Raw genomic sequence first — 72,089 nt, forward strand, 5'->3', positions numbered from 1 at the left:
GAGACAAGATGGCAGATCCCCTCACTGTATAAATGGATTGTATACCCTCCTGCATGGGAGCTGTGGTCACAGTCAACGCAAAGGAGATACGATTTCAGTGCTTACAATGTGAGGTTATCTATCCGCCCCTCAGGGCACAGAGGGCAAAGTTATATACACCCCACTCCGAGGATAAAGAGTGAAGTTATATATATCCCTCCCTACCCATGTCAGGAGGGTGAGGTATTATACACCCCTCTCCGAGCACGGAAGGTGGGTTGCATACACGCCTCTCCATTTGTAGAGGGTGACTTGTACACACCTTTCAGAGCACGGAGTGGGAGGTTATCTGTTCCCCTTCCAGTGTCCGTAGGGGATGGCATACTTAATCCTGTTAGGATCAGGTTATAGACACCCTTCTCCGTACGTATGTGATTAGGTTATATGCAGCCCTCTTCATACTCGTTTGTCATCGCATTTCCGTGTCCTTCCAACAACCTCTTTCTTTCCTCCCTCCCCCCTTCCCCACACTCAGGGTGACCCACTGCGAAAATGCAACTCTGTATTTCCGCGCCCGGCGATTGAGGCCCCAAGGCTCAGCCACAAACTGGGTCTCCTGGGAATTTCCCAAACTGCCACCTATGTGCAATCAAAACCCCTAATGACTTAATTCCAGCACGAGCTGCGGCCTCACTAGCACCAAAAACCACCCCTTGCTAGAAAGCAGACGTCCTCCTCACCCACTCGCATGCACAGTCCAAGAGCAGCAGAAATAATGTTACCAAGAGAATTATTTTATTTTAAGAAGAAATACATCTGAGCCGAGGGAGTTGCTTTATGATTGCTTGCTGAGGCTACACGAGAGGCAGAAATTGTATTGCATAGGTTTCACCAGGCGCCCTGATGACATTTTTCTCTGATCATTCGAACATCTCCATCTGAAAGCAAGTCCTACGGTCTGTCAGTCTCTGAGGCCTCCACTGCAGCAGCAGCTTCAGAGATTGTCTATTCTCTTTTCTAGTCGATCAAAAAGTGCCTGGGTAGAGAAGGTTCCTGGCGATCATTTTCACCGATTCAGAATTGAAGAGTTAAAAATGTCAGTGCTGAGGGAAATGTCAATGATCGTTATTCTCAGCAAAGGTCAGAACAAGACAGAAAGAGCATTTCCAACTAATCTGGGATTTGAGTCACTCTGTAATTTCACTACTGTCGCTGGGAAATAGTACCAGAGGAAACTTTTTAGGGGGTAGTTTTTATTTTCTTGTATTATTATTAGCTGTGCGATTTTAAATGCTTCTGTATCATAAAGGAGATTTCATTGAGCTTCTTTGTGCGAAATAGTCGCTACAGGGGCAGCCACACTGAAGTGGAAAATGTAAATAGCGTCAAGGTAGTCAGAGGGGGAAAGAATTTGCATTTTTTTTACAGCGATCAAAAATACAGCCCTTTGTCTCTGCATCTGAGGTGCGATATTCAGCAACGTGCCATTAAAATACAAGCACCAAATGGCATCTACAGTCACCTTCGTTTATTCGGGGGGAGGCCTGAATTTCTTCAAATGGCCCCTGCCTTACCTTTGGTCTGCTGGAGCTTTTTTTCCTATTTTTGCCGCTGGATGCAGGCAGAATTTGGAGGGACCTCCCTGTAAGCCAAATATTTCGCGTTTGAAGCAAGTCCCATGGAGAACTGAGACTGCGGGAGCTGCGGGAGTTGCTCTAAACCAGCCAATGAGCATTGCCACCCCCGCCCCACCCATTCACCTTGTGGTCAGGAGTTCACTTTCCCTCTGGGATCTGCGTGTCAGTGGGTCACGGCTTCTCAAGGGTATCCCTTATTACACGGATCAGCGCGCTCTGGTTATTAAATAAACACATCTCTCTGTCTGTGACTTGGTTGCATTGCACTCGTGTCCCGGCTTGGAGTTATGTGTGAGTGTGGACGGCGATCGGTGCCTGAGGGATTCGTGTCTTCCACGCAGTGTCATCACAGGAGAACAGAAGAGGAGCAGCTTTTTCTTCTTTCCCTTCTCTAGCAATGCCCAGAGAAATGTGGGGTTAGTTGATCTGCATAGCCTTGGTTGGAAAGAATGCTTCTTTCGCAGAATGAGCAGGGACCTGCAGCTGGGAATGGCTCTCGTTCTGGAAATGGTTATAGCTCCAACATTGTTTATTTGCTAACGGTGGCCGCTGGGAATTATTGCTTGTATGGCAAATATCGCTGCTTTGGCAATGGCTATTAATTTGCCCAGGATCGCTACTGCAATGGGTGCTTTGGGTACAGTTACGGGGAGAAAGATGGCAACTGGCAATGGTTGGTTCTTTGTTAAGGGATGAATTTGGCTATGGCTGCTCGTTGGGCAAAGGGTTACAGGGGGCAGTGGTTGCTACGTGGCGACCGCTCATGATCGCAACTGGCAAACTGGCAATGATGATTTTCAAGCTACTTGTAAAAAGGGTGGGTGCTTTTCTCTTGCTTTCGTTTCCCCGTTAGCTCTCCGGCTTGCGATGGCTGTGCAAGGGGCATGTGTCTTTCTGTGGCCTGGCGGCTGATCAGAAGGAATGTCAGGGCTCCCCGCAGCGTCTCCGCTTCCCGATTGCTCCGTCGCTCTCTGCCTTGTGCGCGGCCTGAAAATTCCCATTTGAATTTGGCGGTAGAGAAGTGGGAAGTTCACCCAGCGAGCGGAGCTGCGCAGGCGCAAGATGGCCTCTTCCTCCGGTATGAGCCGCCGCAGCGAGGAACCTTGTACGCTTCAGTGGAGGCATTGAGCAAACCCGCAGCGGACGGAGTGGGTGGGGGGAATTTGCAGATGCCACATATTTTCTTTGACGCTCACTGCTCCAAATGAAGAAGCCAATGTGGTTATTTTCACATAACCGCGCGTTAATGCGGGAAAATAATACCCCCAGGTAACGGCAGGGCTGCATTTCACCCCCTGTACCCTCCAAAAAGCGCAAAACAATTCATTTTCGGCGCTTAACACCGCTAGTTTCGCTTCCTCCAAATTCGAGAAGGAAAATATGTGGCAGTCACCACATGGAGGTACGGGCATCAGTTTCAATGCGATGTGCTGATGAGAGAGAGAGAGAACTAAAAAAGGCGCCTGCTGCATGGCTCCTATTAACATCTGTAGCGAGGCACACAGGAACTGAAAGGAGAACGTCGTATCCCCAATTCGGTATCCAGGCTTAAGCACCAAAATCGCCTCCGTGGCTCTCTTCATGGTTTCAAGCCATTTGCATGCTGCAGCCCAGCTTCAAAGCGACAGCACAGATTGCAAGTTTTCTTTCTTCTTTTCGAGAAACGAGCCCCAAATGTCTTCGTGGGGCCCCCCCCTTTTTTTTTAGCCGCGCGTTTGACATGTTTAAATGCATACAATTAATCGGTGCATTAATAAATATAGGTATTCAAATCCAGTAAGCAGTGAGATGACACCCGAGACTCTGGAAGGTGTTAGGGTTTGATCTTTTGTCTTTCTGTGACTCTTCTGTTTGGTTGCAGAAAAGGGAATGCAAGAAGCAAATCTGGAAAACTACGATATCAGAATTTGAATTCATACGGCACTAAAACAGCTGTCCCGTTGGGGTTTCCTGACATGGTAACGATTTTAAGATCGGAACACTTAATGTCTTCAGCCCCTTAGATACGCCTATAAATAATTGCAAAGGCATTCCTTGTATAGGACCTATTAGAAAAGGCGAAGAAAAAGAAACTGCCTATACAGTACTAAAATAAAGGAAATCCGTTTCAAGTACCCAGAGTAGAAGCAAGGACATTAAAAATTAACAGCGGAAACAGGAAACGCTTATCTACGTAAACATTGTCTCAGAATTTGACAATATCAAAATTAGGAAGGCAGAAGGTGCTTGCACGGAGCAAAACTATCAGAGTCCTGCCCAGGTAACTCACAGTGTAGGTTGCCTTTGCTTTTCTCTGTCTAGCTAGAAAACGGGAGCCCGTTGTTCTGTACATGTGCATCTAAAAGCACCCGATCTTTGTGAATCTGTTTGGTGGTAAAGGTCGGAACTGCAAGAGCTCACTTGTGATGTTTTGAAAGGTAATAACCAGCTATATATTAGGAGAGGATACGTACAATAGATTCAGGGCCAGGGTCAATATGAAGGATCGCTTGCAAGTCATAGAGCTATAAAAAACTAGAGTGTTCACGCTTTCCCCTCAGTATTAATCCGCGAGAGCCTTGCAAAGAGTCGTTGTGGCTTCTCACTGGAAATTCCTAACGAAACAGGTCGATTCTTTGGCAGAAGTGAGGGTGGGCAATGGAGTGACATGCTTGACAATGTTGGAGAATGAAAGGAAGAAATTTACCTGCACTTTACATACATGTTTATCTAACGCTTACATTTTCTCTGCCTTTGAACTTGAAACATCAGAGTCTCAATGCCCCCATTCATTTCCAAAGAACTGAAGAAAAGCTTCTTTGAACCAAGTTATCTAAAAAGATGCCTTTTTTCTCAGGCACCTTGGCATGTGAATGAAATAAGCTTCTTGCTCTCCTGTCTAATAACGTGACGTTAAAGGCTCCTTGGAGTTCACCTTGGAACTGCAATAGCTACACGTTGATAGTGGCCTATTGAAAGACAATGAAATGGGTTGTTTTAAGCACTACTTCGTAACTCAGGGGACACAATTCTGCTTGTGGGGAAAAAGTTCTTAAATACTTTTCAAAAGAGTGGATCGAGTGGGCCATTAAATTCGCATGCACCATTCTGGGTGGACACAAGTTATGCGTGGAGCAATTGTCAGCTGAACCGGAACCGAATTTTGGAGCAATGAGCAATGAAAAACGTAGTGTTCCTATGCATACAAAATAAACCTGCCTTAAACTTTATCCATGTATAGGATAGATTTGATTGATGAACATGTTTTTACAGCAAATGCAATTGGACATCGCACACTTTGGCTTATTTTCCCGATAAAAATAATCTTTAAAATGAATCCGAGTATGAGGAATTTCTTATATTATCACATTAAATGTCCATTTCATCTTCACGGGCTAAAAAGAACCATTTAAAGACTTACCCATTCTTCCCCTGACAACAGTGCATTTTACTTGCTAAGACAATCTTGTGATACCAGGAGAATGATTGAAGTGCTTTGATGTAAGCATCAAGATGCTATCTTGTATTTTTCCCAAATAAATGTAGCAATATATGTGCATCACAGTAACAAAACAGCATGTAGCAAAACATTTTCTAGTGAAGAACAGACGTACTACATCTCCGTTAGATCGTTAGAGGGGCTTATCATTTTTAGAAGGACTGGATGAAGTGAAGTCCAGTGTACCATATACATTTTATAAGTTCTGAAGGGAACTATGCAACTCACATTTCATTGCACTTATTCTTGACGGAAAGGTTGTGTATACCAATATTAACTCAGTTTTTATTGCAACATTTATCATTATTGAACTGGCTCCAAAATAAAGAAGTTTAGTTTGATTTATGTGCAATCCAGTGTTTTGGGCTCAATGCCGGCCTTTGTTGTGAATTAATTCATATTTTATATAGGATAGGGAACCAGGCCAAGACAATTCTCCGTGCGATTGAACTATCTTTACTTTTAAAAAATATTTTGTTCCATTGAAGTTTTTAAAAAGGTAATCTAGAGATGGAGAGAGACAGTCTCTACTCCCCCTAGCCCCACCATTCCTAAAGTGGAGGTAGGACGGATATGAAGAAAAATAAATCTCCTTTGTCAACATTTGAGAATTAACCACTTAGTCCCAAGAACTATTCAGGTGAAATAAAGAACTCTGCTTGTTTACTATGCATGCATCTGAAATAAATCAGCACTCTTAAGACAATTGTGTTATTTTCATTCTATGGTGACCTGTTCTATTTACCGAAACCTGTCACACACACACACACACACACACACACACAGAGTATTTCAGTAACAACACTCTATTTGTCCTTTCATATCACATGATTAACAAAGCTTATTTGCTATTTATTGAATGAAGTATCCCTTTTATTTGTTTGATCAATTATAAATGAAAGATATTCCTGTATATAAAACTGAACGTTTTAACTGCTGAAATGGAACTGTACATGTTTACTACAGGAAAAAATATCAAATCTCGTTTAACAAGACATTATACATCAATAATCCCTGTGGCGGATTTGCAGTCACCTGATCTATAAAAACAAGCAGGACAAGTAACAGCAATTTATATGCAAAAGTAATGATTTAATGACTATAAGCAAGACAAAGCAATAGAATTGTGCTTCTGTTGCAGACTGGAGACAATGAAATGTTTAACTACAATTTTCCCGTACAAACATGAAACAATATCCATATAGAATAAACACCCTCACAAATGTATAAATGGTGGGTGATGAACACACACGAAGTTCGACCAAAGCAAAGCACAAACTGAAAAGTGTTCGGGGCTATTCATATTTTAAGTTAAAAGTGTTCCTTCTAGTTCAAAAATAAGACCTTTGGAAGCCTCTGATAAAATGCTCCTATTGGCAGAACATTAAAGAAGAGGCGTTCTCCACAGTTTATTGGAAATATTAAAGTACCTGTTAAATGTTAATGAAGTTAGTACTGTACCATATACATATATATTAAAACAAATTTAGATAAAATGCCTTCATCCAGCAACCTGCTGGTTCCTTAAAATTTATACCACATATTTTATGGCTTCTATAATGATTCCATGTGCTTTTTAAAAACACAATTCCATCACACCAAATAATAAAACTAACCAAACAGGTAAATCACTTCCATGTTCCTTAATTTTTCTTCACTGCACCATTTAAACTATTAGTATCGTTGGGTAAAAGTAAAAATATATCACTTGAAACAAGATAAAGCCCATAAAATCCTATTAAGATTGCCAATTGCTTTCAGGTTAACAGAGATTTGTGATAGCTCTCAAAGACTGAAGCTTTCACACACATACAAAGTGTTCTCTGCAATATCAGCAAAATTCAAACAGGTGGCATCTGCAAGGGTCGAACCAGTTTGGAAATTTAACAACCATATCATGAGTGCATGAAACACAATATTTTCTTTATAGTATTTATAAATATATCATACAATACTGTTTCCTGTTATGTCATATACCAATATGGCATTGTACAACAAGCATAATGCCATCTGATTCTTACAAAAGCGAATCATTTAAACAAAGTCAGTAAATAAAACGGTAATACCCGCTTTTAGGCATACAAATTGTAAAACTGAAGTTTACTTTCATTTTGATCGGTTCTGCGCAGCAACAGAAAAGTAAGGATGCAACATAAGAATCAAAATGGCTAATACGCAAGAAATAGTTATTCACAGTGACATGGCTACATATATGCATTATTCTATGCATATTCTTTCCGTTTTGTTGCATTTCAAGATGAAAAAGCAGTTGCTTTCTACAGGTTCACAAAACAGCATAATAACAATAACAATTGAAGAGAATGTAATGTAGGAGTTAGTCTGGATTAACAAACTACATCCCAAGGTTTATATCCACTTCCGGAGCTTCCCACGTCTAAATGATGGGGACAGAAATCACTCCACCTCTTTCCTAACACATCATGGTATACTTCTGTTTGCTTCCCAGTCCTTTGAAAATAATTCTTTACAGAACAATCTTTCGTTGTAATTAACGTCCATATAAACAGTCACCTAGTCCATCTTTCATAGCCAAGTTCGGTGTCACTACAAAAGAAAGCGATTTGGACGATAGTCACATGTATTAGCATCTATAAAGCTGTAATGGCATGAAGAGATCTATATAAATCAGGGTTTTCGGCAGTCTCATTGAGGTGTCAGCCCGACGAAGTTGCTGAAGAGCCATTTATTGATGTTTTCCGCGCTCTGTTGGTAAAGGAGGATTGGTGGTTACTGGTGGGGCTGCTGCTGGTTCCATTCATAGTACTAGAGATATGAGGAAATTGAGGATGGGGAGACTGCACTGGAGTGCTGGGGCTGGGCAAACAAGATGAAGTAGAGGGGATGCCTCCTGCTGGGCTGCTTGCCTTGTCACTCCCAGAGTCACTTTCTAATTCTCCGCTATTATTTAAGCCTTCTCTCTGGTGGCTGATCTTCATTCTTTTGCAAGTCGGTCGAACTCGATACTTCAGAGGAAGAGGTCCATTCTGCAAAACAAAGAGAAGGCTCTATAAGCACACTCTCTGCACCAGTAAAGATTACAGCGTGAGAAGAGGAACGGCAGGTATTTACCCTTCTCCAAGTGTAAATATAGGCAATATCCATTAGTGTATAGTAGTCCTTCAAAGGTTCCTCTTCATACATCACATCGATCTATTTTTAAGACATTAACCCTTCAATTAATAAGTATCAGAATAGAATAACTTAAAGCATAATATATTTTTCCTTCCAGGGAAAAGTGATCTGAAAGGAATATTATCAATGGGACTTCAAAACCTTTTACTCCAAAACTGCCTGGCAAAGAAGAACTTTTGATACGTACCATTTATCTGGCATATATGAAAACAGTATTTAATTTTGTTCAAAGTCTATGCAAAACAACTTCCTCGGTATTTAGAGGGCAGAAATAAATTTGAAAAAAATACAGCACAAACACAAATGCTTCTGTGGGATTTTAAAGTATTTTCTTATTTCTTACAAAATATTACATTATACATTTTAAATATGGTTAGTTCTTATTATTTTCTGGTTCTCAGTTAAACAACTAATTAGAAACCCACTTGAAAATAAAATAAATAAACAACAATACATCTAACCAGCTCTGGAAGGTTTAGAATAAAAGGACTGTTAAACAAAACAAAACAAAAAAATATCCAGGTACCTGAAAAGTATTAGGTATGTCCATTTTACTTCGGAGAAACTTTCGTAGATGCATCACTGTCATTGCTGCAGGGCAGCGTAAATATCTTTTGTCATTCACCTAACAGTATATTTGGAAAAAGTCAGTCCATGTACTGAGAACAAACAGCACATTTTAACTGTTTAATTTAGGATGACACAGTATAATTGACTAAAAGCATACAAACTTTATAAAATGACCAACTACAGTTTTAAGATTGCTATTGAGAATTCCTTATGAATAAAATTGGAAATAGGCACTAAATACTAAAAAAAATTGCAGAGCAAAATCAAATACTATATAAGTAATTGTATATGGTAAGGGGGCTAAAACAGATGAAACATCTCTACTAATAATATTTTTTAAAAGTGATTATATTTTAAAAATTCAAATGGTCTTTCTTCTAATAAATTACATTTAAAAAATAAAAATAAACTACTTCAGTTTCCATTTTAAAAGTATTAACACAGCTTCTATTTTGTCCACCAAAGTAATTTATTTCTATCTATAACAGTAAGAGGTTGCAAACCTCTGTTTAATATCTTTTTATGGGGGTTGTTTCTTCTGGCAGATAGATGTAATTATTTATTTAGCTCACCCACCAAACTGTCCAAAAAGTAATTTTTGTTTTTCTGTCTAGGCTTTTGTCTCTAGTAAAGATAGATTATTTACCTCATCCTTTGATTTCTCTCTCTCTTTATTTCCTTTCCGTTCCAATCTGGAGAAAACAATGAAACAATTACAACAAATAATAGATAGAGCTGTTAATACTGATAAACATAAAATATTGCCCACAGAACTTGCCTATTCTGGTCAAAGAATTCAATGGATAAGCTTATTATCTCGTCATCTGTTATAATTCTTTTGTCTTCGTCTGCAACTTCTCCCCTGTCTTCATTAGAGCCATTGGCAGCTGCACAGAAATTTCCACAATAGTTTATATTTTTAAATTAAAATCAGACAGAATGGCAATTCTCAGTAACAGGGAAAACCTCAATACTAAGATAATGTATTAGTATTTAAGTAGCCATTATTATATCTTTAATCAGAAACCTGAATCTAGGGTGTCTTAAATGTATTTATGGTTAAATAATTTATAAATTAAAGAGAAAATATTAAGATGTCTTAGCTAAAGTATAAGGTCCAGTCTGTGTTATTTTTACCAAAAGTTTAATAAACTAGAAAGTTTTACCATCAGCTGATGGATGAGCTGCATAAAAATCTCTTCTCCTTTTCATTTCATCTGGATGGGAAAGCATATATGTTTCATTTAGTTTACTCTGTACTATAGGTAAAAAAGCAGCATAGTAATTATGTATTGTTATTTGATTTAACTACTTACTTTTGAAAAGGCCTGGTACTAGTTTGTACACAATATCTTGGAGAGTTTTATCGGACCTAAAAAAACAACAACCCCAAAATACAAATAAGCAAATGCAGCAACACTTGAATAAAAGTTACAGCTCTTCATTTACAATCAATCCCGTAGCAATGAGGGATCGTCTACATAAATAAAATGCTCAGCTATATTAAAATTAACCCACAAGACTTTACAAACAAATTGACGTTATTAAAATAAAGTTTAACTCTTTTGCAATTTATCTGACTGAAAATATTTTCTGTCCACCAGCAATCTATCTCGTACAGTGTTCACTCAGTCTGAATGAAGGCCTTTTAAAAACCTGTAACCACCAACCAAAATGAGCAGATAAACATCACAAAGGAGCAATGAAGGATCCTGCTGAAGGATGAAGACTTTTTTTTAAGGTTTAACTTTTCCTTTTAAGTTTCATAAATATTTTTGATGTTTCTGAAGAACAGTTAAGAGGTTGCACTGCAGGATGTCTGTGTGAAATGGAACATGGAGATGCAAAATATGGGATTGTGATAAATAAGGAGAGGGGAAAGGACATTGTTCAAGCGGCTAGTGTATTCCAAAAAATACAAAAACTTTCTGTCTCGCATCCAGTCAAGTCTTCGATTTCAATCCGTGACAAGACTCCAAAGACAGCACATAGGCAAACGTTAGCATGTAAATTGACAACTCCTCTCAGATTTAAATTGTAGATGAAGAGATAACATCAAAATAGTCACAGCTAGACCCCTTTTATAAAGTAAAATTACACTTTTCTCCTACCTTATATTCAAAAGCGGTCTGGTTTTGTGAACTTGGACATCACATATAGGACAATACTTGCTTGTCTCCAAATAACGTACGATACACGTCTTACAGACTATAAGTAAAAACACGAAGGCTTTTAGTAATATTATTAGGTAATACTCAAATATGGACAGAGGTGCGATTTTTACACCATGCAAGCTAATAAATGGTCCACTGTCAGAAATGCGCTGCTTAAGCTAAACAAGTTCTCTAATTAGCTGCAATTAACGTGAAACTGAGACGCTCGGTGTGTATATAGATATACACACTACGTTAACAAAGACAAAGGCTTTTGTCAAATGAAATGTGAACAAATCGTCTTTCGCACAAATCTGCATATTGGATGTTCTAGCTAATAGCTCCATTTTTCCGGTTGCACGGGAAAGGTGCGAAGCAGCACAGGGACAATGCGAAGAGCCTTACTGTACTTACAGGAGTGTAGACACTCTATGATGGTTGTTGCATCAATGAAGTATCCGCCACAGAGCACACACATGAGATGGGGGTTTAGCTCGGTTATTTTGATTCTGGTTGTTCGGTGCATTTTTGCTTAAGAAAAGGCGGCTCTGAAAGACACACACAGAGGACCATTGACTAGGGGACGAGCTCAGTGTCCCAGAGACAGAGATCCCGCGTTTCCCCACCCACGCTGAAGTTGCATCCCCAAAACGCAGGGAAATATGGAAGGAGACCGGAGGGGGAGAAGTGGCCAGACAGGGAATTGCGGGCGGGCGCGATGCCCGGGTGACACAGCCCAGGGAAATGTCCCGGCCAAAGGTGCCTGCAGCCCCGCTTTGGGGGCCGGGGTCCAAGCCCTTTGCCAGCTCCGGGAGGGCGAGCCTGCTGCACAGCACCTACCCGCTCCCCCGCGGGTGCTGCGGTTACTCGCTGGCCCAGATCCCCTCGGCGCGGCTGGAGCCCGCAGCCCGGGGTGCGGAGGGAGCCGGGTCCCTTCTCCGTGGGGCGGGCCGGGCACGGGGCTGCAGGGGAGCCACACAAAGGGGAACCGGCGTCTCCCGCTGCGCCCGCCCTGGCATTTCCGGAGAGCCTGGGGTGGGGATGGGGGACACGCACCTCGGAGCTGCTCCGGCCGGCCCCGGGGGCTGCCCGCTGCCCACCCGGCCGGGGCTGGGGTCCGGGCGGCGGCCGCTCCCCCCTCGCGCCGCGCTCGGTGCAGGCTCGGGACTGCTCAGCTATCCGAGGGGGTTGCTATAGCAACTTACACTTACACTTGGCATCCTGCCACCGCTGGGAACACACGAGAGCCAGGCGGGGGGGAGCCGGGGAGAGGATGCGGGCCGGGGGAAGCCGGGCCGGGGAGGGGGCGCGGCCCGGCCAGGCTGCGGGTGTCTGCGAAGCGGCGCCGGGCAGAGCCTGGGCCTGAAGGAACCTAGGCTGGGGCTGGGGTGCAGCTGGGGGAGGTGGTGTCCGGCGCGGAGGGGGCTGGTGGGGCCGGGCTCAGCAGAGCGGCCGCACGATCCCGCAGGGTGCAAAGGGAGCGGAGCCGGATTTGGAAGGGAAGGATGGGGGTGGGGGTGGGGGTGGGGGCTGAAAGCGGAGCTGGTGGTGGGAGGGGTCTCGGGCGGCCAGAGAGCTGAGCCAAGCCGGTGTTGGGGTCTTAGACTAGTGGAGGCAAATGCAAGAGGCTCCTCCCGAGTCTCGGCCATTTCGGATCCTCTCAGGGGCCTCTATCCACGTCGACTCGGTGCAAGGAGCTTGTCTGAGATCGTTCCTCTTCCCCTCTGCTCCCTCCCTCTCCCAGCCCAGCCCAGCCGAACCGCATTCCCAGGCAGATCCCCCTAGCTCGCCAGCTGTAGACTTCGCCCCAGCTCCCTGCGATCGCATTACCGAGATGTTTATTTAACTGGGTCTCGTTTTAACGCTTTTTGGGGTCTAAAATGAAATTCTCCCGCGGCTCGGACAGGAACGGTGCAAAGTTTTGCTAAGGTGAAAAGAGATTTGCAATAAGGGGGTGAGGTGTCCGTTTGGGAGGAAGCCGGTGTGCAAATCTCAGACTGTTTGAACAAATCACCTTTTGAGCAATAAAAGCTACTTTAAACAGTGCGGGAGTGACAATATGCAAAGAACCACGTGACCCGACCATTCCTAAAGCTAAATCAACACCTTGTCAACGCTGTGCAGCGACAGGAGTGAAAAACAAATGTCATTTTCCCAGCCCGCAGCCTACAAACCCCCATCGGCTGCAACAACACTAACAAAAATCATATATAGGAAAGAATAAGAGGGAAAAGAGTAAACTCCAAGGAGGGGGGAAAAATCGCCAGCTGCGTCAATTGTACAGTACATCACTTGCTTTCAACTAGAACCTGAACAGTGTGACATAACAATGCTGCTCAAATGCATGCCAGTCACCTCCCCATTCCAGTGCTCCCACTCCACGACCAAGTTTCCTGATCTCACCCTTCCTGGGACAAAGTCTAGAAGCTACCCTCGACTGAAATGTCTGAGTTTATGAAACTCGCTGTTGGATAGTGCTTGAGATTCTCCCTAGATCCTCGCAAGCTTCGATACCAAGCAGTGAAAACCAACGATACCAACCAGGTTCCGAAACGTTGTAAATGTCAGTCAAACTGGCCAGGTGAGGGATACAACATTTCTGAGAAAGTGTCCACAGCGCCCACGAGCGACCTGAGCAAGAAAACTTCACTTGCTGCTACATGAGACTCTCTGAACGAGCTATGTACAGTAGACAAACTCTCCAATATTAAATGATTGCGAGCCATGTGCAAAGGGCTATGGTGAGGTGATATCCCCAAGGCTGAGTGTGGCACCGCGCAGGGAGTCAAGACATAAATGTCACTGTATTCTGATTCCAAAGATCGCCTCAACAGTCTCCAACCTGCCACTCTTTTTTATTGATATCGACAGCATGTTTTTGTACGAGAGGATAAATGCAAGGCGGCTTTACTTCAGTCTCTGAAGTATATTACTGCAATGCCATTGACCTGGGGTTTCTTACATTACTCAAATATGAATAGGCTGCTGCTTTCGCTATTCTGTATTTTATTTGTTAAACCCAACACCGTGTAAATCATACACATCTATATTGCAAAATAAACCGTGGCAGAGGTCACATAGGACGGTTGGTTTAGAATTCTTCCCAAGCCCTGATATACCAGGGCAGCCCTTCAAAAGATATTAACACATGTTTTATTTCACGCTAGCGTAGCCTCTTCCTAAATGGAGAATTTATTCAACCGTGATCCTTGTTTAGTCGCAGCATCCCCTACCGCATATTATTTATAGCCTAAAGTTAACTCTTTTTCTGCTAATCGCATACTATGAGCTGTCTTTGAAATCTGTGATCTCATGCAGCAAACTGAATCAAACACCCAAATACTTACTACAAGTCACCTGGTACACACATACTTCTCTAGATGTGTGTGTCCATTATACACACACACACTATATATTTTACTACAGCAAAACCTGACCGTCATATTTTGGTTAGAGGAAAATCCTTTCAGGTTTTTCTACTGGTATTAACGTTAAGAATCCATAGACTCACCACAGCCAACACAAACTATCCCTTAACATTAATATATATATATATATATTAATATATATATATAGTTACACACACAACCAAAAAAACTTCAACTAAATGTAACAATACATGATGGTAAAACTTGCTAGCGGTAAACAGTGACAGCCAACTGACTGTTTAGAGGCCTTACATGGGTTATGTCAAAATGAAGAAAAACAGAAGCACGTTCTTGTGGTTATAATCAGCTAGACTATGAAAAAAATCTGAGTGCAATAAACTATCCAATTCGGTTTTCCAGGTGTGTAACAAAGTATGCCTAAAATATAGGTAACTTCATTCAGACGGTTTTGCGTACTTTGCACCTATATCCACTCGAAGAACTGGCTGTTCAGTAATAACAAGCCTGTCATCTAAAGCCTTATTATCTTTAGGAATAAGAGCCACTTTTACTATGAATACTATTATTGTCCCTTCACTAAAGAATGTCCACATATGTTTTAAAGGAGCTGTAAGGATAGTATTTCCCCAAAGAACGTCTTTGCACAGCATATTGTAGTAAAGAAAGAACTGAAGAATGGCAGCAGAGGGTAAAAATCCCCCAGCCTTTAAAATCAGGCTCATAAATTTAACTACTTGAAGTACCCAATCAGTCTACCTAAATAAACTAACATGTGAATTTGTAGGTATCGCCATGATCTGGTATAGATCAATAGTTTGCATCTCTGGTAAATTGCAACAAAAGTCTGTCTTAGTTTACGGGATGTATTGTAAATAGCGCCTCTAAGCATTTTTAGTGGATTACATTTCCAGAATTTCTCTAGTCTTTAAGAGTCCTGTAAAATAAAGAAACACTGGCTACTATAAACTATGCAGAAAACTATTGAATGCTATACTTGGCGTTGGGTATATATGTCTACATTTTCCTAAACTTTATGGAGAGCGGGGCACGACGCTTAGTTTTTAGATTCTGGAAAATGACGATTTTCCTTTTATATAAATTGATTTTTTTCTGCTTCTCTTTTCTTGTTTACTTCCAAATATTAACAATAAATGGCTAGGAAAGCGCCAAGTTGTGTATTGTCAAGGCCACACACAATTACATAAACATACAATCAACTTTCTAGTACCACCCATAAACAGCACGAGGAGTAAATCCACGGCACCTTAAAGACTTTACCAAGAAGTTCATGTTAATTTACCCTTCCCGGGCTTAGAAGGAAAATACCAGTTAAAGAAAAAAAAGTCATTCAAAAAAACCCATTATGTCCTGCAGTCACACCATCTTCGCTATGGTAAATCTGCACACCCAATTTTCAAGGATCACAGTCAAAGTGATTTCTTCACAAAAAGTTATTTTTCAACTTTGGTCTCCCCTGTCCCCCCTCAACAGGTACAAGCCCAGAAACTTTAGCATTTTAAGCACAAATGCAAACGGAGGCATTGGAAACAACTGGGAACCGCCATCTTACAAGCCATCAAATTTCACAGAAGTGTTTGTCCAACTTAAGTTAATAACATTTTCTTTGCGGTCCCCCCCGGTCTAACAACCCCCCCAGCAGGATCACTACCCCCCAGTGGCCCTATCTCTATAAAATGGGTGCAGTATTTCACACTTTAAACCCCCCCAAGCATATTTCTTTCGGAGAGGACTGAAATCTCTTGACCTAGGCAGCTCCAGATTTCATGAACCGTCCCCGTTTAATCAAAATCTGCCTTTAAACAAAGGGCGCTGAGGCCGGGCTGGAAACAGGGACTGGAAATATAAATATTCTCCTAGGGGGCCATGTGCACAGAAACATTTTAGGGGGCAGCTGGGGAAAGAAAGGAACTAAAATTTGCAAATGTGGGTGCGTAACGAAAGTGAGTGCACAGGCTGCTGCTGCTGCTGTGTGAGTCTGTGTGTGTGTGTGTGTGTGTGTGTGTGTGTGGTTGGAGCAGCCTGTCAGCGCTTTTCGCATACGGAGAGCTTGGGGGACACCTAGGCTCCCCTTTGCAGCCCCCAAACCGGCCTAAACCCGCCGCCAAGCCCCCTCCGCCCCCCGTCCTTGGCAAGGAGACACCTCGCTTTATACATACCCGGAAAAAGGAGCCGGTGGGTGATGATCGGAGCGGCCAAAAAAGACAATGAAAGTTAAAAGTCGTTCAGCAGAAAATGAATGTGAGCCAAGCGGCCATCTTGAAATGAACTGCAGACGCTGTCAATTGCAATAAGCTTATTGCTGCTGCTGCTGCTGCTCTCAGCTCATGTTAGTTACAAAACAATCGGGTTTTCTCCTCTCCTCCACCGACCCTTCTCACTCCCTCTGTCTCTCTCCCTCTGAGTCTGGTTTTTGGGCGGCTGAGGAGCTGGGAGTTTAAAATCTTTCTAATCCGGATGGGTTCTGTCTCCACCAGCCCATTGTCTCCCCCTCGGCCCCCTGCTCTGCCTCTTGGTCTCCTTTTTATTATTATTATTTCATAGTTGTTGGTGGGGAAACAGGGAAGGGAGGGCGGAGGAGGGAAAAAATGCAACGCTGAAGGCACACAGTGGAAACTGACACCGTCCCCAAAATGGCTCAGAGTTCGCCCGCCCCGCCAGCATCACGTGGGGCTCCTCATTCCTTAAGGGTGGCCTGGGAATTAGTGTCGGTGTAGTCGGAGCCCGTCAGCCTCCCCATGACCCAATCCCACAACTCAGCCGCCACCTCCCCCTCCTCGCACGCCACCCCCTCCCCCTTCCACTCCACACACACTCTGCCTGTTCCTCCTCCTCCCCCTACCCTGCACTCACACAGACCCTGCCTATTCCTCCTTTTCCCCGCTGCACACACGCTGCCCCGGCCCCCCCCGCTACTCACATTCCCCACTTCTCCGCTTCCCTCCGCACTACACACTTTGCCTTTTCCTCCTCTCCCTCCACACCCCTTCGATCCCTATTCTTCTCCCCCGCTGGCAGTGGCTACAGACACTGCGAGCCTGCTACCCCTCCTTCCATTCACACACACTCCCCGCTCTGCACACACGGTCCATGCCTCCTCTCGACACACACCGCCTCCGTCCTCCTCCTCGCCCCACATCTACACACACCAGCTGCCTCCTCCTCTGCCCACCTTTCCTGCCCCATCTCTGCACAGTTAAGGGCTGTACACACCCACAGCTGCCTCTTCCCCACGCTCTGCTCACACCCCCCTTCTATCCCACGGCCGCGCTCACCACGCGGGCTCTCCTCACTACTCCACACACACGGTGCCCATTCTTCCCCCTCCACTCCACGCATCTCCTCCAGTCCTTGCCCGCACTGTGCGACTGCCCGGGAGTTCCCGCACTGAGCACACGCATCCCCCCCATCCCTCGACACATAACACTTGCCCCCCTCGATGCACACACACAATTCCCTGCCTCCTGCCCCCACTCTGCACATCGTGCTCCTGTCCCTCTTCCATCTGCAAACAGTCCCACGGCTGCCTTTCCACACTGCTATTCACACACCGCCTGCGTCCTGCTTCCTCCACATCCACATGCCACCATCAGCCTCCGCTCCTCTATTCCACCTTCCTTCCCCTCTACACTCAGCACAGATCCCCCTCCTCTGCACATACCCTCTGCCCCCTTCCAGACACACATTCCGCCCCACACTCACCACCTTCTCGGGCCCGCCTTTCCACCAGACTCTTACCCCTTCCTCACTCTTTTCTATACATACGCGTCGGTCTCCGTTTTCATCCAGACCCTTGTTGCCTCTGCATCCTCCACCCCCAGCATACCCATCCTGCTCCTCACTGCATCCTCCACACGCCCTGACACCTCCTGCCCCCCCCCCCACTCCTGCCACATGTATCCTGTCCCCAGTGCATCCTGCGCGCACGCCTGGCTCCCTACTATCCCCCGGGCATATTCCTTCTTCCTCTCCCACCCGGACTGACTCGGCCCCTCCTATCGCTCCCCCAGCACGGCGCTCCTTGCTGGGGCTGTGCCCAGCTCCTGTTCCCCCGCGGGACACAGCCCCTGTGTGGACGGAAGGCTCCCTCGTGTTGGACACAGTCCACCACAGCGTAAAGCTGCCAAGGCTAAAGCTCCGCTCTCCGCCCGTTCCGGGGGCTTGCTCGCCCGAGGGGCTACGATAGAGAATGTGGGTCCCTGAGGGAAGAGATCATACCAGGGAGTATTGACCGACGGGGGAGGGGAGTGGGCAAGGTCAGTCGCATCTTAACTTCCCCTCCTTTGACGTCCTAGGATCGCTGCAGAGCAGTAAACCCCCCTGCCTGGCTCCGGGCTTTAATGAAGGAGTGGCAGCGCTGTACCCAGCAGCGGCAGTCCTCACCTGAGCGCCTCCGCGTTTTGGCCGAGGCAGGACTGCAGGAGCCAACCCCGCTTCTGCATTTAAACCGGTGCTTATTCTCTTCAGCAATTGAGTTCCTCCCGCCCGTTGATTAAAGACAGCCGCTGCGAGGAAGAGGATCAGTAGGAGAAGAGTTATGTATCAACACTGATTTCATACACAGGGTATAATTTCTGGAGGGACAAGCTTCCAGCTAGTAGGGCGGAAGATGTGTGTGTGAAGAGGTTGTGGAGACAACGTAGGTCCCATTTCAGTTCCAACTCTACATCCTCACTGAACTAACGGAGGATGGACTTCTCAACGAGAGCAGACCTTGACCCATTGCCTGCCTCTGTGGAGTGGTGCTTGCTCTGAGTTTTTAATGAGTAAATCCGGCGCAAGATCAACGACTGGCAGTTTTGCCTCCAACTGTAAAGTTTGAGTGAATTTTAATCTCACACAAGGTGCAACATCACTTGGAGTGAAGGATACAGCAATGGACGGACAACGGCATTACAATCTAACAAATTATATCGATAGAACCTTAACAGTATCGCACTGAACTAGTTTTTGCCTTTTGAAGGATAATACTGTTCCTCCAAGGAAAGGTCATTTTAAACGGAGCTGCTGTTTCCTCCCCTTGGGAACTTTTCATCCACAAAAATGGAGAGAAGAAATTAATCCATTTTATTATAACGTGTGGAAAAAAATATCAGAAAAATAATATTTCAGAAGCACAAAGTAAAATAAAGTGAATATTTTAAAGACAAATCAATTATCTAGCCATCTAATGTAAGAATAGTTGTGATAAAACAGGACTTTAACAAAGAACATAAATTGGACTGCACAGAAAGAGTAGTTACACTTACTAGAATACAGAATTTCAGATTAAATAGCTGATACATAAGTAACAAGGTCTAAGAGTTTGAACTACATGAGATTTTAAAAAGAAGAAAATTGATTCATCATGTTCCCTACGAAGAAACTGTTAGGAGTCAGTGCACTTTTCTTCCTCTTGAACCCGGTGGATTGTCAATGTCCTTCGATCACATCTGAGAGGCTCTTTCTAGGCTTTTTGCTGCATCTTTTAGTTTTCCAACTAAATCCTAAAAGATGGAGTACTTCATTTTAGAACATATTTTGGAACAACTGGCTATTAATAGAGACAAATATACATTATTTTTAGATACTCAAAATGGGAATAGCAGCACTTGCCTCAGAGGACTTTTATATTTGATACAAATGTAAGATGTCTATTAAAGCAATAACTTTTACTACACTTCAATGCTTAAAGTGTTCCACATATATTTGCAAAAGTAGCGTTTCACATGGATCCATTACTAAAATATTGAAGTGCATTTTAAAATGAAGATTGTATCAACAGTGTATTCACAGTTAACATTAAAAGATACTTATCACAATAGCCATAGGCAAATTTCAAATATTTTGAAAATATTTAATGACAACTTTTATGCCAACACAATCCTGCAGTCAAAGCATGTCAAATTTAATTAACTCAGCAAAACCTAAACCTAACCAAAATATATCTTTGCAGGTAAAACGAAGTTTTGGGGAAACATTTCACTTGAGTTTAAAATTTGTAATAGGAATATCTTTGCATCCCCCTCCCCCCCCCCAGCCTTTCACAGTTTTTCCCTAATATTTTTCAGGATAACAGTCCTCCAACTACTTAATTACATGCTTAATTGCTAAGCAGAGATCAATGTATATTTCAATTCATTACTTCCTCTTTAGGTGCAATTAGCACCGATTAAAACTCTTCAGTTTATACATTTTAACCAATCATGTAGTGGTTATCCAAATACCATACCATTTTCTCCTTTATATTTTCTCTGTATCACAGGAGATTAAAGTTGTACAAAATTGATGGATTTCTTTTCAGATTAGCATTACATTAAGAAATGTTTTCCATCCGTTTCTAAAGCCATACCAACAAAAGAGTAATTCTTAGGTAACTAACTTCGTGTAGCTGGCAGCTTCACATCAGAAGTACAAACACAATAAAATATTTCATTTAATATGTTTTTACAAAAGGCATTCTTCCCAACCCCATATATTTTTTGAACTGTTTACAAACTTTGCAGTTGATTGACACCCGATCAAAATTCACAGCGCTGGAGTCAAATACAGAAACAGTGATGATATAAGAAAATACCTGTAACTGTTCCATAGTGCAACTAAAACTAACGTCAGGGTGTGATCTTGAGTCGCTGTTCTGAAGGAAAAGAATAACACCTGTTTAATTAAAATGTGTCCTGAGCCTGGAGTTGCCTTTTATCTACTTATACTGGGAAAAGTGATATACAGTACCTCCACATTTAAGGTCACCAAATAGGCAGGTCGATACGTTTTATGAAGCTGGTTGGTCTAAAGTAATAACAAAACACACATAAAAATCAGACGTTACCACAGAGAAGGAAATCAAATCAAAGTTTCCTAATGTGGTAAGATTACCTTGATTTGATATTCCAGGCGCCAAGAAACATCGGTTACGTGCAGAGGACACCTGCCTATACTGAAAGATACAATGGTTATGTGTATCCTATCCTAAAAGTAAAGGTCAGTTCTTCAAGGCTAAACAAACGCTAACAAGTTTTTACGATTTTTCTCAAATGATTGTTCAAAAGTTCACAACTTTATTTAAAGAAGAGAGTGTTAAATGGGGAAAGGAAAGTTCATATTTTGTTTAAATTTGTGTTCAAAAGTATTAAATACAATTGAACGATTGTTACTTTAATCATTTAAATAGCTCATTATAAACCCCCCATAATATATTTGGGTTTTTTGTTTGCTTGTTTAAATAATATCTATAACTGAAAAATGATTTCTGTTGACAGAATAACCTACCTTCCCAATATGATTTCCAACGTATCTTTGTTTTTCTGAAAAAAGGAAAACATGTATTTGCCAACTTCTACTGAATGAATAATTATAAAAGGGAAATATAGTTTAAAATTGGCTTAAAACCTGATATTCGGTGCAAAATTGTTCTATTCTCTCTCTATCAAATTTACAGTCTTCTAGATACGTGCTAGAGAGAAAAAAACAGAAGTGTATTAGTCTTTGAATAGAAATTAGCAGTATAATTTAAAGTAACAGCCACTAGAAGAATAGGGTGGCTTCAAAATACCTTATAGTAGATTTGTCGGCTTTGTGTTTTCCAGCCTCCAGTATACAAGTTGCAGCTGCTGCATGACAATGTTTTAATACTGTTGGGTCAATATGTTTCAAGACTGGGTGATCTAAAATAAATGAATTACTGATGATATACTTGTTCCTGAAGCCTGAAAACAACTTAAAAGGGCGTCTCTTTCTTTTTAAAATGAACTGTTCTAAGAAGTTACAAAGTAAAATGTTTCATAATTTAGAGGGTGGAAGGAAACTAAATATGTAGGCAAGTTATTAAACCAAATACAGCACAAAAGACAGGTATTTTCATATTGTGAAAATCATTGCTAATACGTTAGTTTCAATAATAAGTGGGTACATGCATCTTCCCTCAATCCATTAAAAATCTTACGTATCATAGGGAAACCCTTAACTTCCCATCACCCACCCGCAAGCATTTCTCAAAGCCTTATCACCAGAGACATGGAATTAGAATCTGACCTCGATTATACCAGTATAAATTACTCCGGATTTACACCGGTATAACCGAGATCAGAATCCGGCTCATAAAATTTAAAAGAACATAAATACAAAGGTTTCACAAATTTTCTGAGTATATTAGCTCCTTTTCTCCTAATCGCCTCTTCCATCCAACCCCCACCCCCATTTTATTCAGTTCATTTATGGAATTAAATTCAATGATCCAATTAAGAATAATGTCAATGATAAACTAATTGCACGGATTTGTTGGGATTGCCATAGGAAGAAACATCCCACAGGGAAAACAAAACAAAACAAACACAACTTTTGTTCGTGACCCAGGAGGACGCACGGACACAAATAGGCGGATGCCTTCGTTTTAATTGCTATATACATCACACAATTAAACACTCAAGCACTCGCGTTTAGTGTAAATACTCCTCCGAATAACAATTTACTTCGGAACTGTCTGCAGATTAAATTTCACCAAAAGACTGATTAACCCCTCCCCCAAGTAAATTAGAATTTTGTTCAACAATTACAGTTTTAGCTACAATCACCCCCCAAAGTGATTTGCATTTCCCAATAAACATTTTGGACTATATTGCAGTCACTAGCCGAATAATTAAAACAAATCCTGTTGTTCCACCCTACTGCTGTGCGAAGCTGCATGTCAAATGTCAACACACGATTACTTTGCATGTGCAATTACTGACCAGGCAACAGATTTTTATTACCTAAACTGCACTGAAAATAAATGGAGCTGGGAATTAAAAATACTTATAAGGGACATCAACTAAAGACTGGGACTGCAGCTGCCAAAACCAAACTGGACCCACTGCCACATACACATTTGACCCATGCCATCTTCATTTTAACCTCTCCCGTTGGCAAATATACATAGCTTAACCTCCCTACAGAGCTGTTTCGAATAACCAGCCAGGACAAGAAGTGATAGTTACTCAACTGTCCAAAACATCCAAGCTCCTTTCATTTAACTGGAGCTTGCAGTCTCTTAGGCCACAAGCGAGAAATGCACAGTTATTTCTGCAGTGAAATAACAAACATGGGGGAAGAACACTACGTGGGGAAGCGATTACATTGGTGTTTGTCTTGCTTGGTGCAGGTGGCATAGTATGCGTTACAGTACAGGGATCTAGGGGTCTGACTCTAGCTACAATTAGCTGCAAACACAAGTCACAATAATGTAGCAGAAGATAAAAAATAGATCCATTTCCCTCTTTCTCTCCAGCGCCCAGAAAGACACTGCAGGTTCCTTTCCTCTCCTGGCTCTTACTCGAGAAGCAGCGCTTACCTAAAGCTACCTGGTCCGCCTGGGCGTTGAGCAGGCTCTGGAAAGCCGTCTGGAGCAGAACCGTGTAGGCGCTAGGAGAAAAGCAGCCAGAATCGGCTAGGATCTGCAAGCCGCTCTGCACATACTCCGACAGCTCCATTGTGAGCGCTGTGACCTTCGACACACAGCCCACGTGACACCGAGGCTCAGCTGATCTCGCAGCTCCGGAGGAGCTAGAGCGGCGGCGGCTGCTTGTTACAGCCCAGCCCTAGAAAGCGAGAGGAGCTGCTGCTGCTGTTGGAAGCTAGGCACCCTTTCTGCCGAGCTAGACACCACACATAAGTGCTTTTGTATTTAACCCCCCCCCCCTCCTCCTGCTTTTCAATGTCCTCTATGTCTCCTTTACCAGGGTAGTAGCAAAGCCATTTTCTAACTAAAAATAATAAAAATCTAATGGACATCCATGAATTTTACACACTTTTGGTGTTAACCCCTCCCCCCCCCGTTTTTTTTGCAGTGTAAATACCACCACTGATTTATTTGTAGGGAACAGCCAAGGAAATTCCACGCGCACACTGTAAACTGGCTTTACCCTGGCTCTGAACTTTCAATAACTTTCCAGCCCCAGGGAATGCATTTTTTCTCCTCTTTTCTGCTATATATCTTACTATGGTTTACATTATCATTTGTGAAATGTATTACATGTTATTTACATCAATGTGCAGCTTCCAAACCTTTGTATGATTCTCTTTCCTCTAGGAATTGCACAAATAAATTGCTGAATAACTCTACTGGTATACTGTAGATAGATGGACACTATGGAGAGAGGTCATTAGAATTGTCTACAACAATAATTATTGTTTATGTATTATTATATAATATTTTTTAAAAGCTGGAATGGTAGATTTATATTTTATATTTTGACCTGATACTTTCTCAAGTGCTGTGGAAATCTGAATCTGTCTGATTTAGTATTTGTTCTTCCATTATGCAATACAGTAACAGGCCCTGATCTTGCAAGCACTTATTCACATACTTAACTTTACATACTATTAGTCCCATGAGTATTTGTAGGATTGCGGCCTTAATGTTTCTCTTGTACATACAGACATTTTGTAATATGTATACCTATACAATGAAAAAAAATGATATCAGTATAATGTTATGGTTGAGAGTTTACATACACAAAAGTCAGAGAACTTTAGACCTAGACGCCGAAGGTTTTCCATTTAAATCAGTGGAGGTTCGGAGACTAAATACCTTTGTGGGTTTAAGCCTTAATGCTCTGTTTCCCACTGCAAATATAACTCAGCTCTTTTTCATATATGTAGAATTTTCTATTAATATATATGGCAATATAGTTATGCTTTAAATATATGAACTATGTAATGTTGCTGTGGAAACACTATCCATGAATTTTGTGAGTAATTTGTGTGTTTAAAATCTCATCTGTAACATTCTATTAATGTTCTTTTTGTATGTCTCTAAAAAAAATACAAAAACAGAATTTTTGTGCATTTACTTGAGTTAGATCCAAATGATCACACATTGACACAGATACGCTGTTTGCTTGAATGTGTAATTATTAAAATAAACACAAGTGATTGTATTTCAAAGAGCATATTCAGATATATGCACATAGTTTGTGTTTATCTGGATTATTGCACTCTGGGCTCAGCCCTGCTCCTATCTGAAGTCAGTGGCAAATCTTCCAATGACTTCATTGTGTGAAGGATTTGGCCCTTGAAACAATAAGGATAATGAGGTATTGCAGCACAACTATTTTAACTCATTAATACTTTTATTTCTTAATATTTTTTTCAAATGTACTGAAGCATAACTTTTCAAATTAAATTGGTTTAGAGTAATATGAGTTTGAAAAAACTGTAGCCTAAAAATTTCATAAACATGACAAACTTTTATCTGAAACTTGCTGGATGGAATTTTACCAAGCTTTCCCAGTAAGTCATATTTGGGTTAATGAACTGCCAGGAGAAATGTCAACCAAAACGGTAAGTTTTGCTAAGTTATAAGCAACCGAAATAGGGGCTTAGAAGCAAAATGCTTCTTTAGCTACAACTATATTATCACTATAACAACAATATAATATGCATTCTCACATATAGAAAACACTGGTGTAGATAGATGCCACCTGAGAAAGAGTATTATTTTGATTGATGACCCTGTGAGTAATATATTCCTGAGATACAAGGTGTTGACATAATATGTTATATAAGCACTTTATATTTTGTTTACTTGTTATTTAAATGCTGTGTTTTAAGATTAACAGTCTATAATAAGTAATAAGGCCCTTTGATGGCATGTATTTGTGAGTCAGCTAAGGACCAAATCATGTGATTGACTCTGATTTGACATCCTCATGTAAAAGGCCTTATCATGATAATATATGAATTCTGTTGCATAAAAATAAAATGACAATCCTTGAATAAAAAATAAAACAATTTTAAACATTTTTAGACATGATACTTGTCCTGCATATGTGAATGTTCTTAGCCATTCCATGTATAATCTAGCACTCCTTAATCAAGCAAAACTCCCACTAAAGTCAAGGAGAATTTTTCTTAAAGGGACACCATCAATTTAAAATCTAGGTAATTTTAAAATATGATTTAAAAGTATACACCTGCTCCTGAGTGTCCCTGTCTATTTTTGTGATTTTAAAATCACGTTTTCCTATTTTTAAAAAGATTTCTCTCTCCCCTGTTGCTATGTTAAAGACCTACACAAATGACAGGGGAAACAGTGAAACTGTCTGTCTATACACATTGTGCTGCCAAATGCATAAAGTAAAAAAAAATTAGAAAGAAAAATACTTTTCTCTAATTTCTTTCCGCTTTACTCATCCTAGCTGTTATTTGTAAGAATAACAGGTAAAGTATATATATATATTTAATATTAAATATTATAATTAAAATCAACACAATTATTACATACATTGAGACTTCCATTTTGCTCATCTTCTGAAGTATGTTGCTATCACTTTTTGTTTGCAGGTTGATGACAGGGCTTTCAGCAGATTGGACAGATTGGGAAGCAGCACTGAAAAAACAGTTTTCATTGGGAGTTACGAGCACCATTTATAGTTATCAAGGTGATTAAACAATAGCATATTATCTTTAAAAATGTTTACAATTTTCATATCGGTATCTGTCTCTCTGTCTAGTGATATCTGGATAGATAGATAGATATCTAAAGGGCCTGATCCTGCAGTTAAAGCCAATGAGAGTTTTTCCTGAGTAAGAATTGCAGGATTAGGTTTTATAGATTTAGAATTACTGTAGTTTTCCTTTCAAGAAGACAGTCTCATTGTGTAAACTTACTTAAGTAAATTCTTTAATGTTACTCTAACATACATTTTTATGTTTCTTAATTTAAAAAAGAAAAATAAATGGGCTAAGAGTCTGTATATGACTGTTCACATTGGCACAGCCTATAATGTAAATGGGTAAGAACAACAACATTTAGTTCACATTTTTCTTGTACTATGGGCTGTCTTGTCAAGCTATTGTATAAACAGAGTTTGTGTACTTAGGGCCCAGTCACCTTCCTAATTAGGGGTGGGGGTAGCACCCAGTGACTGCAGGATCAGACACTTTAAATATAATGTATTGTATACATACCATACTATATATATGCATACAAGATAATGCATTCATACTATTAGAAAATACAAATTAGAAATCTGCTATGCATTTTGAAACAATATTTCTGTTTTGACACATTGGCTGCAAAGTGAAAGTCACCGGAGTTATGATCTTTGAAGCCTGGGCAGACAGGGATCTTGGTCAGTTTCCTTTTGCAATAGTGAAAGACCACAGAAAGAAGGAGAGAGAAAATAAGGCTATCTGTGCAGCTGTGTCATATAATAATAGTATATAGTGACTGTTTTACCCACATATGAAAGAGACTATATAAAATGGAGGAGAGAGGAGATAACATAAAATGGAGGCTAGGACAGAAATATGAACATAGAGTTACAGAGGAAAAGAGATCACAGCTATAAAATAAAGGATAACTACTCAAAGAAAGATTTTGAAATACACATAAATAGCACAAAAGCCTATTACAGAAATTCATACTCTAGAGTTTTCTTTCAATTTACAACATTTTGAAAACTAAATTATAATTAACTATGTATTTCCTTAAATGCCTGAAATTCATGAAAAGATTATACATTAGTTTAGTTTATCTTCATTACAAAAATTATATTTTTAATTTAATCTGCCCCAATATCTCAGTCTTTTGTCTTTTCAGATAGAAGGTCAAGTTGATTCACAAATTTGTCAGGTTAATACAAGTGTTATTTTGTTGCTTTCGCATAGTGTGTAAAAACTCTATTGATTGTATTTTCCAAAAGAAAACTAAACTGAATATTAAAAATGGTACAAAGTAAATACATTAAGATTAGAACAATAACTAATCAGTCATACTAACTGCCACAACCCATTGTCTATTTTTTTCAGCTATAATGAATTCATTAAAACTAACATTGCAATAATATTCAAAATTGAATGATAAATCATTTAGCATGCCTAGAATAGTTATTCATGAAGTGTATGAAGTTGGATCAAAATCTAGGTTTGCATCTTGTCTTCTACGTAGTCTTCTCCAGTGGAAAAGAAGATGTGATAATTTAGGAAGATATCCTGCCATGGATATTATGCATAACCATTACAGACATCAATGAGAATTTGATCCAGAGATTGACTGAATGGAATTTGGCCAGGGTAAGGAGTAAAGGATAGTGCTCATGATTATGTAACACTGAGTTTATTCAGCATGTACAAATAATTCTGATTTCAAAATACAGTTTAGGATCCTGCCCTTTTCTTTCGGGTAAGTAATGAGTTTTCCTTTTATAAAGCATATTTTATTGGAAAAAATACTTGAAACAGATTATAAGAGAAAAAGAAAAATGGTAAGGAATAATTAAATAGTAACCATGAAACATAACTTTCATTTGGTTCATATCTAAAGAGAAACCCATGACAAATATAGGCCCTGTTTGCTTTCTTAGATCAATCACTGTTGTAATAACGATGATTGCAATGATAGACTAAAAGAACATACACACAAAAATGGCCCAGGAACATTTCTCCCATCTTCATTAGCAGAAAACAAAATACTGCCCTGAACCAAAGCATGACCCATATTGTGCTGTTGATAAGGCTCTTGTAGGTATTTCTTTCATTAGGTATAAGTGTAGAACTAGTCATAATATATTTTCTAAAAATAATTTTGCAGCTTTTCTGGCAATTTTTGGATAAATATTGAATCCTTGATCCAATACAATACATTGTCTGGTTGTAGAAAGGGCCTCTCCAACAAAACCTGCCTAAAAGTGGCCAGAGATAGTGCTGATCAATAATGTAACAAATCAATTTTTAAGTGAAATATATCAAAAATATTAAGGATGTATTGTATACTTTCTGTAACCTCTGATGAAAACTATTGTAGTTTAGTTTATTTCTAATCATGTATTTAAAATTCCTTATTCCAGTTTTACAGTGAAAACTAATGTTTCCAGTTTTGTAATCTTTCTGGATTAAGTGGGATTGGTGTTAAAAACAAAAATGAAAAAGAAGCATTATCTATTTGCTATTAATTGACTTCATTTTGACTTAGTCACAAATTACTTCTATTTGTCAAGGAATAAAGTTAAATTTAGATCTGTTTTTCCACTTTCCCTTAGCACATGGGAACAGTCCCATATGCACAGATAACAAAAACCAAAAATCTTTATCAAGGTCTATATTCTGCATATCTGAATTATCCACTTTTTAAAAGTTAACATCTTAGTCATTAGAATTTTTTTCTTTTAATACATATTCAGAAGCAGAAGTAGTCCGGGAAATTGCGCTCTTTCAAAGAATCAAAGCCAGTTCTGAATTATAACAATACAAGCAAGTGTTTTAAAGCATAAAGGTTCTACATTTGCCCCTCATTTTACTTAAAAATGTCAAATCCATTTAAACCAAATTTCAGTATAAAATTGATTTGAGGCTGAGACCTCATATCTCTGTGCCACTTTTTGACATACCTTGTATACTCTTATGCCTGCTCTCCTATAAAAGGGGTTATTAATTAAAATAATGTAAGACTTATATAGATGTTTTAGCAGGCACCATTATAATATATAGTATAATATAATACATCTCATATAATAGTAGTTCTGCCCTTTTGATAGTTTCAGAATCATTTTTAAGTCTTGCTAATAAAATGAATTACAATTTATTGTATTCTCAGCCTCCCACTTTCTCACACACAAACAAAGTAAGCTATGTAGACATTTGATATTTCTTCAAGATAAAATTCTAGCATATGTGACCAGATTTATGAAGATTTATAAATGAGGCCTATATAAAGGGTGCAAATCTTTAGCAGTGAACAGAGAAGCACAAAAAGCAAAGCCTGCTGCTTCAGCAGAAATGCTGATTTCGTTTTATGTAAATTTTAGTCTTATATTGCAAATAAACACCATTTGAAATACTGACAAAGTATGATACAAAATAAATCTTTCTGGGTTTTCATATTTTTATTCTGTATTTATGGACAACATACATTTAATTGCAATAGACTTTAATATGAACATTTTTGCTACCATTCAAATCACAACGCTGAAATGATTTATAGACATCTATAAGTTGTGTATATAATTTATGCTTCCCAAGAAGGGTTCAAACACAGACATGCATTCAGTACACTGAGAAATTGTCCTCCACATTTAAATTTCCATATGTTTTAGTTTTACTGAAAAGAATCTCATTTTGCAAGTATTTTTGGAGAGCAAACCAAATACATTTTAAGACTTGTCAATGTTTTAAATCAGTCTTACTTTACCTGTTTATATCTCCTTGTTGCAAAGATCATAGTTTCACTGTTGGAAGCCTATACAGAGAATATTATGTTCAGTGATTATTATTGTCACCATGCATTCACATTAATACTAGGCAGCATATAGAAGAGCAAAAAAGGAGTAATTTTTGTAAGATGGCATTCAGCAAATGTGAGTTATAAAATAGATAAACCTCAAAAGAAATTAAGGGAACATGTTTTTAGATATCACTTTGTCTCCAGGTGCTTAATATCAGGCCACTAAAATCTGATTTAGCATGTGGCCAAATTGATAAAATCATTTTATGTTTATGTAACAAACAGAAAGTGTTTTTCTTAGCTCTGTATCTAGTCAGCTTCTTATCAAGGAAAATAGATACTCAAAATATAAACAGTTATCTATAATCTGACATTTACAGAGATTTTTCTATGGTAGTTTTACTTCTAGTCACATGAAAGATTCAGCAGTTGCAAACAGCAAAAATATTTGTATAAGAGCCACAAAGATTGTGTGTGGTCTGTAACAATGCTAGGAAAGTAAAAACTGTAGTGGATGCCAGAATGAAACTATATTGTATTTTTGTAGAATTAAAAGTGTTGAAATTTGGAGGAGAGGAGGGGTTTAATTGAAAATGTTTGTTTTACAGATGGCCCAAAATGATGCTTAGATACCAAAATGATAGGCACTTTAGAAACAGCTAGGGTAGATAAATAAAATTCTGTGATCCTCCTACAGCAAAATTTTCTGTTACAGTTAAGTGGGGAATACCTGAGCAATTTTTAGAAAATGTAAGGATTTCAGATTATTTAAATCAGTGCAGCTTCCTTGAATTACTGGAGTTACACTGATTTACAATAGTTGAAACGCTCATCCATATAGATTATCTCAAAAGGGGTATCAGCTACCATAAAACATACTTGCATATCCCAAATCAAATACAGTTTGAATAGCGTATTGATGTTTTCTTGAAATACTTACAGTAACCTGAGCATTGTGTTCAAAATTGGGCAAATTTATGTATGGTGTCAAATTATTTTGGTTTGATCATATCAGCAATTACATATTGCATTGATCACTTTTAATCATCTATGAAACTATAATAGTGTATGAAAGTTAATGTTGATAAGGAGTACTGACAACTTTGGAGCTCTATTTTGCTTCTATTGACTCAGTGGGGGAAGCATCAGGCCCTTGCATTGAAACAATTCTATACAACAAACAATTCCCAGATTGTGTGAAGGAAATGTGTTAGATTTCTTACAGTTACGTCACATATTTCAATTCCAATGCTTAGCATTTCTGACATAACTCGTGTGCTCATACAGTCAGATCCTGCAGACACTTAAGCAATTAAATCCAAGTCTATTCATGTGCTGAAAATGATGCCTGTGTTTAAGTGTTTGCAGGATCAGAGTCATAATTCTTAGATTAAAATACTACCCTATATAAACCAATATTTTCAGAGGGATATAGTCCAACAATTTATAACATCCTGATCTATTCTTAATTTTTTTGGCTCAATTCATAAATGAAGAAAGATGCCAATTAATAGAATTTTGAGCAGTAATCAGTAGGTATGTGGATTATCTCATTTGATGGCTACACATACTGGATCTGATCCTGCAACCATTACAAAAATAATCCTTAGACAAGTAGTACCATTGAAGTCAATGGAATTTTGCCAGGGTAAGGAGTAAAGGATAGTGCCCACTGTTTATGTAACGCTGAGTTTATTCAGCATGTACAAATAATTCTGATTTCAAAATACAGTTTAGGATCCTGCCCATTATTAGATGACATATACATGATGGTCAACATGGGAAAGCAGAGAAGGATCTTTATGCTGATCCTAAATGTAATAATTTAGCAATGCCATATAAAAATACCAGTATTCATGTTCTCTCTGTTTCATGCAAGATTTATTTGTTTGTGAGAGAAAATTACAATGCTTGGTTGGTGAATTAGATCAATAAGCAGTGGGGTAGTGATGGGGAAGGTTCTTTTACTCTTGGGGATTTTGGCATCCTAGCACCACATTTGAATCAATAGGAATCATCAGATACCCTAATCTTGCTTTACTAAATAGCATTAGGCCTAGGGTGATGGGAAAAAATGGAAGGAGAGTCTGGGAAATTGCTGTTTTTGTATGTTATTATACACTGTAGAATATGACGGTGTTGATACCTATGTGGATGTTACCTGCATATGAGCTTAACTATACGTACACTAATTATGTTCTCATAAAATTGGTATTAACACTTACTACAAAAAATATATGTTACATATAAGGCTTGATCCTGAAGTTCTTGTTCAGCAAACACTTCCATTGAATTTCAAAGAGAATGTTGCCTGATAAGGGACTTCAAGATTTGGTCCATATCGTTGAAAATCTTTTTGCAGATTTGTCAGTATTCTGTCAAAATGAATACTAACAAGAGCCACAAAGCAAAAGAATGTTACTATACCAAAAACATAAATGTTAGGATCCTATCTTGCAGTTTCTTACGTTAATTAATATAAAGCAATGTGGATGTAGTAGAGATGATGATAAAAAAGTAGAGCTAGATTTACAAAAGAATCCTAAGAATCCAAAGGATATGAAGGAATTTGAGTATCCTATAGTTTGGATATGAAGTGACTTTGAGGCCTGGGGGTATATTTTTGTTTTATTTTGTTGTGTTTTGTTTTATTGTACAGCTTGCTGATGATTTTTTAAAAATTAGTTCATCATTGAGATATAAGGCCTAAATCTGAATTGCGTGCACATCCCAAATTCCTACTGACTCCAGAGGGAGTTTTAGGTGAACACACATTGCAAGATCAGGATTTAGGAAACTGAGAAGTGGGGTTCTTCTAAAATAACACTGTCTTTTTCAACAATATATTTTTTTTGCTATAATTTTATTTAGTACAAGATCAAAATATATTTCTTTCAGTATTTGTCAATGTGCACATGTGAAGAGTTTGAAATAATAAACAGTGTTTTTATGCATATGGTATAATCAACAATTTTTAAATGCTATACCCTGAAAGTGTAGTTTATCTTATACATGAATATAAGTATCGAAAGCATCCCCTGAAAAGGTATAGTTTATCTTATACATGAAGAATTTTCTTATTTTAAAAATCATCTATCAGTTCTTCGTTTAAATGGGGAAATTATGTATTAGAAGCACCTTTTCTCTTGACAAAAGCTTTAATATCTTATGCTCTTTGTTCAAAATAAATATTAGATACTCCTTAATTCCAATATTTTCACACATATCACAGCATTGCAATGTCTTAAGCATATAGTAGCTATATAAGATCAAGGTATATGTGCATTGACAGAGTGATTGACCTTTTCAGTCAGAAATCCTGTTCTCAATACCTACATGTAATGCACATCCATAGAGCCAAATCCTGAGGTTATTATGCAGTTTTTACTCAGGTAGGCTTCCATTGAAGTCAGTAAGAGGTTGCCTGAGTGAAAACTGAGCAACAGTGTCAAGATCTGACCCATAGCCTCTTGGCTGTCAATCTCCAGGTCCTCAGTTTGCCTGGCTACTACCCACTCACTAGTGAGTTGCATCTTTGCCCTAGAATATAGGTGCCAGGCAATAACAGTTCATGTAGTCAGCCCGTACAACAATGCAAATGTGATTTCTTCAGCACAAAGCGTGGGCAAAATATTCGGTAAAACTGGGCACTACATGTCTTCCTTCACTTATTACATTTTTTGACATGTATGTTGTTAGAAAAAGAGGTAGTGGAACAAGGGAGGAAAGAAAACCATGCAATTACTGGTGCTTGATGGTTCCAAAAAGACAAATAGCTCTGGAAACCCATGGAGGCCAGCTAAGAGGTGTCAAAATGTGCGTAACATGAGCAAACAGCAGAGCAGACAATGTCCCCAAGGGGCTAACTGAACCACAAAGGAGTGAATCAAGCAGAGCTCCAGAAATGCACTGTGCATTGCCCTAAGAAGTGGGCAACACATGCCAAAGAGGCATACCCCTCAGTGGTCAGCACCAGAGTGTGTGAATGATGCCCTTTCATGTGGGGCAAAGGAAAACAAAAGATTCCCATGGTCTTGTGCCTGGGAAATGCCCATAGTTATGCTGAAAATAGTCGAATCAGAAAAGAGATGATTGTCTGTCACTAGTCTCATTCAGCCTGTGAATTGAAGTAGATCACTTGAAACTTCATGACCCTGCATTTGTAAATGCCTAATTGCAAAGTGTAGGCAGGTAGAAGGAAGAAGATTATGATCCCTTTTGCAAGTGCCTGTCAAACTAATGCCCATAGGCCACACTTGTCCCTTGACCTTGTTAAATGTGACCCACATGCTGGAGGGAGTACAAGCAACTTTTTTGACACATTCCCTTCCCGTGTGCTTTTACTTCACTATGCTACTGTTAATAGTTTTCAAGAACATGGGAGTACAAGTGACTTCCTCATGTGTGCTTTAAAGCTAACAGAGCTACAGCAGCTAAAAAGCACATGGAGATGGAAAAGGAGCATCAGAATTAAAAATATTTTCCACTGCTTGTGCTCTGTGTTCATGTATTCAGTGAAAACACATGGGAAGCAGAATAGGAAAGCAAGAGCAGAAATAAAAAAAGAAAGAGAGGACAGGAACAGGAAGAAAAGGAGAGAGAGACACAGCCAGAGAGGAGCAAGGAGGAAGAACAAAAGAATGCTGATTCAGGAGACAAAGAAAAAGGAGAGTCTGAGTGCTAGAGGGAGACATATTGAATGAAAAATGAGAAAAACTAAGATAGACAACTAAGAGAGAAAGCAGGAAAGGGAGAGGACAGGAACAGAAAGGCAGAAGAAAGCTATACATAGAACACGACAGCAGAAAAGGGTAAAACATCATAGGTGTGCATGGTTTTATTTTAGCTTTTAATGGTGTGGTTTGTGTGTGTGGTTTGTTTTTTACAAAGCTAGGACACTGGTGTTTTGGACATTCTCTATTGCTGTTCCCCCCTTCTTTGGTCTCTAGCTACTGATTGTTTGTTTCTGCTGCTGCCTTCTGTCTCAGTCTATCTTCTGTCGTTCTCCCCCCCCCCACCCCCCTTCCTTCTCTGTCTCTCTTTCTTTCAATGACGGTGAATGGGGATGTAGTCCATTGGTGTGTGAACAGAGCAAAAATTTTCTCCAACTTGCAAGTAAGGATGTTGTTATTCTTTTAGTATTTTCTCTGAGAAGGCACAGTTGAGACAGCTTGAAGCCCTCAGTGTAGATCTGAATTAGCATATGGGGTCAGTCTGACTTTTGCTCCATGCTAGGCAGGGGATATGGGCAAAGCCTTGATTTCAAGGAGCTTTACAAGGAATCAATGCTGAGAAATTTTGAACTTTAGTTGATGAAACTCAAGAAAAAGTGCTGAGGCAAAAAAAAAAAAAATGAAGAAGAAGTTGTTAAAGATAAACCTCTGTGAGCCTTACCTCTTAATTTCCCTGAATGTTTCGCCTTCTGTGTGTGCACCATTTAGACTGCAAACTTTTCCGGGCAAGGACTGCTATTTTTGTGCATTATATAGTTCTAAGCATGTAGTTGATACTAAACAAAATAACACAATTATTATTTATATATTTTATTATTAAAATGAATTTTGTCCTGAATAGAAAGTCCTCAGCTTTGAACCCCGGAGTAGTGACAAAGCAGGGAAGGGGCAGTGATGGGGCCGATGATCCATAGGCTGCACTGATTCTGGCGGTTTCCCCACCGTGTGATATGGGGGCTGCTAGTGCCAAAGAAGTTATTCTGGTCCTTAGGCTGGAGTAGCAGTTGTAGAACCACATCACAGCCTAGGAGGCAGATTTCTTTTCCTGCTCCCAAGCACCTGGGCCAGTTATTCAGAGGGGATAGGAAGAGGATTTGAGCCATAGTAACAACTTTCTGCTAGAAAAATTGGATTTGGGGCATATGGATAAAAACAAACACATAGAGTTTATGTACAGTTTATGAGATTAACAGATTTGATTATGTGGCTGTTTCAGTCTATATTGTCATAAAATGACAGTACATTACACAAATGAGGCAGAATTCAGAATATATTGTAATGGATCCAAAAGAGCTGTTCCTTTATAATACAGTTTAAGAAATAGATGGCTCACCAATATAGCTGAATACCTGTTTGACTCTAAAAGGCTTCTTTTATCAGGCAGATAATATGAATTTTCAAATGTAAAGACTTACAAAGTACCTATTTACCTAATCCGTTATGTATTATAGTCTGCTAGACAAATGTTATGAGCCAAATTCTCTGCTGGCATAAATGGTTCAGCTCCAGTGAAGTCTGTGGAGTTGTGCCAATTTGTGCCAGCAAAGAATTTGGCTCCATCTCTTTAAAATCATCTGTTATGTATATTTTACAGATTAGTTACTTCAATTAACCAGTCAATCAAATTGTATTGCTTATATTGGCCATTTTTGCAAATAAACAAGTTACATAAAATTGAAACAGAGTTAAGATAAAATAGTTAACTTAAAACATCAGTAAATGAAGAAAAAAAACAGTACCCCAGAATTTAATTCATGCTGAGATCTAGGTTCATTAGTTAATGTCTATACAGCTCATTGAAGGTAAAAAGTGTTATATAAGTGCTAAGCAATATCCATATTATTATGGGAAGCTGGCTTCAACCTTACCTGTGAAGAGATGATGCTTCCAGAATTGTTTTGTAAATAGATGTTTTTATGTGGTAGACAGATGAATAAATAATATCTAATGCTGCATCAGTCATTCAGACAAAATTCCCTTTGACATCACTGGGAGATTTGCGTAAGGACTGCAGGCTTGGGCTAATAACAATAATAACAACCAGTATTTAGGCAACATGAAGGTTATGACAATGTTAACCAAAGGAAGGGATGGAAGTTTAAAACTGAAACTCTCAACTGTCCCATCTGTAATTTATCCTGTTATAAGTAGTTACTGCAGTGTCAAAACAAGGCAAGTCCAGGGCTACATTTCAGCCTTATTTTGAATTCTCTTACTTTTAAACATCATATCACAACATTCATATTATTTAAGCCTGGCATTTTGTTTTGGGGCATTAATATTACACCAGTACAGTGGTTTCCTATTTGATGGATTACAAAATGTGTTGGGTTTGGTCAGTATTTTATCACTGGTTATGAGAATAATCTCTTTGATTTGCTTTGCATAGCTATTAAACAGCTACAGAAAGATTGATTATGGTACTATAAAGTACTTCATCATTAATAATTGTAAGAGCCAGAATATAAACAGATTTCATGACTGTTTGCGTTCCTTATTAGAATATCTGGAAAAAAAGATCTGTGCATCAGTCTGCTGTTGAAATTTCTGGCAAAACTGATTTCTTTGGCTTTCCAGTGCTTCATATAGCAATGTGTTGTTATATCACCAGCACTGCAGTAATGAGGACTTAAGTCACAATCATATTAGTAGTAAGAGACAAACACTCAATAAAACAAAATACTGTAACGATTGGAAGAATATATATGTAGCACATAATGGGCGTGATCTTGTCCCTATTGGAGTTAATGAGATTTTTAGTTGTTGATTTCAGGGAGAACATGATTAATCCCATCATGTGTGCTAATAAATTTAAATATTGAGCTTGATCTTTCACTTTTCATGTAGGCCAAACTCCTACTGAAGTCAGTGAGAGTGTTCCTGAATATGTAATGCAGGATTGGGCCCATTGCTGGTAACTTATAGCTGCTATACAGGCTTGACTCTAGGAGTGCAGGCAGTGTCTGCACTTGGACTGCCAAATCAGATTGTGTCTGTGATCTATGTTCATTCTGCATGCTTGCTAGAATAATTTATTATGATACTGTACTTCCAAAGAATGCATTCACTTCCAGACTCTCTATAGTAATACCATATGGTTGGTTCAAATAAACATTCCAAGCCAGTGCATTTTTCATCTTGAAAAAAAAATGGCAATGCCAAAGCAGTTTTGTATTTATTCAGGACCGACTGTCATTCCATTTGACACCAGGTACAGAATTAATATATTTAAAAATAGTAATTACTCTCTAGGCCTTTGCATTGATTCCCATTTACTCTTACTTTTCATTTATTTTGTTGACCAGTGCCGTCAAAATGAGAGGATGACCTGCTCATAGTATTAATTCTCAAGGATTATTGCACTATTCTATATAAAACTTTATTGTTTACTTTTTTCATATTTTGGATAAAATGTGTCTGTTTTTATCTGAAGCAGAATCTGTTTATAGAACTCAGGTTGTTCTTGACGTTATCTTCCTGATACAAAAATATATTGCTGCTGATGCACAAGCTTAACTAACAAAATAAATATTCAGTGTGTCAATCTTTTGTGCACTATTAGAAATGTATTACTTTGTATGGCTGCAACATTTTGACTGACAGTTCATTTATTAATAGTGCTTCTATAGAAAAAGCAAATACAGCACCCTAAGGGTCTCAGGCAAAATGAGCATCAAAGTCATGGGAATTTTGGCTGTGTAAAGACTGCAGGATTGTGCCTACAATGGGCCAGAATATGATCTCAGTTACACTCCTGCAGCCCCCATTGACTTTTGACTCCAGTGAGGTAGCACCTGTTTAAATGACAAAAGATTTAGCCCCCATCTTTCTTTTTGATAGGGTGTTAATCTTCACCAGTTAGAATACAGGATATAGCACAAGACTCAATACTTTTATTTTTATTTAGTATAGCTTTTGATTAAAGTAATATCCTACATCTGATACAAATCAGTTAACACCCCACATTTCTAAGATACATTCATTCAAATTAAGCATTCATACTGGATAATCTCGGATAATCTTGAACATATTCATGCTTTCTGAAATGGTTTTCCAGATAGATGGACTAATTACTTAGAAAAAGTGGTATCTATATGACAATGATTTTTATTCAAAACTAGCTTTGTTTGCTATTTCCATTTATAAGGAGTGGGAAAAGTTCGATATTTTACTTGACATCTGTTATAAAATGAGAAGCAAGACCTGCTCTCACTCCCAGTGGTGTAAGTGGAGGTTTGCCACTGACTTCAGTGGGAGCAGGAGTGGGTAATAGTAGTGAATTATGATGTCACATATAAAAAACACCAATGTGTACATAGTTCTAAAATAAAGGAACACCTACATTTTTGTATTTTATTGTAGTCTATGGATAACTGGCCAATGCGTATACAAAGTCTGTCTTTAGTTAAGAGAGGTTATTATGGTGTCCAGTTATACAATTATTTTATATAAATGTTAGGGATGTCAATCGCAGTTAACTCAAGTGAATAACTCAAAACAAATTAATTACAAGTAATCACACTGTTAAACAACAGTAGAATACCAGTTGAAATTATTATAAATATTTTTGGATGATTTCCTGCATTTTCAAATATATTGATTTCAATTACAACACAGAATACAAAGTGTACAGTGCTCACTTTATATTATTTTTATTACAAATATTTGCGCTGTAAAAAAGATAAACAAAAGAAATAATATTTTTCAGTTCACCTCATACAAGTACTGTAGTGCAATATCTTTATCATGAAAGTGCAATTTACAAATGTAGATTTTTTTTTGTTACATAACTGCACTAAAAAAAAAACAGTGTAAAACTTTAGCGCTTACAAGTCCACTCAGTCCTACTTGTTCAACTAGTTGCTAAGACAAAAAAGTTTGTTTACATTTATGGGAGATAATGCTGCCCGCTTCTTATTTACACGGTCACCTGAAAGTGAGAACAGGCATTCACATGGCACTTTTGTAGCTGGCGTTGCAAGGTATTTATGTGCCAGATATGCTAAACATTCGTATGAGATTGTGGAATCTCCATCTCTGGAGATATTTAAGAGTAGGTTAGATAAATGTCTATCAGGGATGGTCTAGACAGTATTTGGTCCTGCCATGCGGGCAGGGGACAGGACTCGATGACCTCTCGAGGTCCCTTCCAGTCCTAGAATCTATGAATCTATGAATCTATGCCCCTTCATGCTTCGGCCACTGTTCCAAAGGACATGCTTCCATGCTGATGTTGGGTTCTGCTCCATACCTATCCAAAGCAGTGTGGAATGTAGAAAACACCCAAAAATATTTAAATAAATGGTATTCTATTATTGTTTAACAGTGCAATTAAAAATGTGATTGATCGCGAATATTTTTTTAACCTCATGATTAATTTTTAAAATAATTTGACAGCCCTAATAAACTTTACTACATTATTTGCAGAATGTGATGGTGAGGTTATTTGCAATGATGGAATAATTAGAATTGATATTAGATTTCTAAACAAATATATAAATGTGTGAAAAATGCTGAATTATTACCTGAAAATACAGTTTCTTGATGCATTGTTCATATTCTTCTTAATTTTATCTTGGATTAAAGAAGAATGTTTTGTTTTGTAAACTACTGGTCCAATCTGTTAAATTGTGATGTAGGTTTGCTTCTATTTGAGATCAGTATTGTGTAGTTTATAGGAAAACTAAATAATCTCTGTTGCCATAATTGGAAGTTACTACTCTAAAACTGTAATATTATGCACAGTATATAAAAGCATTCTCTACCCAAAAATGTTATAGTGAGGTTACACACAAATTTTTATTAGAAATTGCAGTTTTTACTCTCTCATAAATCTCTCAAAACATTCAACTTTTGGGCTGAAACTTGCTATGGTTGATCTGGCCCCTGACACAGTAGCCCCTGCAATCAGTGGAAACTGACCCTTGTGCCATGTGATGGTATAATCTTTTCTAACCCAGACCAATGTCATGTGACTTGAGTAAAGAAATAAAGATTAGTTTCTCATAATACTCCTGCGTGTCATACCTTTATTACAATCCCAAAGGTGATTTTTAAAAAAAGAGTCAAATCAGTTTACCTGTTTTTGACTTAGCTGAGCATGATAAAATATACCTTTTAAAATACTATTACATTTAAATCCTGCTCTCCTTACTCACATGAACTCAATGGGACTCTTCAGAAGTGTCATGCAAACAGGACTTGGCTCAGTCTGGTTGCCCTTGAAATCATGATGATGATGATCAATTTCCAGTGATCTGCTGTGCATCATTTATCTACTGTACCTTCTCCTGCTGAGATTTTGTTTAAAAGTCCTTTTTACTAGTGTTGCTTAATAATGATTCTTCTCTTCTTCCTAACTGTAAGACATATAAAAGAATGACAAGTACTGAGCATCATTTCTCTACATAGCATTCAAGGAAATAGATAATTATATATGTTTGCTGATTGTCTGAATCCCAGAAAAGGGTTTTCTTACATGTGTTTTCTGTACATGACCACACAAACCTATAGTGTTATATAAATACTGAATAATAGAAAAAAATAAAATTATAATAAAGTGTTCTTGTATGAGAGTCCAATAATAAACCATTTCCGATTCAAGGTAGAAGACTTCTTCCTGAAACATGTGGCTGGAGACATTCATGTTCCTCCCCACCTCAAATATTCCTTTCATGTAAGGCTCCTTTCATTGTGAAAGAGCACTGGGTTTCCCAACAGCTGATGGATAGATTTATGGAACTGACAATCCAGTTATTCTTGAAGAACCGGATAGATGCCTCAGAAGGATTAATACGTTATGGGTCAGATTGCGACTGGCCCTTACACAATTTCACTAGTATGATAACATGCAAGGTCCAGTTTCAGTTACAGAACGTGTGCCTGGGGGAGCCCAAGGATTGTTCTTTCTATGTCTTCCTGGGAGATGGGCATCACCTCACATGGAGCAAGGAGAAGGCAGGGTCATGGCTGTGTCTCCACTTTTGTACCACCCCAGGACCAGCAGGCTGTGCCATCTTAAAGGATGATGCAGTCTGCCCACTATACCCACTCATTTGTCTGCTTGGAGAGGGATTATGTCTCCTTTAGATTCCTCTCGTATGGTGTTCCATCTCTAGCAAGGGCAAGTGCATCCAAAGTTCATTGTTTGGTGGCATGTTGTTAAATATTCTTTTTATATTATTAATTAAACATTGTATTCTTTCCTTGTTCCTGATCCTGCAGTCATTTCTCAGGCAAAATGTCCATTGCCGTCAATGGGACTGAGAACTGCAGGATCAGGTCTTATCTTTTATTTCAGTTTAATACATTATTTTAACTGAATTTTAGAAGATCTGTGTTACAACAAAATCTAAAGACAATAACTGAAATGGTTTAATACTTCAAAATGTTGTTTTGTTTTGGCTGGGTGCAATAAGACAACGAAGTCCCAGAATCTTCATACAGACGATACAATTGATTTATGAAACCTTGTCAATCTTGCTCCCATTTAACTCAATGGCAAAATTCCCATTATCTTCAACAGCAGCAGGATTGGATCCAGAATTAGACCATTGCTGGCAGCAAAGAAATCCAATAGTTCTTAACAGTTATTTCTGGTACACAGTCATTTGTGTCCTCTTCTTTGTGTGATACAATTGCATTTAAGATTGATGTGCAATAGTAAAATTAAAGCAGCACAGAGTATGAGAAAAATGTGCAAATAATATTAAACATAAATTTCACTTTTGAAACTTGAATCTTTTATTAAAAGGCTATGCGATTATCTGTCGTAACTTCGGGACATGTTGTGTTTTTAAAATAGTTGCTTTAGTGTTGCTGTGACCTTACATTAGAATAAACATATTTTGCTATAATATGCTGCAGCCTGACTTTACTCACACTGAAATCCATAAGGTCTTTCTTTCTTTCTTCCATTGAGCTATATGGGAGGTATATCTGGTCTTTATTTAGGGGTATCTGATAGACTGTGATGTATTTTTGTTTCATATTATTATATTTATAACAATAGCTTGGTATTTTATTATTGTAATAATAATATATGTATCCAGTAATGTTAATGTGTAATTGTTATGTTTTATGTATAGCAGAGGTTCCTAAAAGAGCCCTTCCCAGTGACCCTCAGAGAGCTAGACTGCTGGTTCTGAGCCCTTGATGCACCGGAGCCAGGACATCTGTAGAAGGAAAGAGGAGTTGCCAGTAGAGGAGACTGTGTTATCAAATGAGCTGTGCTGAAAAAAAGCTTCCTCCTTCTTCCCCCTCCAAGAACAGCCACACTGCAGACTCAAGCCACCAGCCTCCCCACCACATGCCAGAGGCAAGGGAGTCAAAATACAGGCCTTGTCCCCAGGCCAAGGAGATACTTTGAGGATGGGAGAGGGAGAAAATAACCAGGGGATTGGTGAACAACCAATCAGTCACTGGAGCAAAGGAGCTGCCTAGAAGTCTGGCGGGAGGAAGCAGTGTGGGGCTGGGTGGGAGGAAGGAGCGTGATGTCTGAGGGAAGTAAGGAGACTGGTAACAGAGGAGAGGAAGTGTCCAGATGGGAGAATGAGCAAGAATTGGGAGGACCCAGGAAGGGTCACTAGTGCACCCAAGGAAGGTAGGTACGTGGGACCTGGGGAGAGAGCTGAAAAGTGGGATTGGGGTGGAGATGGAGGAAAGAACTAGTGTTTGAGAAGAGAGGCACTAGGCTGGAGGGGTCAAGCTAAGTTAAGAGGACAACAAACATATTGTGTGTGTGTAGTTTTGCATGTTGTGCAATCACAAATTGGAGCATGATTTGGCAGGGAGGTGGTCCAGAAGATGATTGCGCTAAGGAGTATCTTATGCTACGAACCAGTATGCATTGCTGCTACTTTGGACCTGCTGCTCCTGCTCTTGTTGAAATCAATGGGAGTTTTGCAATTGACTTCTTGGGAACCGGATCCATGCCTTTTATATTTACAAGAGACTCAAAAGTAGCAAAAAGTACATTTGGTTCATTTGTAGTTTTTTATTAGTAAAGTAAAAAGTCTGTGAAATTCAGACCTTTTAATGTCCCTTCAGTTTAAATAGTTTTTAGAGGTAATTATTTTAAGAACAATTTCACAAGATGTTACCCGAGGCAAATCATATACAATTAAAACAAAGAGTCTGTCAAATCCCAAGTCTGTCAGAAGTTTTAAAAATTTTAGCCTTCTGGAATTCCTGTGATTCATGATTTATTCTTGATATATGCCAGAAGGAAATATAAGGCATTGAAATATATACAGAAATAAATGTAATTAAATTGAAATAATAATTGTAATTATTTGAAAGGAAGCACCATTTGATATCGCTTTTAAATGTCATGTAAATCATAACCAGATTAACATGATTTAAAAAAATCTGTACTTTGTAACAGAACAAGGCGTCTCTAAGCATTTTTAAATTATGAAATTTTACATTCACCTAAAGCTTAGAATAGGAAGATGTGATAAAAATAAACAAGTAACAAAGACTAGAAGTTAGTGATTCATAGACTATATCTTCAAATAATGGATAAAAGTATAGTTACTAATCACTGAGGAACAGCTGCACTAGTTATTTGATAATTTCTTAAAAAATAAAATATAGATGAAAACTTCAAGATTTAAAAAAATACATGTTTAAAAAGTTATCCGTATATGCTAGTTATTTTAAGTCTCCTCGATGGTTTTATGATTAGATACCTACAGTTTGCTCATATGAATGAATTATGTTCTTTTCTTTGCTGCTGTGTCTGGTAAATAGAAGTCTTGTTGTCAGATATGGGGCCAGATTTTGTTCACCTTACATATGTAGGTAGTCTCTTAACTTTAAAAAGTTGGACTTTTTGTGTAAGACAAACAGGATTTGGCTAGGGATTTCTGTGCTCTGTGTTAGGGCTTGATCCTGCGAACACATCCTTTCATGTATTTATACCTGCTCCTGTATTTTTCACTCCATGCATCTGATGAAGTGGGTTCTAGCCCACAAAAGCTTATGCCCAAATAAATTTGTTAGTCTCTAAGGTGCCACAAGGACTCCTCATTGTTTTTACCTATGTGAGTAGCTTTATTCAGATGACTAGCATCATGGAGCTCAATTGGACTACCCATCTGAGTGAAGTTACGCAAGTGCATAAGTATTTGCAGGATTGCATCATTAAAATGTCAGAAGACTTGTGTGTGACTCATACATCTACGCAAAGACAATACAAATTTGAACTGAAAAGAAAATGTACTAAAGAGAATGTTTGTGATAGTTTAATCGATTATGTAACTATAAATGTATATACATTTCGAAACACATTTTATGTACATGTACCTTGTAATGATTGTATGTAGCTGCTAAATTTTATGTTTTAACAATAGGAATTAAGTATTCATTCTAAAAATCCTTACAAATAGTAGTTACTGTGCAACTTGCAGCCAACCCAATTTTTAGTTGCACAAGCATAGTTCAGAATGGTAATCAATTTCCTCACTTGTATAACATAAAAATGAACAAAACATATTTTGCAAATGTCAAGTAAAGAAAATTCTCCTGGGCTGAGTCCTGCTGTGCCAGCTTTAGTTAAAAATGGGATTTATAATGGAAATGCTGACACAATCCTCTAGCTAGACTATTAAACTCAGATTTAATGAACACCAGTCTATGATCTTCATATTATTAATGTCAGTCACTTTACATTTAAGGCAAAAATTCTGCTTCCTTATTTATGCACATAATCCCATTCAAGTCAATAGAACCACCCACATGAGCAGGGTGAGCAGGACTTGACACAAAGTACAATGGTAGTTGTGATGAGTCTCCTTCTACTAAATGCACTATAAAGCTCTTGAATCTAGGACTCAATCCTGCAGTGTTTACTCACCTGAATAAATCGTATTTAGGCAAATAGTCCCATTGACTTCTCTCAGAGGAATAGGATTGCAGGATCAGATTGATTTCCCCCCTAAATTTATATTATATTACATGGGAATGAAAGGCTCAGTCTTGTAACCCTCCCTGACATGAGAACTCACACCAGTGAAAATTACTGAGTCAGGTTTCCAGGGCTGGGCTCCAAAACCTCTGTAAATGTAACTGAAATTATTGATAATAAATAAAGGCTAAAATGATGAGTTCCTTTATACATCCCTCTTCAATTGTTTTTCACGTAGGACAAATAGTAAGCATTATTGAAATACACTTAAAAATGCGGTGATATGTGTTTTATAATTAAGGGTCTACTTAGATTATGATATTGCAGAAATTGCAGATTCTGCAACATTCGGCTTAGTTCCACCTCAGTTTTGACAGCAGGAGCCCTGCGACATGCAAGGCTAACAGTGGGAGCCCCAGCTACTCTGGGGCTAAGAGCGGGAGCCCCTGCTGTCAGTCCTGGGCGGCTGCTGTCAGCCCTGGGCCCCCGCTATCAGCCCATAGCAGCTGTCAGCAGGAGCCCCCACTCTCAGCCCCTGGCAGCTGACAGCGGGAAACCCTGCTCTCAGCCCTGGGCGGCCGGCAGCGGAAGCCCCCCGCTTTCGGAATACAGTATCGTGGAAAAGTAATAATGGACTTTATTACCACAAATAATAAGGTCCATTATTACTGTTCTGCAATTTTCCATGGCTTGTCCGCAACTCAGCCGCAATTTTTTGACAATTATCCCGCAGTTCAAGTAGGGCCTTATTTATAATATGGTACAGTTGAAGTCCCTGGGTGTTTTGTATCACTGAATAGTTTTATGCAAGGATATCTGTATATAAGTGTAATCTCACATCCATTCTCAGGAAAATTTAGCTAAATTCATGATATATTAAACCACAACTGGAGGAAGAGGAAATGAGCAATTTTCCAATTTATGTAATTTAAGAGAAATATGGGTTGGGGAGTGGGTTAATGGCTATTGGCTGTATTAGATAAAAATACATCTACTAGACAGTGAAACCCTGTTACAGGTGGAAGAAGCCCCAAAACATGAATTTTTCAATGTGTCTGTGGTTCTCTATGGCCATGTAGGCCACAAGTGCTGGGTGTATTTTTGTTGAATGGGGCCCTTAGATTTATAGAAGATAATAAATATTATTATTTTCTGTATTGGTTTTATAGTAATGGGTTGTTCCAGCTTATATTGTTTGGCTTGAGATTTTAACGAATTTAACCAAATCATGTATTTAAAACATATAGAACAAATTCAGAAAACAAGAGCTGTTTTAGGGTTGCTTGCTTATCTTTTGGGGAGTGGAATGTTTTGAATTGTACAATTGAATGGATTATTTTAATTTAAAAAAAAGATTAAAGGTTTCCAGGTGCATAAACAGACACACATCTTTTCTGTAAGCAGGTTAGCAAATTATTTTTATATATTGCAAAGAAAGCAAAGTAAAATCTGTGAAAATCTGGAAATGCTGAATACATAAAGAAACCAATTGTTAAAACGATGCAAATGTTATTACAGTATTTTAAATACCAGTTAACTGTGTAATGGCAAAAATAGCAGGGCTATAACATTTAAGCCATACGTGGGCATATGTTTTTCATGTTTTGTATTTCCAATGAGGTAAAGTTTCTCCTGGACACTGATCGGAAGGTATGTAGTGTAGCAACCTGCAATGTGAGAAACAAAACAGTTAATTACAATCCTTTTTAGCTAACGTAAGGGACTGTGGAAAAAAGAAACAATTTTGGATTATGTTCTTTTTAAAGATTTGTGTTAAACCTAAGTATCCCAGAGTGTGATACCGAGGAGCCTACACAATGACCGTGGCTAAATATGCCCTTTGTATTTTTTTTTATGAAACATTTTTGCTTTACTGAAGTTGAATTTCAGGTATGTAAACTAAGCACTCAGCTATATAATTCAAATAGGAACCTCAGGAAATTTAGAATCAACTTCATATAATGATAGAAAGAGGGGGAGGGAGACTTAGGGGCCCCTCCTGCAGCTATCGGGAGCTCCTGTGCAGTTGAGCAGGTGTGGGTCTACTGCACAAGGGAGGAAGTTGGCTGGATGCCAAGGGTCACACGGGGATGCACATCTCCTGCCTGTCATGGAGCTGATTGAGCAGGGTCTCTGCATCACAGCATGTAAGGGGAGAGTGGGGATGCTGGGCTTGAGCCGTGTCAGGGATCTGCTGCTCTGCGGATCCTGCCATTCTCCACCCCATAAGAGGTCTGTGCTAAGGGCTGCAGAATGTACTCTGCAGCCCTAGAGGTGCTTGGATGGGAAGATCCCTTTCCACTAGGCTTTGTACATTTCAATGCGTGTTGTGGCTACTTGAGCTAAGCGCTGATGTCTGGATTTTAGCCCAAATGTATTAAGCAGCAGAGAACTGATATTTCCTATTCTTAAGCATTAAAGAATCTTAATAACCTTCTTTATTTTCATATGCATAAATTCTTCTTGGCTTACTGACATGAGTAGGCCTGTTGAAATCAGTCGAACGAATTGTGTGTGCAGAGTGAGAAGGATTTAGATCATTGTTACCTCTGTAATAGATTATAACAGGGACTAATAATGATAGTTAATAATTAATAACATTCCTCTGAAGTCCCCCATGGGAAAGTCAACAGAGATGAGAAGAAAGGACTATGGGCCATTATATAAAACACCCTTACCTTGGCTTGTTTGCCTGTGGACCTGCTCAGCTTCACTTAATGTCCAAGTGCTTTTAGGATTCTTAAATCTTGTACATTACATTCAGATTTTTAGACATTAGTATTATACCCCTCTTTCACCTTTTGTAATTATTTTAGCATATGATGCTACAAAATAGCACCAGCTAATTTCAAAGGGATTAGGATGAAACCTAAACATCACTCCAGTTCCCTTCCTATAGACATATTTTTATATTAAAGTCTAAGGCTTCAGGGTGTTCTGCAAGAGATTATCCAAAAAATGATAGCTCTTCTGTAGGAGCCATCAGCAACAATTTGTAGTCACTAACTAGGTCCTCACATCTCTTATACTGTCATTGGATTATTGAGTAGCCTGGAAAGTAGTGAAGTATTGATTGCAAATATTTAGGGATGAAAAAGGAAATCTATTGTCTGTCTAAGGAATTTATAGTTCTTTCCCCCTTTTTAAAGTCATTTTCCTTTTGTTGTATTTATCTTATTATCCCCTCACTATTACATGCAGCAGGCTGATGTGTCCATTTTATGGCATCAGCAAGGTGGACAAATTGGTGCCTCACTCAGCTGGCATTGTAGAGAGGACAGACCTAGATGGACAAATAAAAGAAGAAGAAGAAAGAGATTAGAAAAGTCCTTTTTGCATCCAAATCATTTTGTATATAACATTCTAAAAAGCAAACTAGATTCCTTTGTATTTTTGTTAATTTGCTATGCACAAAAATTCATCCTGAATGTCTTTGCAAAGCAGATTTTGAATTCTGAAGATGGACTTATTACACTGCAGTCTTTTCTTCTCCCACCCTAGTCCATACCTGCCTGCTTTCCTGGTTCTATTCACAGTACAGCTGCCAAAAAAGTCAATTCAGTGTATCTAAATATCCATATAAACTGCTAATCCAGCCACAGAACTACATTATGCCAAAGGGACAGGAAGACATATGTGGGAGAATTTTTAACATGTTGGTCCATTAGGGAGATATTATAAAAGTCATTTTCGAAAAGAATAAAGAATGAAACTAGAAACAACAAAACAATTTCCCCCCAGATCCAGCAACCTACCTCTTGTTGTCCCTTTCCCTAGAAGTCCCTGTGCAACTACATTGGCACATGCAGGTGGTTTTCTGCATGGTTAGTTAGTTCTCTGCCTGGTACTTAAGCTGAAATCATTAACATGTGTCTTGTACATTACCTGAATGAAAGGCCAGTTCCCAGGTTATTATAGCCCATTTTTCCCTTTGCTCCTGCGCTTCCCTGTTTCGATTACAAATCCCCCTCCAGGCACAAAGCAAGCTGGACACCTAGGGTGCAGCTAAAGAGTTATTTGTTCGCTAGGTAGACATTAATGAATGATTGCAGTGCTGCCCTGAGCCCGGGGTTCCCCACTATTAAAAGTTTAATAGAAAGATCTGAGAAGCCAGGGGCCAAGAGAAGGAAGAGGGGGAGGCTGGACTGTGAGTAAATCAATAGGTACCTTGTCTGTTCTTTTGCCTTAGTGGAAACTCCACCATCCAAGAGGGCAGCAGTACTGGGGCATTAAGAGAAGCTAATTCCCTCTGTATTCTCTCCTTTTGCCATCAATCCCACCAGAGGCTTCTAAAGCTGCAAAAATGGCACCTTTCTACTGGAAAAAAATCCAAGGAAGCAAGAATATGGTACTGCTGAAAATTGATCTTAATATTATACTTCCTCTAATTTTCAAATTCACTTTCCCTTTGCTCTTTTTCTCTTGGTTCACTTTTTCCTTATATCTTTATTTTTTTCCTTTCTTTTGTTGTCTGCACCCTTCTCTTTCTCTCTTTCTCCTGGACCAGTCACTAAAGACAGATAGATAGTGTGACGGGATCCCCGGGGTGCAGCATGGAACTGTGAGACTGCTGTGCCCCCTTAACTCTCTCCAGCCTGGGCTGTCTCTCACAATGCCTTGCTAGTGACCAGCAGCAAACCCCTCCAGGCACTGTTATCACTCAGCACAACAGCATGTGGAGCCCCACACCCAGATAGATTGCATGCATGTGCCAGGAGCCACTCATGAATCACACTGAGAAAGGCATTCGAGCCAAATCCCCTCCAGCTCCCAGCACTGTATCCCAGGAATATACCATCTTGTACTGCTCAAGATGAGTAGTGCTAATTTATTAATTGGTTCACCCAGCGGCGTATTATTGCCTAGGCCAACAAATTTGCAGGGGTGGCAAAATTGCTCGCGCTACCTCCCCAACTCCGCCCCTTCCCCAAATCCCCAGCCCGCCTCCTCCCCCAGGCGCACCGCACTTCCCTCCTTCCACCTCCCTCCCAGGCTTGCTGCGTGAAAGTGCTGGGACGGAGGGAGAAGCGAGTAGCAGCACGCTCGGAGGAGGCGGAGCAGAGGTGAGCTGGGGCCCGCAGGCGCGGGGAGTAACCTGCGGGGGGGGGGGCTGGGAACCGCTCTCCACCCCGGCTCACCTCTGCTCCACCGCCGCCATTCCCCAAGCACGCCGCAACTCCCCTTCTCCCCTCTCCCTCCCAGGCTTGCCGCGCGAAAGCACTGGGAGGGAGGGAGGAGAAGCGAGTAGCGGCACGCATGGGGGATAGCGGAGGTGAGCTGGGGCCGGCAGGTGCAGGGAGTAACTCTTGGGGGGGGCAGGGAACTGCTCCCTGCCCCAGCTCATCTCCGCTCCACCGCCGCCATCCCCCGAGCGCGCCACAACTCCCCTTCTCCCCCCTCCCTCCCAGGCTTGCCGTGGGGGGAGCGGAGGTGAGCTGGCGTGTGAGGAGGGGGGGGGCGGCAATTTTTTGAGGGCCTAGGGGTGGCAAATTTGTTAATCCTCCACTGGGTTCACCACTTCATCAATGGAAAGTGGATATACAGCAGACTTTGGAAAACCTGAGCAGATTTGCCACACGCTTCATACAAACTCAGATAGATTTTAAGTGATATTAAGTGATAGACAAAAAGTCGGAGTTAGTTACCAAAAGAAATAAAAGATAAGCACGCCGTCTAAACTCTCAGCCTTATTAGACTGGGTAGCAACTAGATTAAGCAGTTTTTAACACCCCATTGGATATTGCAGTCTTTAATATCCAGATTTGTCCCTTAAATCTAGGCCTGTCTGCTCTCTTGCAGTCTTCAGTCTTCTTCTCTGTCTTTGTTGCTTGTTGCATAGGTGGGGGTCAGGAGAAAAGGCCCCACATGTGGCCACTGTCACAGTTGCCAACTTTCACGCGGTAAATAAGCTCCCGGACTTTCACAATAAGCCAAAAATCAAGATAATCCCATTTCAAAATAAGGTCAAAACAAGCCAATCCCTAAGAACCCCAACACTCTATGTGACTAGATCCCCCCAGCGTGCAGTCTGGGACTGTGGTGGCCCCGCTGTGCACTCCTTACTCTCTCTCCCACTTACCCCTGCTTGCCCCCCCTTGCCTCTGCTTGCCAGGAGCCAATCAAAAAAAGAATCAACAAGCTACAACAAGCTTGAGACGAGAGTCTAGCATCCACATACAATGTCCAGCCCAGTGAAGTTGGTGCATGAGGATCATTGCTTCAATCCTTGGCTTCAGCGAGGATGCTGGTGTTAGTGCGGTGATCTTGCCACTTGACACCAAGGATCTTCTGGAGGCATCGTTTGTGATACCTCTCCAAACCCTTGAGGTGCTGTTGATAGGTCACTCTCACTCAATATTGAGAAGACTAAAGTGCTCTATCAACCTGCTTCAGGCCTTGCATATGACCCATCACAAATCACCATTGAGGGTCAGACTTTGGAGACAGTTGAACACTTTTGCTACCTCAGTAGCCAACTTTCTCAAAATGCAAAAATCGACAGTGAGATCCAGCACAGGATCCAGTGCACAAGTGCTTTCTTTGGAAAATTTCTCTGATGCATTTTCACAAACCGTGACCAATGGCAGGACACCAAGATCCAGGTGTATAAGACAATTGTTGTTCCTACACTCCTCTATGGATGCGATATACATATAGAGAAATGACTTTCAGCAGATCATAATCTTTCCCCTGATACCTTACAAGGCATGCTTTATATCCAAGATCACAATCATATGTAAATGAGGAATATGGGGGTTACAGAGTGCTCCCCCAAGGTACCAAATGTCACAGATAGATACATTCAATTTTAAGACCCAGAAATTTATTTTTCATTCATTATCTCTTTATTTGCTCCAAGACAGAAGCACAGAAGAAGGAAATCATTTCTTTAGTCTTGTTACCTCACTGCCTAAATCTCGGTGCCTGTAGATCTAACTTAGAATGTCTCCACAAATCCCTACATATGTTAAGTCATCATAAAGCAGGATTCATTTTAATTCCAAGAATCATAAGAAGGTAAAGTTGTTTTTTGTCCTCCATTTAACAGTTTTAAATATAAATGTCTTCTGTTGTTACTCTGCACCCACCTCCCGTTTTTGTCCCCTATCCTTCCTACCACCGACAAGACCATCAATCTCACTTTTATATATAAATATGCTTTGGGCCTCCATTTCCATAGCATCTGTACCTCTCAGAAACATGAGAAGATGTTTGGATGCTGTCTTCACATTGGTTTTATTCTGATGTTTTCATTCATTGGATTGGCAAAATGTATTTTCACCTCAGGTTCCTTGGCTTAAAGGGCCTATACTGACTTAATTAATTCAAATATATAGATCTGGATCACAGTTGCCAACTTTCACATGGTAAATAAGCACCCCAACTTTCACAATAAGCCAAATATCAAGTTAATCCCATTTCAAAACAAGGCCAAAACAAGCCAAAACCTAAGAAACCCAACACTCTATGTGACTAGAGCCCCCTGGCCTGCAGTCTGGGACTGTGGTGGGCCCGCTGTACACCCTTGACTCTCTCCTTCCCCTTGCCCCTGCTTGCAGGGAGCCGATCAAAAATAAATAAATAAATAAATTAAATAAAAAGAAGCAACAAGCTACAAGCCAAACAAGCCCAAAGCCAAAAACTAGCCAACAAGCAACTCACAAGCCAACTAAGCCAAAAACAAGCCCAACTTCTTTTTTTTCCCCTCGGGTTTGGCATTGTCTTGTTTGGATCCCCTTTTCCTAGTCCAATAGACATTTGATTTTTGACCCCTTTCCCAAATCACAAAGCAGAAGCAGGAATAGTCTCTTGCTTTTGTCTGGGCACTCTAAATACCTTTTAAAGAATCCTTTTGGGGAAGAAATTATGCTTCCTGAGTCACAGCATTTCTGCACTAACCATGGGAAGCAATATTTTCTTGCAGGTTCAGGCTATCAGATTTCATGCTGTCCTGGAGTTTACCAGGATCCCTCTAGTGTTACAAGTAACAACTGAGGTAAGCAGTGATGGAAAGGAACTTCTTAGCACTCCTTCTCAGGGACAGAGGATTCAGGCAGAATGATGCCAGGGCTAACCCCAGGTAGTTCAAGATTCTTTTCATGATGGAAGATTAGATTAAATGAAAGTTTGGGCCCCCAGTTTTGACAGCTGAACTCCATTATCAGAGAACTGTAGGCAACCCAGAAGGCGTAAAATATATGGAGTACTTATCTTAGTGTGGTTCTTTAGACTCTGTGTGTCAGATTATACAGAGACCTCCTTCGAAAACGCCTTTGATATGCAACGCAGGAACCACATAAGGGTGTAAATGTGCCCATAAAGAAGCATTAACACCTGAATTTGATGTTAGTCTCCTCTCTTAAATTGCCTGATTAGGCAAAGGCCTCAGGAAGGGGCCCATCATGTTAATTAGACTTGCCATCTTAAATTCCCTGAGATTGTTGGCTGGATTACCAAAAATTTTGAGCTAGCAGAAAACACCCTTAAATAGATTTAAGACACTAGTTGGAAATGTCTGTAGTGAATAGGGCTATCTGCTTTTTCCCCTAATGCACTTAGTCATGTTGCTTAATTTTGACATAAAGATAGATCTAAAATTGATTAATCTGACCACCTGTCAAGGAAGTACTGGCGCTGAAGTAGATTCTTTTGGGAATTAGTTTATTAAGGATTTGGGAATCTATCTATAGACTCTTCAATCCACTGAATCTTTTAGAATTTTTGGCAATGCTGAAATTAGTGGGGATATTGTTTCTTGGACTAAGATTCAAATGTTGGGACACTTTGGATGAAGACCTGTCCTAAAACATGGTAAACATAGAAAAAAAAATGACTAGGACTCTTAAAATATGTAGGATTGATTAGCATCTATAACATTATATAACTGGACTCTTATGATTTGGCATGCATGATGTAAGTAATGTACAACCAAAATGGGAGATCACACAGCATTTGTGTCAGGCAGTCTATATTGAAGGATGTCACTTATAATGAGGGGAAATAGAGAGGAATGGTAGGGATGCTTATTTAACCACTCAACATATCCTGGCTCAACCAGACAGAAACCAACTAGCAATCCAATTGTAGAGGCTTTCCAGAAGGGAGATGTAGACGCTTATCCTGGACTAAATGCCAGGCAATCAACCTTTTAGGAAAAAGTGATTTTTCTCTTTATATTTTTAATTCACTTTGGGCTATCTATTGAGCAGAGTGACAGGTACAATAAGGGAACAAATCCACTTATTTTCTTCAAATTGAGGGAAGATTTTAAAAGATGTATATGTTTGAATCTGCTTTAGAATTTGTCCTCCCAGCATTACCAATTTAAGAAAATCCTACTGTAAACTGTGATCTACTCCTAATGGGACTTCAGCACATGTGTAGGTGCTGTCCTGAATAAGCCTACTTTCCAGGATGCAGCCAATTTTTGGATATTGAACCTCAGAATGCTGGACCACCGGAAACCTTAGAAAAGCTTTGCTGCCTCTGGGAGTGTAGAATCTAGGAATTTGTCTGCCTCCCTCTGTGTTCCATAAAACACTCAGTCAGTAATGGCTGCACTAAAATTGAGTAGCATCAGACTCATTTATCTCAACAATATTCAGTATTAATTATATTTCAAGAGCTATTCAAGCTCCAGTAAGAAACTTAGTGATAATAGCATTGTTGCAAATTTAGGACTTGTTGCAAACCACAAGAGATTCCCTTTTTAACTTCTTCTGAGTATATAAAATTCTTTGGTTTTATGGCAGTTTCTACTTACACATTGAGGCCCTTAATAGAAAAGAAGAAAAAGAAATAGAAAGAAACAGTGTTCCAGCCAAAAGGATAACAGATTTCAGCTTTCTGATCTTTCTTTATTGAGCTCTGTGATGAGGTGTAGAAACAAAGACAGTGAGACATTTTCTTGGAAATAAGGGAATCTAGCAAAATAATTCTGGTACATTTGTCTCCAATACTACTTATAAACCTGAAGCCAAATTTATCTCAGGACTGGGGGGAAGAGGGGGAGAAGCAATTGGATTCTCAAAAAATAAAGCTTCCAAATATTAAACAGAAAAGAATAACATCTCCACTTTGCCTCTCATAGTTCTGAAGCAATTTGTAGATCAAGAAGTGATAAAAGTAGATGCAGTTCTACAAAACTGCAAAGACAAGGATTACCCTATCTAAGGACTGTCAAACAGAATTGTGTGTGAGACATGTGGAAGCTACATCAGTGTAGCCATCACTGGCATGATACGTACTTTTTGTACTAGTGACAATTTTTACTCCTCTTCACTTTTTTAAAATGCTTTTCTAAATTTGAGGAATTTCTTTTAGTGCTTGCGAAAGCTGCTAAATGGACAGTCCTAAAGACTGAAGTGCTCACATTATCCACAGGACAGATACATTACAAGGAGTGGCAATGCAAACTCCCTTTACTTTCTTACTATTGTGCCTCAGATGAGATCACGCCTAAGAGTAAGCGAATAGTTCTCTCTCATTCAATCCTTGGCCCCTCAGCTGAGTTTGCTGCCCAGGCTGTGAATTATGGCCAATAGTGGTGGTTGTTCTGTGATGTTGACGCTTGACTATTAGGAAAGAACTGGGCTGAGACGACCAACTCAGTTCACATATTCTCTGTCATTGAATGGCTGTCACATGGTATCGACTGAGCCTTGTGATCCAGAACCATGCAGCTTACCCCATTTTCCCTTCCTATAAAGGATGACTCTCTCAAACATTCTGAACAATGATTGACTTCTGATGTTACTAAATACCCTGCGATTAGCAATAGCTAATAAAGACCCAATATATATTAAATTATTTTCAAAATTCATGACTAACCAATGTTTATTTAAAATAATACAGATAAAAATACAGACTATGGATGCCATTCACAAATACATTTTACTAGGGAAATAAAACCCTTTTTCTCAGTCAAGAAAACCAGCTTGCTCTTTAATCCTCGTCTTGAATCGCTCTTTTGGAACCACACTTTTCTATGGTTTGTTGTTGGGAGCTCTGTAAAAATAAAAGTTGGCTCATGGGATTCCCAGAGGGAAATCAGACTTTGATTATTTTTTGTCATAGAAACATAGTAATTGCCATATTGGATTAGACCAGTGGCCTATCTAGTTCAGTATACTAGCACTAAGGATATGTCTATACTACCCCCCCCAGATCAGAGGGCAGCGATCGATCCAGCGGGGGATTGACTTATCACATCTAGTCTAGACGCGATAAATCGACCCCTGAGCGCTCTCCCGTCAACTCCTGTACTCCTGTACTCCACCGTCATGCAAGGCGCAGGCAGAGTTGACAGGGAAGCAGCAGCAGTCGACTAACTGCAGTGAAGACACCGTGGTGTGTAGATCTAAGTATGTCAACTTCAGCTACGTTATTAACTTACGATCCTCCCCCCCCCCCCAGTGTAGACCAGGCCTGAGAGTGTCCGGCACCAGATATTTCATGGTAAGGTGCAAGAAACTCTGTCGCATTAAGCTGTATCTCCAAGCTTCAACTCCAGAATAAGCAATTAATATGTTTTGGAAGACATGGACGTGGATCTTTCCACATTTGCAATGTCTAGAAGGCTATTTAGCTGGGCTCTAGAATGGATGGCACCCTGAAAGCAGCTAGCTTTCAGAAAATGATGTACAGAATGATAAATTACTCTTTTAGGTCTGTACACTTCTAAAGCAAATTGCAGAAAGGACGCTTCCCAAGAAAAAGTGTAGAAACTTAGTTAGTAATTTGGTTAATTTTTTTGTGTAATTGGGAGAGCCCTCTGACTTCCAGCCACCATACTGCTGAAATTACATAGGAAGCTTTTTCTCAGTTTTCTAGATCATAAAACTGCATTTTTTTGACGGAGGGCATAGGGTATAGGGTGTGTATAAGGTCCGTTTAAACAATACCCAATTCCTTCTCACTTTCTACATCATCCCTCTCTTACATGCAAGCACCAACACTCCAATCTTCTAACAACTTACGTATGTCCATTGAAATCAGTGGACTACTCATGTGTGTAAAGTAAAACATGTATGTAAACCAGTGGGATCAAGGCTCAAAAGCACTCCCAAATTACTGATTAGTACCATGCTGGTTCTGAGGCTATCCTAGGCCTGAATTCAGTAAGTTACTTAGGCATATGCCTAACTTTAAGCACTTGGGTTGTCCTATGGAAGTCAACGAGAGTATTAGCACCTAAAGTTAGGCACATGCTCAAGTATTTTACTGAACTGGGGTCCTGATATGCTACCTCTGCTGTTCTGGTCTTTGCTGTGTGTTTTTGTGCATGTTACTATGCACAGCAGGGTGACGGAGAGCTGATGGGACTCAGACATGTAGAGAACCACAACCAGTGTTCTTCACACTGAGAATAGCCCGTTTATCACAAGCAGGAAAGCACTTGACAGGGTGCAAGGCGCCCTGAAAAGAATTCATTTTAAAAGATTATTTTAAATGCTGTTTGGGGCCTGGGTATCATCCATATCTCTCTCTTTCCACCCTCCTAATAGCCATAAAGATGCATGAAGGTGCTACCAACAAAAGTACCAAGGGTGTGAAATCATACACCGAGGAACAGAGTAATAGTAACTGCACTTATATAGCATCTTTAGCCAAAGTTCTCAAAGCCCTTTGAAAAAGTGCGTCTTTTATAAATGAGGATTGTGCAACACAGAAGTTAAGTGATTTGCCCAAGGTCACACAGTGGGTAATGGCCGTACAGAGCATAGAACCAAGCCCTTACCAGATACCATTCCATGATTCCAGTGCTAAACACACAAAAATTACAGGATATCACAAACATTCTGAGAGCTGACCATTCCTGGGAATGCAAACTCATGGCCTAATCCAACTCTCATCAGGTAAATGGAGAGACTCCCATTAATTTAAATAGGAGTTGCAATGGGCGCCTCAGGTCCCATTCTGGCTCCTAGATTGCCAGAAACTGGGAGCATTGGAGGTGCACAAACTCTGCAGGGAGGTGAGTTATTACCTATTATCCCTGCATGGTGACCCTTCAGACTGACTGACTAACTCTAGCTTTACTTGGACAGAGACAGGTTTGCCCTCAGGCAAAGCCTTAAAGGGGTGAGTGAAGATAAGGAAAAACTTCAAGAGTGGTTTAAAGGTGTAGATCTTACACTAGGAAGGTGTAGATGTGGATTTATCCCAGGATATCTGGTATGGATTTGGTTAATAATGTAATATGTCAAATAAGGAAGTGGTAGCTTTCCCTTTCACTGGTGTTTCTGACCACTAAATTAAAAAAAAAATGTTGCCTTTGTACATCTAATACAATCCTGCCTTTTCAAGAATCCTCAGTCAATTAAAATCAAACTAGTAAAAGCTCTAATAAAGCACATTTGGAATGCTATCCAGGAATAGCTTTTGGATGTGTATGCATAATGGATGAATCAGTAACGAAAGTAAAAATCTATGGTTAACTCACTGGGATATGTGACTTTATTTCCCAGCAAATTAATGTTCCCTTAAAGGGGGAGCTTAGAAATAACTCAACTCTTACAGATTTCGTACAAAAAGAAAACCTATAATACCCTTCCTTTCTCCCTACCAAGTAATTTCATGTGACTAGATTTAACAGTCAAAGCTTGTGTTTATTTAAATGCAGCATACGTTATTTTATAGCAAACCCAGAACATTTCTTGATGAGTGTCAGAGACTTTAGTACTTATCAGCTTTTCTGGAAATGTTCTTTCTGCAGACGTCTCTGTGGCGCAATCGGTTAGCGCGTTCGGCTGTTAACCGAAAGGTTGGTGGTTCGAGCCCACCCAGGGACGCGGTTGCGTTTTTGCTTCTCCCGCAAGAGCCGCCCTTTTGTACAGGTGAAGGGGGCTCCATTAGAGCCCGCGCGCAGCAGCCGCCCCCTGTTCCAGAGCGGGGCGGTCCCCCAGCAGGGGAGGGAGAGCCCTGGGCTGCAGCAGCCGCCCCAGCGGCAGGGACGATTATTTCCCGTCCCACATCATCCCTGGGGAGCCCCGGCCCCGATCCCCCGGACACCGTCTACCGGGCAGACTCCTCGCCCCCTCCTTGCTGCAGAGGAACACCCGCCCTGCCGCGCTCCCCCGGGGGGCCCCTAGGGGACCCCTCCCTACCCCTCTTCCCCCCAATCTCCGCCTTCTCCCTCCAGGACCCCGCTGATCCCCACCTCCCTGCAGAGCCCCCGCTCTCCTGCTTCCCCTCCTGGCTCCGCCGTTGCCCATCTCCCCCGGTTTCCCCACCACCATCCCAGGGCTCGCCTGATCCCCCCTGCTCCACTTCAGCTGCTTTTCCGTGAGCCCCGAGCGTCCAGCGCCTTAAATTCCCTGCAACAAACTCTCCCCCGATGCTGCAGCGGGTGGGGAGGGGGCAGTTTATTTACCTCTCCAGTCCGATCTAAAAGGGGACAAGAAAATCCTCTTTAAATGTATGATACTGATAGTAATGGATAAAGTACTGATCATGAGTCATTAGGATCGGGGCTTCAGGAAACGTTGCATTTAAGTCAGTCTTGTGGCTGGCCTGTTACAACTGAATAATGTACCCTGGAGCCGAAGCTCTAAGGGGGAAAATCCAGTTTCAAAAGGGATTATTATTTATTATCAAAGTTAAAATGCTCAGCAACGGATCTGGACGCTCTACGAAGGCAGCAGCGACATTTTACAGTATTTAAAATACGTGCTTAAATAACCAGCGGGGAGGGGGAGCAAGAAGCGAAGATGCCAAGGAAACATCTTACATAAGAGGGTCGATAGGAAAGTCGAGCCAAATTCACTTTCAGCTGCAAATGTCTCCGCAGGAGCATTTGAAATCGGTCTGGACAGTCCCCAAGCAGCAGTTGTAGGTTTGTTAAACTCTCTTGAATACGTTTGAATCCCCGCTACACGTTTTATACCGGAGCTGCAGCTATTTTCAGGCCCGTTTTCTTCCCTCCTTGAGCACCAGCTCATCAGCCTTCAACTGGCCGGTAAAGTGTTTTGCATAAATGAATGTTAAAAACAATTACATTCGAAGCTTCACCTAAACGTATCCATTAGGAGTTGGCACCTTTAGTATATTTTAGCCCGTGACCTGATTCAAAGAAGTTTTTCATTGGGTGCAAATACGGCTGTTTTCGAGATGAGCTTCTGAAAACTCTGGTATGGTCTACTTACAATTTATAGACAACAGAATTCGTATTGGAAATAGCCTACTTCCACGGTAAAGTTGTACTTCACAGAGCTTTCTTTTCAGTGTGTCTGTTTTAAATAAAAACATACAGTTTTCTCAAAAGTCATGTCGGGCTGCTACTCTGAAAACTCTCCAATGGTGACAAGATATGGCCCTGGCTAGCTGGATTAGATGTTGACAAAACTGTATTTTGAAAAAATTGAAAAATCAATTACAAAGGAATGCAGTCAAAAACTTGAAAATATATCTACAGCAATTTGCTGGCATTGTTTTCTCTCGTTTAGGTCTTTTAAATTTCAGCAAACCATTCTGAAAAATTGGCACCCACAGGTCATGTGCAGACAAACAGTATAAACATGTTTCACTACAATACCAAGCAATTATAGCTGACAATGTTTTATTTATAAATAATTCCTACCCAATAGTGGTATTATTATTTTAATAATCATTTGAATAAATGTTATTCTTGTTGTTGTTGCACATTATTTCCAGAAAAGCATCAAGCCCTGTGGCATTACATAAACTGCATTTGGCAAAAGCCGGTATGTGAATAGAGATTTAAGTATATATATACATATACTGTATATATATATATATATATATGTTTGGATTTGTACATTATTTTCGTATGCTATTTAGGCATGAAAGGTTTACACACAATCACAACTCTTGAAATGTGAATGTGCAGCATTTATAGAAAGGCAGCATTTCTAGAAAGGCAGAGTGATAGCAATAACTTAGAGTTAAGGTTTTATAAAACCTTAACTCCTAAGTTAAGACCTACAAAACTAACAAGGGGAAGGAAAATGAAACCATAAAACACGTCTTGTTTTCTAGAGTAAGTCATAGAATACCTTTTATATATGTGTATTGTTATTTACCTCATGGACTGCAAATCCTGCCCCAGTTAGCACATTGTGTTGAGTAAATATGTCTATAGAAAAAATGTTGAAACATATTTAGCCAGTATAGCATAATTGTCCTTATGTATATGTGTAATATACACAGAAAAAAGAGATTTCAAATGCCTTTGATTTGTATAACTGTACAACTAGTCATGTAGGCAATACTTAGTAAAACTAACGTTATAAAGGTAGTTACAAAGCTTGTGCATTCAAATTTATGCACTGCTTCAGTTTACAAAAGCACCCCAACCCATCTGCCCACCAGCTAATTAAAATCAAGGGTGTGGGGGGGAGGGGAGATAAATCTGGAAAATGTTTTGTGGGGTAGGGAGTAGAACCCATGTAAGAGCGAGGCGAAGTATATTTATTGATCAGTAAAGCTTCCCCTTATCAAGCATGAAAAAAGCTCATTTTAATTTGCTGATGAACACAAATAAAATATGTTTCCTAAATGAATTAATTTTATTCAAATTCAATTGAGAAGAGATACTGTGATATAAATATACCTAGTAGTAATGTTTGATAATTTTTATAAGACTTGATACAAGCGAAGTGACCTTATCCATAACTAAGATAAATGTATTTAAATTCCAGCATCATGTTCTGTATCTGTCTGCTCTGATACTTTACTGAAACGGTTGAAGGTTTGAAATGAACTGTTGAAATGCTGAAAATAAATGAGAATTACACAATACTGAAGGCAAGAGAATCTCTCAACTGTCTATTATATTGTTACACATTTTTTGCAATAATAGACACTAATATAATCTGTTGTATCTATCCCTGCACACACACATGATGATCGGGAGACTTTAATGAAGACACATTGATGGCTCAGACGGGACAGCAGAAAGCAAAGTTCAGTGGACAACTGGTCGGTTTGTATTGATACTGCTGCTGCTTTACGTTGATGTTTCATCCTGCCCACCTTCAGCTTTTCCTTCGGTAACTTGTCGGGGCCATCCTATAAATCCTTTCCCCACCCGCTGATCTCTGCTGTAATCCCCCCCCAAAATACTTTTCGCCCCTTCCATGTTGTCTGCTGCCCCCCATTCTCCCCCCCCCCCCCCCCCGCCCCGCGCATTCCTTTCTGTTCACGGCATTTGCAGAAGTGACCCAACAGCGGTGTGTCTGGCTTCCGCGTTAATCGCTTGAGTGACTCGGGGCGCAGAGTTCGCTCGCGCAGGGCTGGTTGTTACACGCCCCGGTCGCTTTTCGCTAGCTCGTTTCTGATTACGGCGGTGTTTGCAGGGCTATTGTAACCGGCGGGCGCGGGGTCCCCCCCGCCCCGGCCACAGCACTGGGTTGGCGCTATAATAAACCCTGTCATGGGCGGCCAAATCCTGAGCTTGCTCCATATTCATTCCCGGCTCGGCCAAATTGCGATTGCCCCGGGGGTGCGGCCCGTGGCAACAGCCAAGGCCCCTCTGCCCCCTCCCCCAGACAACGCCACGGGAGGGGCCTGAGGCAGGCAGAAAACTCTGCCAGGCGCCCCTCGCTCGCGGAGCCCCGTTCGGGGAGGTGCGGGCTGTGCAGGCCTCGCCCCGCCGGCCTGGCCCCGGGAACCCTCCTTCCGCACGGGCCCAGCAGCATCCTGCTCCGCCGCCCCCTCCCCCGGCAGCAGGCTCCCGCTGGGGCTGCGCTGCCATTGGCCCAGCCTCCCTGCAGCTGCTCCGTAGCGGGCGTGGAGGGGAGCCAGGGGCTTTCGGCAGGGAATCCAGGTGCCGAGGAGGGGGGCGGTGTGGTAGAGAGCCCCGGCCCCGGCCTCGCCCCCTCCCGCCCCACGGAGCCCCCGTGCGCGCTGAGCACCCACAGAGGGGCGCCCACGCGGCGCCAGGGACGGGCGATCACGCTACAGATGCGGCCCTGCGCCCCCCCCCCCGTCTGCTGCGAAAGGGGGGAGACATGCCCTGGGAGCACCCCCCTCCCCGCACTCATGGATCTCCAGGAGGCAATCCAGACCTGGGGATTGGGCCTAAGATTTGGACCACAAAGACAGCCGCAGAAAATCAGATTCAATGGATATTAAACGTGATTTCTCTGAAATGAACAGAATATTGCGGTGTGCTTAATGTAACATTAAATCTGAACTACTGTACCTTTCATCGTGTGGGTCCACTAAATGGCTGTGTGTATCTTACCTAGGCTACATACGGTATTTAAAATCACATTAGATTATACCTCTGATCAAAATAGCACAATAAAAGGTATATCAATTTATAACCTAAAAAGTATATTTTAAGTAACTCTTTTGAACTTTTGCCAATATCTAATTATTTGAGAGGCAGACTAGATGTGGAATAAAATATTCATAGACTGAACAAAGAAGAAGATCTGAAAGGTTTGAATCATGAAAAACAAGAGCTCCCTGAAAGGGTGCAGAAAACAGCCATCTTGAATATTTTAATCTCTGGCAAGTGTTTCTTTGGAACAAAATGGATGTTGGAGGGAAACAGCATAGTTAACTTTACTGTAGCCTTCTATTTCTAACACCATCCCTCTCACAGAATCCAGCTGGCATGAGGCAGTGAAACTAGAAGGAACGTCACAGCTTATTATCTATATAAAATCGTAATAAATAATCATAATAATATGAATAGTATGGTCTGGAAATTAGTATCTCTGTAATTTTTTCACATGATTTATATTGATTTGTTTGCATCAGTACATACAAGTCACATGCAGTACCACAAAAAACAATTGTTAGGACTCACTCAGTCCTAAACAAGCAACTGCTATATGTTTACCAAGAACACAGTTGTAAAATTTTTTCACTTTTAATATAACAACACAGTGTTGCTTTTATGAGGCCTGATCCAACTCTCACTGAAATCAAAGGAAGGATTCCTATTTATTTAATTGGAAATTGGGTCAGGTCCTTGGTTAGAGGTTTGTGTGGGTATTCATGATATGAACCATTATTTTTAGGAATTCATCAGTTGGCCATTAAAAAATCACTCTGGGCTAAAATTAAGCATAGAAGGTCCTCAAGATTTTTTTTCCTTTTTACCAAAATTCAAAAATAGCTATTCAAGTTGTTTTTTAAACTGCAGGGGAGAAAAGTAAAATATGTACAGTTTAGTGCTTTTAGATGGTTTATTTTCCTCCCTTGTAACTGAAAAGTAGCTTTCTTTTTTAAACTAAGATTTTGAAGGCTGTTAATCTCAACTGTGGATTCAGGCCTTTGCATATTTAAAGGAATAAATTATTAAAAACAACCAACATTGGGGATAGGCAGGAACCAAGGGGGTCTTGGTGGGAACAGAGATAAGTCAGAAGTTAAGACACTACAGAAGGCTCACAGTGGCTTGTTCCATGTGAATTTTTTTCTTCTTCATTTTGCTGGTTACTGTTTACTTACCTTGGACCTACTCCCTCTGTGGATAAGCTTGGCAGGAACAATGTAGAGAAATATGCTATCGGGAGCTAAAAGAGGGAGTGCTAGACTAGACAGCTGAAGAGTGTTGTCTACGGATTAGAAAATAGGACTGGGAGTAAGGATTGCTGGATTTTGTTCTGACTTTGCCACTGACTAATTGTAATCTTGAGCAAACCATGCAGGCCAAAATTTGCAAATTTGGGTGCCTAAAGCTAGGCTCCTAACTGAGTGATCTGATTTTTTTCAAAGATTTTCAAAAGCTGCACTCATTCTAAAAATCAGATTGCTTATGTTAAGTGCCTAAGTATGGATTTAGTTGTATAAGTTTAGGCACACAGATGTGAAAAATTTTACCTTCACCTCTTTGTGCCTTATTTTCCCCCCATCTGTAAAATGGAAATCGAAATATTTCTCAACTCTTTCAAAGGAGTCTTGTGAGACTTCATTAATCTTTTGAGAGCCTGTGGGTGAAAGGCTCTATAAAATCAAGCAGCGTGCTCATGACTTTATAAAACATAAGCAAGCAGAAACCACAGGAGAAAAATAATTTTGGAAAATACAGGGAGCAAAATTGATAAAATACAAGTGATAAGTACTTAGATGCAAAAATTGAAAACGTGTGTTATAAGAAAACAAATGCACAAGCTAGAATAGATAACCTGGAAAAGCAGACACTGATTTCTTGGTGCAAAATGTCTTAAAGGACATCTCTCATTCTAAAAACATAAACACTGTTTTGTTAAAGGCAAACAAATTGTTGTACTGTCATCTAGACAATGTGAAGAACTCAATTAGACTGAATAATGTTGGGCGTTGTGGGATTGTTGTTGGGCCCAGAGGAGATAGTCACCATCGGATTTGTAGGAAGGTTAAGCTCCTGCATTGAAATGTCGCTGAGAATCCGATTTATGTGGGAAAGGTATTTAGGATTCCAGGGAGGAAGCGGAGTGCAGAGAAGGACTAAGGAAGTATTCTTCTTATACTTCGTTTGTCAGACCTGAAGGACAGAGACACAATGATCAAAGCAGCCAAGGAAAAACATGATTTTTTTTATGATGATTGTAAGGGCAAATGTTGCGTGAAAGAAATATATAAACAGGAGAAGAAAAACAGAATAATGTTATTTGTCTATATAACAATAATGATTTTGTACATTTGAAAAAAGGTATTTATCCCATTACCATTTTTCTGTGGCATGATAAATTTTTTTTCTCCATGTTATATGCTATACTCCCTCACTGTCATCATAAACTTTGATAAAAAAAAAAACCTGAGAGCTAGATTGTGCCTAGCTATGCATGGATGCACAAGGGAGAGAAACAAAGGTGCAGAAATTCTTCCACCTACATACCCTGCACAGGGGCCAGGCACAGTCTGCAAACCCACAAAGATCTGAGGCTCTAGTGGTAAATATTGAACAGCACATTTGAATTATGTAGATAGGGTAGCTTCCTCATTTTGCGTTTTTGCTGGGTCATTTCCACTTTGGGTTCAGCAAACAAGGACCCTCTATTAAGTATTTCATAGAGCTGGGCATACAATTGGTAACAAATACTTTATTCAATAGACTGAAGGCTTGTATATACACAGTTTTTGTACCAATTTAACTATATTGATTTGGAAAACAATATAGTTACACTGATGCAACTCCTTAGTGTGGATGTAGTTATACCACTATAAAGGTGTTTCTAAACTGATACTGATATAAAACCTGTATGTGCTATCATCAGTTAGCCACCTTTTCTGCCCACAAATTATCTGCAAAAACTTTATTATTTTTTCATATTTGTTATTCAAATTATTTGCCAAATTATTTCTCAGAATATTTCTTGGTCTACTATAGATTGCTTGGGAACAGTTAATTGTTAAATAGTTAAAGTAGTCATTATTCAAATTTCAGGCTGTGTTGGCTAGTTTTAATTGGACACATAGTTCACGTGGTACCATTTCTGTTCCCTGATCGGATGAGCTGAATATTCTGAGACTCAGGTGTGAATGCTCACATTTACAACACAAAAAATGTACTTTCTACAAATATTCTCTATGATTCACATGAAATGAGCTGTTTCTGTGAACATTGCTACTGGTAAGTAGTTGCTAGTATATTCTGGGAAAATAAACTAGCACAATGGGGTTTAACTTGGTTGTGGTCTTTAGGTGCTACCACAATATAAATGTTAAATAAAAATAATAATAAGAGGCTGAAATAAAGTTGGTGCAAATTCAGTATTATATTCAGGCCAATATTAGCAGGAAATGTTTTGTTGTATTCACCTGGCTCCAGTATTCAGCATTCGTTGGTGGGGTCTGGTTTTTGCAAGCCCTAAACTAAAAAGGAAAACTGTTCTTTTTCCCCTTCATTTTCCTTAATCTCCTTTGAATCGCATGTGGAAGAGTTTGGATCTTCCCCAGAGGTCAGCGCCACGGATTGAGAAACACCACTCTAGCCTATCCTTGCACTCCTCTAGCATGAATGCCTCAAACCCCTCCTGTATTAGCTTGTTCCATTACCTAATTTCCTTCTCTATTTTTATATATATATAAAACCTAGATCTTTCTCTTTTTAATTTCAAGACCTAGTGCCTTCTTTACTACTGTCACCACCGCAAGTCTCAGATAAATTGGTTGGAAATATAATAATTAGGAATTTATTGCAGAAAGAAGATAAGACTAGTTGCAGTAAAGATTTATTATTAGACAATGAATAGGTCAGTTTTCAAGATTTAAAGGAATTGTACAAATTACCTGTTGGCCAGTTGTTGTTTTTTTAATTTCCAACTAAAGGCAGTGCTGAAAGAACCATTGTGGCCTATTAGCTTGCCTTTGGAAATATTTTTAGTGGAAGAATTTGTAAGAGATATGGAAGATTCATTTAGCTAGTAGATGTTAATAACATTTTTAATGATTTCAGCAGCCTCAAATGAGACTACTGGGGGCTGGGCTGTGCTTGACTAGAACTTGCTGGTGTTGTTAGAGGGTCTAGCACAGTGATTCTCAACCTGGGGTACACGTACCCCTGGGGGTACACAGAGGTCTTCCAGGGGGTACATCAGCTCATCTAAATATTTGCCTAGTTTTACAACAGGCTACATAAAAAGCTCTAATAAAGTCCGTACAAACTACAATTTCATACAGAGAATGACTTTTTTATACTATTCTAAATACTATACATTGAAATGTAAGTACAATATTTATATTCCAATTAATTTATTTTATAATTATATGGTAAAAATGAGAACATAAGCAATATTTCAGTAATAATGTGCTGTGTCACTTCTGTATTTTTATGTCTGATTTTGTAAGCAAGAAGTTTTTAATTGAGGTGATAGTTGGTGGTACGCAATACAAATCAGACTCCTGAAATGGTTACAGTAGTCTGGAAAGGTTGAGAACCACTCATCTAGCACACATGTGATGGTGGTAAGTCAAGTTATAGGAATTTTTGAAAACACAAATTGAAATCCCTAAATTTACTGTTGGGGTCCATATTGTTTCTTCTGTAAAAATTTCTGTATTATGAATTCTAGGAAATAGTTATTCTAATGTACAAGGCATTTTGGGAGCTGTGATTGTAGGCTGAGAGACTTAGGGCCAGATTTTTAAAGCTATTTAGGGACCTAACTCCCATTGAAATCAGTGGGATTTAGGTGCCTAAATACCTTTAAAAAATTGGCTCTTAGGGATTGTCTACATGGGGAAAAGTACTAATATAATCACACCGCAGTAGTTATAACTCCTCACCATTATTGACACCCTTATTCTGGAACAAGAGTGTCCTTTTCCAGTTTAGCTTATTTAGCTTCGGGAGGCTTTTATTTGTAGCTTAACTGATCACAAGATATGAGCTTAAAATCATGACATTATTATATATGGAAAAACTATTTTACATAATTTCTAGAGGTTACTAAAAAGTATTACTAATAACATTTCTGTCCCTCAGGTTTGTACGCTTGTATTTGTGACGTCAAAATAAATTCTGTTGACTTCAGTGGTATCTCCATTGACATCGGTAGTATTACACCAGGAACAAATTTGGTCAATGGTAAGTTAGGCTGCCTGACTTTGCAAGTGGAGATATTAAAAACAATAATACTAATAAAGTTTTTAAAAACTCCCTAATCAGCTCTAACAGAGTTTTTCTACAAAATATGTGGCATTTACTGAACCCAGGATGGTGTGATGTGCTAGAAAGGTTTTACTGCTACTTGTGAGTAATGTTGCCATCCCAAATTCATGCTGATAAAATCTTTTATACTGAATATATTTGAATCTGCCTCCCCAGGGAACTATATCTCCACCCCAACAGGCTCAAGGGACTAAAGTATCATGGATTCTAGCTCCCAAGGTGTGGAGGAGAAGGTGTGAGGAATACCATGATATCATATTGCATTAGGCTTGTGTATGAGGGGTCAGGTATTTTAGAGGAACTCAGCAGAATGTGGCTCTCTTAGGGCAAAATTCTCTTCTCACATCCTGCACTGCACAGTGGTTCTCAGCTAGGGGTACGTGTACTTCTGGGGGTATGCAGAGGTCTTCCAGGGGTACATCACTCATCTAGATATTTGCCTTGTTTTACAATAGGCTACATAAAAAACACTAGCGAAGTCAGTACAAACTAAAATTTCATACAGACAATGACTTGTTTATACTGCTCTATATACTATACACTATATATACAAGTACAATATTTATATTCCAGTTGATTTATTTTATAATTATATGGTAAAAATGAGAAAATAAGCAATTTGACCTATTGCAATAAGCAAATTTGACCTATTGCAAATTTGTTTTACCATTCTTTATTATACTTACTTTTGGGAGGTGTAAGACCCAGTGTAGAAATGTCCCTAGAAAATATTTTTTTTTCTTTGAGCATTATGAAATGCAAAATCGAATCAAATGCACACATACAAAACAGGGAATAACTGGCTAGGCAGAAAAGGATCTGGGAGTTATAGTGAATCACAAATTGAACATCAGCCAACAGTGTAATGCAGTTGAAAAAAGGGCTAATATCATTCTGCTGGTATTAAAACAGTGTCATATGTAAGACACTTTTCTACTCTGCGTTGGTGAGGCCTCATCTGGAGTACTGTGTACAGTTTTAAGTGCCACACTTTAAGAAAGATGTGGACAAACTGGAGAGAGGCCGGAGGAGAACAACAAAAATGATAAAATGTTTAGAAAAGCTGACCTATGAGGAAAGGTTAAAAAAACTGAGCATGTTCAGTCCTGAGAAAAGAAGACTAATAGGGGACCTGATAAATCTTCAGATATGTTAAGGGCTGTTATGTGTTCAGATATGTTATGGGCTTAATCTGCAGCAAGGGAGATTTAGGTTAGATGTTAGGAAAATCTTTCTACTTACAAGGATAGTTAAATACTGGAATAGGTTACGGAGGGAGGTTGTGGAAACCCAGTCACTGTAGGTATTTAAGAACAGGTTAGACAAACACCTGTCAGGGATGGCCTAGGTATATATACTTGGTTCTTTCTCGGTGCTGAGGGATGGAGCAGATGACCTCTGGACATCCCTTCCAGCCCTGTATTTCTATGATTCTGTGATTATTGCATATGATTTGAATCCTTCTTGTCTTACTCTCACTGTCTTTACTAGGAAGTGTAAAATGAGCAGGATTTGGACATATAATTGCTAATTCACAGTCAGCAACCATCAATGGAAAAGGGCATCCACAGTGGCATACTCAGTTTCTGTAATGATAAGCCTGTCTCTAAGTGGCACTAAGGTGGATCATCTCTAGGATTTGGTATTGTAGGTAGTAGTTTAAAATGGTTTTTAGATTGTAAACTTTTTGGGGCAGAGACCGTATCACCATATTTGTCTGTAATGTGCCTTGACACTTTTGGCAGTATATAAATTATAATACTAATTAATTACTACCCAATAACTATAAGGGAGCAGGTATAGAAGTAAAGGGTTTGGGGCTGTCTAGGCAGCCCCTGGGAGCTGGGTCAGTAGGTAAGCACGAAAAGGCGTAAAGCCAGCTTTAGCTGTGCAGCCATTCAAAGATGTCAGAAGTGAAACCTGTCAAATCCTGAGCCTTTAAAACCATTTGCTGATGAGCCTGAAAAGAGTGAAAATATTTAGCTCCCGTGGTACTGGCCTAACAAATGTCACATTCGTTTTATACAGTATATAGTCGCCGTTTAACCATTTCAATAGCAAAACAAACGACACCTTTCCCTACCCCGGCTATTTAGCCCTTTCCCCAGCAGCTTTTCAGTACATTTTTTTTTTACAGTTTTTCTGGCTTAGGTCAGGTGATTCAGGCATCCCCTGCTGTTCCTGCCCGTTTTCACAGCCTGTGAATTAGCTCTTCTGGAGGCAGCATTTCCTGTCAGTGACTGACAAGAGGTGTTGTATCTGACAAGATGCATTTTCTCTCTCTTTCCCTCTCTTTCTTCTGTCTTGTCATTGCCTCCTCA

At 39.8% G+C, this 72,089-nt stretch overlaps 2 protein-coding genes, 1 long non-coding RNA gene and 1 other non-coding gene across 8 annotated transcripts; 2 read left to right on the plus strand and 2 right to left on the minus strand.

Moving 5' to 3' along the window:
• Positions 1–6,165: 6,165 nt before the first annotated feature.
• Positions 6,166–17,119, minus strand: BMI1 (BMI1 proto-oncogene, polycomb ring finger). Of its 4 annotated transcripts, none has more exons than XM_005302771.5 (10): positions 16,537–17,119; positions 11,385–11,518; positions 10,929–11,025; positions 10,134–10,189; positions 9,984–10,034; positions 9,596–9,704; positions 9,464–9,509; positions 8,774–8,872; positions 8,185–8,265; positions 6,166–8,099 (listed from the first exon to the last, which is right to left on the minus strand). In XM_005302771.5, exons 2-10 carry the CDS (start codon positions 11,494–11,496, stop codon positions 7,770–7,772), a joined length of 981 nt encoding a protein of 326 aa, XP_005302828.1. In that variant the 5' UTR covers positions 11,497–11,518; positions 16,537–17,119; the 3' UTR covers positions 6,166–7,769. The 4 variants fall into 4 exon arrangements, with proteins under 4 accessions (XP_005302828.1, XP_042713633.1, XP_042713631.1 ...); XM_042857699.2 differs by lacking the exon at positions 16,537–17,119 and adding an exon at positions 12,176–12,429; XM_042857697.2 differs by lacking the exon at positions 16,537–17,119 and adding an exon at positions 12,182–12,428.
• Positions 17,120–19,189: 2,070 nt separating this feature from the next.
• On the minus strand, positions 19,190–23,977 carry COMMD3 (COMM domain containing 3). 2 transcript variants are annotated; one of them, XM_005302768.5, is made up of 8 exons: positions 23,682–23,977; positions 21,909–22,020; positions 21,746–21,809; positions 21,626–21,660; positions 21,233–21,293; positions 21,089–21,145; positions 20,934–20,993; positions 19,190–19,863 (listed from the first exon to the last, which is right to left on the minus strand). In XM_005302768.5, the coding sequence occupies exons 1-8, from the start codon at positions 23,818–23,820 to the stop codon at positions 19,804–19,806; spliced, it is 588 nt and encodes a 195-aa protein (XP_005302825.1). In that variant the 5' UTR covers positions 23,821–23,977; the 3' UTR covers positions 19,190–19,803. The 2 variants fall into 2 exon arrangements, with proteins under 2 accessions (XP_005302825.1, XP_042713641.1); XM_042857707.2 differs by lacking the exon at positions 20,934–20,993.
• Positions 23,978–34,641: 10,664 nt separating this feature from the next.
• LOC135981285 (uncharacterized) lies at positions 34,642–46,406 on the plus strand. Its single transcript, XR_010598231.1, has 2 exons — positions 34,642–35,365; positions 43,375–46,406. It is a non-coding gene; the product is annotated as an uncharacterized LOC135981285 (long non-coding RNA).
• A 13,509-nt stretch (positions 46,407–59,915) lies between these two features.
• On the plus strand, positions 59,916–59,989 carry TRNAN-GUU (transfer RNA asparagine (anticodon GUU)). Its single transcript has one exon. It is a non-coding gene; the product is annotated as a tRNA-Asn (tRNA).
• The last annotated feature ends 12,100 nt before the right edge of the window (positions 59,990–72,089 follow it).

This window comes from Chrysemys picta, chromosome 2, assembly GCF_011386835.1.
Source record: "Chrysemys picta bellii isolate R12L10 chromosome 2, ASM1138683v2, whole genome shotgun sequence".
Classification (NCBI taxonomy): Eukaryota; Metazoa; Chordata; order Testudines; family Emydidae; genus Chrysemys; species Chrysemys picta.

Excerpts from the sequence above, each read along its gene's own strand:
- BMI1 (XM_005302771.5), bottom strand. The coding sequence starts at position 11,496 with ATGCACCGAACAACCAGAATCAAAATAACCGAGCTAAACCCCCATCTC. Across the intron at positions 10,190-10,928 it reads AGACCGCTTTTGAATATAAG|GTCCGATAAAACTCTCCAAG; the intron begins GTAGGAGAAAAG and ends TTGTTTTTTTAG. Across the intron at positions 8,873-9,463 it reads GAGAGAAATCAAAGGATGAG|GTGAATGACAAAAGATATTT; the intron begins GTAAATAATCTA and ends ATATACTGTTAG.
- COMMD3 (XM_005302768.5), bottom strand. The coding sequence starts at position 23,820 with ATGGAGCTGTCGGAGTATGTGCAGAGCGGCTTGCAGATCCTAGCCGAT. Across the intron at positions 22,021-23,681 it reads GGCGGACCAGGTAGCTTTAG|ATCACCCAGTCTTGAAACAT; the intron begins GTAAGCGCTGCT and ends CATTTATTTTAG. Across the intron at positions 21,294-21,625 it reads TTGGAAATCATATTGGGAAG|TATAGGCAGGTGTCCTCTGC; the intron begins GTAGGTTATTCT and ends TGTATCTTTCAG.